This window comes from Panthera pardus, unplaced genomic scaffold (genome assembly GCF_024362965.1).
Source record: "Panthera pardus isolate Hobbes unplaced genomic scaffold, ASM2436296v1 HiC_scaffold_7, whole genome shotgun sequence".
Lineage (NCBI taxonomy): Eukaryota > Metazoa > Chordata > Mammalia > Carnivora > Felidae > Panthera > Panthera pardus.
This window is the reverse complement of record NW_026527002.1, coordinates 48,061,366-48,132,939: the sequence shown is the minus strand read 5'-3', so window position 1 is coordinate 48,132,939 and position 71,574 is coordinate 48,061,366. Positions and strand designations below refer to the sequence as shown.

The following is a 71,574-nucleotide window of genomic DNA, read 5'->3' as shown; positions in this document are numbered from 1 at the left end:
TTCTTTTTCAAGGTTGTTTTGGCTATTTAGGGTCCCTTGAGATTCCATATGAATTTTAGGAGTACTATTTTCTACTTCTGCCCCCCAAAAAGCCATCAAGATTTTGATAGCAATTATATTTGAATCTGTAAATTACTTCAGGTAGTATTTACATAGCATTTTGAACTCATGAAATGCCACTAAATTGTACACTTTAAAATCGTTAATTGTAGGTTATGTACATTTCAGGTCCATTTTTTTTTTTTTAAAGATTGGGCAATTATGTCTGAGGAGCCAGTATGCAGGTGGTATGAGGCAGCGGGAAGGGCAAGGAGGGACGTTGCGTCTGAAGAACTCTAATGCAGAAGACTTTAGGGCAGGTGAAGGTCCCTGGAGTTGAGCAGTAAAAATGCTGGGAGGTTGGGGCGCCTGGGTGGCTTGGTCGGTTAAGCGTCCGACTTCAGCTCAGGTCATGATCTCGCGGTCCATGAGTTCGAGCCCCGCGTCGGGCTCTGTGCTGACAGCTCAGAGCCTGGAGCCTGTTTCAGATTCTGTGTCTCCCTCTCTCTCTGCCCCTCCCCCGTTCATGCTCTGTCTCTCTCTGTCTCAAAAATAAATAAACGTTAAAAAAAAAAAATTAAAAAAAAAAATGCTGGGAGGCTAAGGTGTTCCAAAAGTATCCATGAAGATTAGTTCCTCGCAAGGAGATTCAAGTCTACGGTTTCAGAAGGATCCATGCGAGGCTGGGAATGGGGTTCATCACTGGGGTGCATTGGAGATAGATGGGATTATAGGAGAATTTTATTATCATAATATCTTTTTAAAGAGAAAGAATAATGAAAATTGTCTTAAAGCTGTAATATAGGAGCTTTAATTTAGGAAAAAGAAGCTAATGAACTAGGTGCTCCCCCTTTTTTTAAATTACCATGGGAATGTCAGGAAGGTGTTAGATGATACAGGCATGGATACGGAGTGGGCGTGCCAGCTGGGTTAATCTCTTATTTATTTTCAGAGTAATGGTCTGGCAATAGTACTGAGGAGCTGGGAAATGGCTAACTCTGCTTCCCGACCCTCAGGTATACGAGGCTTGGTAGAACAAACATCCCTCAACACAAGACTGAGGGAAGGGAAACTGTTTTTGTAAGATAACCAGATTTCAGTTAAGGCAAGCAATGGGAGACAGTCTAGGGATGTGAAGGGCTTGTTCAACATGAAATGGGGATCCAAAGGAAATAGCAGAAGGGCATGAGAAAGAAAGGAGTAGCAGGGGAATGAGTGTAGGAACGCCCAGGGTGGTGTGGGGTCCAGTGTACAGGGTAAGATGGGTGACTGGAGGCATGTACATTTGAGGCACTTACATAGTATGCAAACAGCATGGTTCAGTGAGGAATAGCAGCCTTAAGGGCCCAGAGACACCCGTGATGTCAAGTTTAGCAACAGTGGAATAGGCCTCCTGGGATCTGAACAGGATGCTGGACTTTAGCTGGGACACTGGATGGTAGGATCTGGATAGACAATAAAACAACAGTACAAAGTCACAGAAGTAGACACTAGCATGGATTACTTGGGGGCCCTTGAGCAAACCAGACTAAAGCTGAAGGTCTGGGCTGGGATTACAAGGCTATCTCCTAAGGGTGCGGCTGGGTTCTGATGAGATTTAAAAGCCAGCAGAGGAGTTAAGATATGATTTGTAGGAAGTGTCCACGGACAGATGAAAGGATAAAGAAGATGTGGTGTATATATACAACGGAGTATTACTCGGCAAGCAAAAAGAATGAAATCTTGCCATTTGCAACAACATGGATGAAACTACAGTGTATTATGCTAAGCGAAATTAGTCAGAGAAAGACAAATACCACATGACTTCGCTCATATGTGGATTTAAGATACAAAACAGGTGAACATAGGGGAAGGGAATATATAAATAATATATATAATATATAATATAAATATAAAAACAGGGAGGGGGACAAAACATAAGAGACCCTTAAATACAGAGAACAAACAGGGTTGCTGGAGGGGCTGTGGGTGGGGAGATGGGCTAAATGGGTAAGGGGCATTAAGGAGGACACTTGTTGATATGAGCACTGGGTGTTGTACGTAGGGGATGAATCACTGGATTCTACTCCTGAAATCATTATGGCACTATATGCTAACAAACTTGGATGTAAATTCAAAAAAAAAAAAAAAAAAAAAAAGACATGATTTGTAAGAAACAGGTTCATTACAGGGTTTTGCCAGTGGAGGGACAGATGAAAACACCATTTAAGGAAGATTAGTGTGAGAAAAATCCATGCAAAAAGTGGATAGGGGCCAGAAAGATTGGACTTGCTATCGATTTTTCTACCTAAACATGATGCGGTGTAGGATTGGACTAGGAAGGACAAGAAATGAAAACAAGTTTCAAAATGAAAACATTGTTTCTTTTTTTTATTTTTTTTATTTTTTTTAATGTTTATTTATTTTTGAGACAGAGAGAGACAGAGCATGAACGGGGAGGGTCAGAGAGAGAGGGAGACACAGAATCTGAAGCAGGCTCCAGGCTCTGAGCTGTCAGCACAGAGCCTGACGCGGGGCTTGAACCCACAGACCGTGAGATCATGACCTGAGCCGAAGTCGGACGCCCAACCGACTGAGCCACCCAGCCGCCCCTGAAAACACTGTTTCAAAATGAAAACGAGTAGCGCTCGTTTTATATATGGATGAGGTGATGAAAAGAATTAAAAGCCTTCAAAATTTTGGACCTGGCTGATTGAGAGAAAGAAGGAACAGGATCAGTTTGTGGGGAAGGAGAGGGCATTGATGACTTTGATTTGGGACCTAGATTTGTTTGAATCATACAGGTAAATGAGACTCTCCATCTGACCAAATGGGACAACTATCACATTTTATAGATAAGGAAATCTTGAGTTTGAAAGGACACAGGACATCCTGCCAGAGGCAGTTGGCCACTCATAGCTGTACTTCAGTGACGGAACAAAACTGGTGATACCCATTTTCGAGTCACATGAATAGCCATGTCAAACAATTCTGTACGAATGGATGAATTATTCAAGAGAGAGGGAATGGAGTGAGGAGAGAAGACAGAGGACATAGGAGGAGATAGCAGAAAACTGAATCAAGAGGTAGAAAAGAGACAGGAAGGTTAATTTGTTTATTTTTCTTTATATTTTGTATTTGCTTTATTATTTTATATTACAAAATTGTAATCACTTTTATATGCATATTTTTAGGTTGTGGAACGAATCATCTGAGTTTCCATTATTTCTTTTTTTTTAATTTTTTTTTTAACGTTTTTATTTATTTTTGAGACAGAGAGAGAGAGAGCATGAACAGGGGAGGGTCAGCGAGAGGGAGACACAGAATCTGAAACAGGCTCCAGGCTCTGAGCTGTCAGCACAGAGCCCGACGAGGGGCTCGAACTCACGGACCGCGAGATCACGACCTGAGCCGAAGTCGGCCGCTCAACCGACTGAGCCACCCAGGCGCCCCGATGAGTTTCCATTATTTCTTATGGGGAAATTAGCTTTGATATACAAGTGCTTTGGATTACAAGCATGTTTCTGGAATGAATCACAAACCAAGGTTTTAATGTATATCTTTAGAAATCCTAATAGTTTAACTCAGTCTATGAGATCTTGATAGGCCAGTTTACTAAATTAGCACTCCTAAGTTTCACCTGTTTTCCAAAAATATTTTTATGAACACACTAGTAAAAACTTGCATGAAATTATTTAGAAATTAAGATTACAATTAAGATGTACCCAGGGAAAATAAAAAGGCTATTCTCCCATTTCAAGGCTCTTACTCTATTACAATAAAGCTGATATTTGACTTTTGTTTTTCATGGTTAATTTTACTAATTCTGTGAACTTTGTATGCCTCCATACTTGACCCACATTCTAGCACCTTCTTGCTTTCTTCACCTCCAGACTCAGTATTCTGGATGCTTAGGTTTAAGAGTATGGTCGAACTTTAAATAAGCTAGTTTGGCAGTTTTCCCAAAGTGGCAAAACTGACAGAACATTAAATGGGTTTTCCAAGGGCTTCTCTTCTTAGAACTAGGGCCATCACTATAGAACAGGTTGTCCTATACTGTTCCCTGCAAGTCTGCATTAATCTCTGGGGCTGTCTGATCACCCTGGCTTTGGCCCAATCTGATCTGTCTCCCCCAGATCCGAGCAACCAGAGGGCAGATGAAGCACTGCTGGGAGGCCCTAAGCAATGCCAGCTCATCGTTTTGGAAGAATACTGATTTTGCTTTTCTGACCATTGTTCTCTAACAACTAAAAGGTTTAGTTCATCATTTCACTTGGTATTAGCAACTAAATGTTGGATCCCAGTGCTCCAAAGTCATGTAACTCTGCTGTCAGTGGGTAAGGTGCCTGGGAAACAGGAGGCATGCCACAACACACACCCTCTGCATTAAATCATCTCCCACTCGAGGGCTGCTGCTGGCAGCTGCAAATTTGATTTAGGAGGTCAATATGCTGTTAAGAGCTATTGTTTTTGTGTACAAAGAACAATGGGGCTTTTTTTTTTTTTAAGCATTCTTGATGTTGTACTATTATACTGTCCCTCATTTTCTATTCATTCACTTTCTTTGAATAGCAAACACTCCTTTCTTGGTAATTTGGTACACAAATAATATGAAACATCTCAGTTTTTGTTTGACAGTTCATTCCCACTTTCATGACTACAATCTAAAATTTATTTTAAAAATACCATTCTTCCTCTCAAATTAGACACAGGCATTTCCTTCCTCCCTTCCTTCCTCCCTTCCTTCCTCCCTTCCTCCCTTCCTTCCTTCCTTCCTCCCTCCCTTCCTCCCTTCCTTCCTCCCTCCCTTCCTCCCTTCCTTCCTTTCTCCCTTCCTTCCTTCCTTCCTTCCTTCCTTCCTTCCTTCCTTCCTTCCTTCCTTCTTTCCTTCCTTCCTTCTATTGTAGGCTATGGATTTCCCAGGGGGAAGAGAAGGAATCAATAAAATGGCCAATCACAGATAAAACACGTCCTAATTTTAGTATAAGCAAGTAACAAATCACAAAGAAGCAGAACTTTATACGACAATATGCAGACATCATGAAGTTAAAATAATGTTTAAAGTTAAAATAATGTTAAATTCTGCTTTAAAAAAATAGTACATAATGAATAGCAATGAATATGGTTCACCTCTACACTGTGATTAAAGAAGGAAAGTGTCTAAGAGGTCCCTCTGGTCCAACATCCTCCCAGGGCAGAAATCTCCTCTGCATCTCTGAGCAAAACCCAGTGGCAAGACAGATTTCTGCTCCATGAGACATCCCATGACATTGTCAGTTACTACATTGTTAGGAAGTAATTAGAGGTCTCTGTGTAAGGCACCGTGCTGAGTGTTCTGTGAGATTAAAAAAAAAAAATCAAAGTCCTTGCCCTAAAGAAGCTTAATACCTTATTCACTAAGTTCAGACAATAACAACATAAGACAAGCAATTAAAAGGGCCATAGAAAGGCACAAACCAAACCTTGTGGAAGCTCAGGGGGAGGGATGAGATAGCACAGCTAGGCGAGGGAACCCACTGGTCCTGGCTCTCCCATCTGTACTGTCACCATAGTTTCTTTCTCTCTACAGAGCTTGACATATTTTCTAGATGTGTTCAAAGAGACGATATGGCTGAGGGGCTTGAAGCTGGACCTTGGGCTTTAGACATCTTTGGATATGAATCTGGGCCTTCTCTTTTCAGGTGGGTTACCTTCCGCAAGCTGCTTCACCTCACTGTACTCCTGTTTTCTTGTTTGTACACTGGGCACAGTAAGACCCACCTGGCAGGCTTATTGAAAGATAATGTTGTTTTCTAGACCCCTCTCCTTTATGGCTATCTTCCTCCAAGTGGTGTAGTTTTCACTCTCCTGTACTACCTAGAACTTTACAACAAAACTTTATTTACAACTGGTCGTTGTTTACAAACCCCAAGACAGAAAAGCTACATTTGGGGTCTAACCAAAACAGTAAACCAAACTGCTACCTCCCTTCTGACTTGTATGTTTATTAATGCAGCCCCAAATTATTGCATTCAGAGTTTTTGTTTTTGCTTTTAGCAATTCCATGCTTTTGTTGGTTCATGGCAGGCTTGTGGCCGACTACTTCTCTAGGTGCTGCTTAGATAGAGAACAATCGGGCCTCTCCTGTCTTCTACTTGTGCAACTGACTTTTTGAATGAAACGAAGATCTTTTTTTCTCTTGTGTAGGCCTGGATTTTTTGGTTGTAAGTGACAGAAAGCTATTAACTTAGACAAGAAAGACGAATTTGGTATAACTGAAGAGCAAGAAAAATGGGACGACTGGAATGCTGACTCTCCCTTCTTCATGATACGAGTTCGCTTCCTTTTCTCACAAAGATTTCTTCTGGGACCAAGGTTACTGGCAACTACCAGCTCATATGGATAACTTGAGCCATAAAAAAAAAAAAATTTTTTTTTTAATTATTTCCTTGTCCAGTCCTCACTACTCCAACCAAGGAAAGAATGGTCTGAAAATCAATAGGTACCAATGATTATTAAGCTGTCCCTGCCCCCCAGTGATGAGAAGCTGTTAACTCTTAGACCAGTTCCTGTGGCTTGGGAGGCCAGGGTTAAGAAGATGGCAGTTACCAGAAGAACTCAGGGTATGAAAGGCAAGAAGTTCTTCCAAAGGAATAAGGAATACTTTTTTTAAAATGTCTACTTATTTATTTTGAGGGGGGAGAGGTAGAGAGAGAGAAGGAGAGAGAGGATCCCAAGAAGGTTCCAAGTTATCAGCACAGAGCCAGATGCTGGGCTTGAACTCACAAACTGTGAAATCAAGACCTGAGTTGAAATCAAGAGTCAGACGCTTAACTGTCTGAGCTACCCAGGCGCCCCGGAATACATTTTGTAAAAGAAATAGAGGTGGCTTAGAATTAAGTGACTTAGTCAAGCACAGCCAAGACTAAATGAAGGTTCTAAAACTATTGTTATACAATAGATGATTGAATGGCACAAAAAGACTAATTATTTTTGTGAAAGTAAGTCATTTCTACTCTCCCTATTTTGGTAAAGAACTGAAGTTTTATTTCTTGTATGGACTTTTCTCCTTCTAGTTAAAATTAGATAAGACAAATTCAGAATGATATAAAAGTTTATAAGGGAACTTGCAAAACTTCAAATGACAAAAGTAATTTAAAAATTCTTGTTAAATACAACGTAGCTTGCAGTTACTAACAATCATGTAAGTGCTCACGTGACAGCACCTTGGCTAGGTTATTTATTAAAGAAAATAAAGTAAACCATAATTCAAACTGGACAAGAGTAGATTTCAGAGCTCCTACTTTCTATGCCCATAACCAAAAAGTTTAGGAATATCTGCCAGCCAGCTGTTTTGAGACAGAGAGATACAAGCCTATATTGCTATACATTACCTAACAAATAAAACACTTGTTATCAGATAATGCCTGGCAGCAAAGTGACAATGAAATGAACTTTCCAAGGATTTCTTCACTTCCAAGGATTAGATGAAGATATGAGAGAGCAAACTCATGGTTCATGTCCATCAATTATTCTAGTCATGTATGTTACACTTAATTGGTAAAACTGGATTATTGCTTTGGCTGATTACATAGGTATCTGTAGCAGTCCTCTTAAATTAAGTGAGTAATCTGTTACTACTTTCATTTGTAGTAAAAGACATCACTGTATTGCTTATGACCTGCTTATCACAGACACTAAGTCACTTGGGAGAGGCAAAATGCTGACCCATATCTAATGACATACATGGCCAATGAAAATAGGAAAAAAAAGTCTCCCTTACACCAGGGTTTGAATCTGGGCTCTATCACTCTTTGCTTGCCAGGCACACCATTCTATAGGTTAAATTATTCTGTGGACAAAGATGGGTGACGGACATGAGCAACTTCAAGTCAGTGCAGGGATGCAGGGCACTTGGGTTGGAATGCCCCAGAAACCTACCAACCTGGTACCTAAATTCTGTGAGAAAAAATATTAAACATGACAATAAAAAAAATGCCTCTTCAAAGTAAGTGACTTCTCAGGAGAAAATCAACCTGGGTAAAGGAATTACAGCTCTATAGGATTTTTTAACAACAGATATTTAGCAAATAAAGGACAGAGCCTTATATTTATTCCATCCAAGGAGAGAATGGTATATAATCTGAACTCTGTACTCTGCGAAGTAATTTGGAAACACTTTTAGCCATTTTTACCAGTACATAAAAGCCAGAGCACCAGGTCCTTGAAAAGCAAGTTAGCTTTTTAGAAGATTATCAGTGCACCAAAAGATGTGGTAGACAACTGAAATAGCATCATGTTTTAAAATGTGAATGTTTGGGGCGCCTGGGTGGCCCAGTCGGTTAAGCGTCCGACTTCAGCCAGGTCACGATCTCGTGGTCCGTGAGTTCGAGCCCCGCGTCAGGCTCTGGGCTGATGGCTTGGAGCCTGGAGCCTGTTTCCGATTCTGTGTCTCCCTCTCTCTCTGCCCCTCCCCCGTTCATGCTCTGTCTCTCTCTGTCCCAAAAATAAATAAAAAACGTTGAAAAAAAAATTAAAAAAAAAAATGTGAATGTTTTAGGGGCGCCTGGCTGGTTCAGTCAGAAGAGTGCATGACTCTTGATCTTGGGGTCATGAATTCAAGCCCCATGTTTGGGGGTAGAGATTACACTCAGCAGGCTCCACATTCAGTATGGAGCCTGATGTGGGCTCCATCTCACGGCCACAAGATCATGACTTGAGCTGAAATCAAGTGGATGCTTAACCAACTGAGCCACCCAGATGCCCCTACTTTTGTGAGAAAGGGAAAGGTTTTAACTATTCAAAACCTATATATTTTGTCTATGTGAAAACTTGAACTGTGGAAGTATGGTGAAAAATTATTAACCTGTCATGTTTCTTTTCCTGTTTATCAGTTTGAAAATGTTATTTTTACAGAGTACTCTTTCACATGCTCGAATTTCAGAGAGTATTACCGTTTCCTGCAAAACTTCACATTAAAACTTTAAAAGTCTCAAAAAAAAATACCCAAAACAAAACCTATATATTTTGGTTTTCTATATAATAAGGAGTACTCTAAGAATGTACCTTAGCAATAAAAATACTTATGAAGTAGTTTGGGGCGTCTGGGTGGCTCAGTTGATTGAGCCTCCAACTTCAGCTCAGGTCATGATCTCACAGCTCGTGAGTTCAAGCCCTGCATTGGGCTCTGTGCTGATGGCTCGGAGCCTGGAGCCTGCTTCGGATTCTGTGTCTCCCTCTTTCTCTGCCCCTAACCCGCTCAGAGTCTGTCTCTGTCTCTCTCAAAAATAAATAAGCATTAAAAAAAAAATACTTATGAAGCTCCCTTTAAACATTCCCATTAAACTGGTATTTTTACCTTCGATTACAGTGGTACTCTTTACATTTGTCACATTGATCTATGTGATGACAAGATATTTTTATTATAGGCTGGCGGTTTTAGGTATACCTATTGTTTTTGAGTGATTGTCTATTGGCACAAAAGCAAATGAGGTTGAATCAATAGACCAGGATGATCTAAGTGTGAATGGTACTGTATCATTTTGTCTTAGGGCTCTCCGTTTAATAATAATACTTTCCCTGGCATTACCTGTATTTTTGTATATGAGTAACCTGACTTGGCAAAAAAACCCAAAACCTCAAGCCCCAAACACAATTAAATATGCTGTTCTCATTAGGAAGCTATCCTTCTGTTAAGGTTACACACTATGTTGGCTAGTCCATTGCAGTACAGTTTTTAAGGTTCTATTGTATTCATCAAAGACAAAAAAATACAATGATGCTAGCTAGCTGCATTATTCTTTAATTCTGAATACACAAACACTAATCGTGAGGGCACATAGTTTGAATAATAGGTTGTTGAATCACTTTATGGTATAAATGATGTTGAATTAGGCTCAGGTCCAGTACTTTCCATGTGAAAGAGTGGTTAACATTCAGTGACTTCACTTCAGCTGCTCCTCACTCAAATTTCACTTCTGTACCTCCCACTCCACTGAAATTACTCAGTTAAAGGTCACAGATAACTTCTTTTCAGGCCTTTATCATTCTTCTCAATGGATCACTACAATACCTTTCCCAGTGTTCTCTCTGCCATACACTCATAGCCCATCTTCTTTCCATCCCCACATTCTTTTTCTGAAATCCAAACCACTTCTGTGATTGAAAAATTTGGGAGACAAAAATCCAAACTTAACATGAGACCAGAGTTTACCAATGATTTGCCATTTGCCAGAATCAGAACCCTTCCCATCCTGTTTGAGTGATGGGACATCTGCATCATTTGTTCCATCTTGGATCACCCTCCTTCTCACATGGCTTGACATTGTACTATTGTGATTCTCCTTCTACTTCTCTGGCTGGTCCTCTTGGTTTTCTCTGCCAGTCTCTCTTCGCTCTGGCATTTCTTGAAGTCCTGTGCTTATATCCCTTTTCCTGTAGACCTCAACATTTCCTTAATAATCACGTCTGCTCTCAAATTCATAGCCAAGAGGCTATGTAGATCTCTGTATTTATGGGAGCCTTTTGACCATTTTACATGGACATTATTACATCAACAGCTTAAACTATGCTCAAAGCTGGCTCATATTCTTCCCTCCCAACTGGGACCTTCTATTTCTACCTGTGTTCCTGATTCTAGAATTCTCCCTGTTGATTAGCTTAATATCCCCAAATCATTTGACACCTTCTTACCTCCCTTGACATTCAAGATTACCTTCTGCTTTTGCTATGCCTTTTCCTTCCCATCCATTCTTTTATTTATGTTTATTTGAGAGAGTGCGTGCACATGAGCAGGGGGTAGGGGCAGAGAGAGGGAATCCAGAGCTGGCTCCGCTGGTCAGCTATCAGTGAGGAGCCCCATGTGGGGCTCAATCTCATGAACCACGAGAACATGACCTGAGCGGAAATCAAGAGTCAGACGCTTAACCTACTGAGCCACCCTGGGACCCCTCCCTCCCATTCCTTCTGAATCCCTTAGTATTCTTAACTGTTTGGGGTCTCCTTTACTGTTTCTTCCAAACTGTCTACCTTTTTCCAATCCCATGATGCCAGAATAATCTTTTAAAAACATCTTTGAATATATCATGTCCCTGCTTAAATGGTTCCAGAATAAAGTCCAAGCTCTGATCACTTCTTGATCGGACCCTACCTTTTCAATCTCACATGCAACCATGTCTCTATGTTGGAGCCAGAAAGCCCACTCACAGTTTTCTAGACTGGCCCATTTCTGTGCCTCCTCTCACTTGTTTCCCTTGCCTAGAATATCTGCTCTCAAAATTTATCACTACCTTTCCCCAGCAGCCTTTCTTTCATTTAGCTGTAATCATTTCCTCCCTCCACTAGGTTCCATGCAGCATGTTACCTATTTATCTATCAACAATTTAGTTATTTTGTGTAATTGTTTTATTTCCCCTGCCAGATTGTTAGCAAGATTTCAAGTAGTGTATTCATCTCTAGCCTCCTCCTTCCACCAGGGGGTCTAGTAAAATGCTGTGTTTATAAATGTTCTGAATCAAAAAGAATTTTTAAGGCATGAAAGAGGAAGCCAAGATATATTAGAATGAAATATGGAAAAATGAAATTAGGAAGAGTCCAGACTCCCGATTTTTACCAAATACTTTCCTCCCAAACCCCACATTTCAGCGTTGCTACCGTTTGTTACCTTTCCATCCAGGAAAGCTCTTTCTCTTCTTTCCTAATTTATGATTCATTAATCAACCACAATGCTGCTCACAAAATAGAGGGTGCGGAAGAATGAAAGAAAAAAAAGTCAAGGTCTTAATTTCATAGATGTTAACTTGAAAGCGATGTGTAAAAACCTATTTCATTTGTGACACTGTGAGTTGGAGTTAGCACAAGACTCACGATTTCTGATCACTAGTATGAAGACATTTTTAAAAGATGAGAATAAATTAAAAGCTATGTGGGTCGTACTAGGTTCCCCAGTTAAAAAAAAAAAAGTTTGTTATGCAGTAGTAAAATTTAAATGACTGCGAAAATGAGACGTGTGGGATTAAAGTAATATGCATTTGTAACATCAGTAATCCCCTCTCCAACACGGGTCCTTGATTAATAAGGACTGGGTGTGACTGCCTTCAAATGAGGACAGAGAGTCTACACTGCTTAAAGAAAAATTCCTACTGCACCATATTGTAACATACACGAGGGACATTTTCGCGGGGTCACGAGGCTCTGTAACCTCACCAGCGCTGGAGTCAGGAACCCATCCTGGTCATTAGGAACTCTTTTCCAGAAATGACCGGGGTATCCCTCGAGTGCCGGAGCTTCACCTTGGGAGGACAGTCCCCAGGCGTAGCCTATGGAACCCTCAAAACGCGGAGCGCACTCGAAGTGGGAGCTCCGGCGAAGGCCCTCACAGGCCTCCCCTACAGCCTCTGCAGGCAGCAGAAGCATGCCGCCGCCCCTGACCCAGCACAACTCAGCGTCGCGGCCACCAGAGACCCGGGTCCAGCTCCCAATGAGCGGGGGCCAGCGACGGGCGTGAGCACAGACACCTAAGGGGGTGGAGAAGCGGGGCCACGCCGCGCTGCGGACGAGCCGCGTTTTTTCTCCTTCACCCGCCCACGTTCGCGCTTCAGAAGCTTCGTGGCGCAGGAGCTGCAGCCGGAGCGAGGGCAGGAAGCCACCAGGCGGTCGGCACCTGCACTCGGGGTCGCCCGCCCCGCCCCCTTTCGCCCCCCCCCGCGTCTCACGCCTGTCTCTTCCGCTGCCTCCCTCCGCCGCGGGCCGCAGCCCGACTCCGCCCCACTCGCGCGGCAGCCCGGATGGCTGTGACGTCACAAGACCACGCCCACTTACTATAAATAGTGGCGTCTCCGGCACCGCCTTCCCACACTCTCTGGCTCTTCGCTTGGCTGCAGTGTTTCTTTTTTTTCCGCCTTCTTTGCCTCTTCTCATCCTTTCTCGTTCCTCCGCTCTGCAGTGTGACGAGGCCGAATCCTCTCCCCACCCAGTCCTCGCCATTCTTCTTTTACCTGCGCTGTTGTTCTATTTCTCCCCTTCGGCCGCCGCCGCCACTGCTGCACAGCTGGTGTCGGTGCCGCGCTTTTCCCCCCACGTCGTCCCCGCAGCCTATGGCCCAGGCCGCCTTGGGTATTTCTGCTCAAGGTAACCACATCCCTCTTTAAAAATTCCGCCGAAAAAGAGAAGACGCTTTACCCGACTCTTTGGGCCGTTATCTCACGTGAGTAGTGACCCGAGGGGCGTGGGGGCGCGGGGCCGGCCTCGGGGAGCTGCCGGGTGCCTCCAGACTGGGCCCCGCCACTCGGCCGGCGGCCCCGCAGTGCCCCGCGGCCGGCTGCCTCGAATATGGCGGACGGCGGTGTGTGTGGCGGCGGTCGGTGTCTCCGCGGCGGCGGCGCGGCGGGCTGGGGTGGCGGGCGCGCCTCGGGGCCCTCAGGCGGCCGCCTGCCGCTCGGCGGAGCAGGGGGCCACCGCGGTTAAGGTGAGGGGGCGTGTGCGTGTGGGGGCGCTCGCGGGGGTCTCCGCCGGGGTTCGGCGTCGTTTCCCGGCGGCGTGCGGCCCCCACCCCTCTCCCGTGGTGCATTGCTGTTTCCGGGGAGGGGGCCGGGCCGCAGCCCTGAGGGGCCTTGGTCTGGCAGCCCCGGCCCGGAGGCGCGTTGCGACTTCGCCTCCGGGATCCCCGCGGGCGGCGCGAAGGGCTGCAACGGCCGGGGCCTTAGGTTATGAATGGAGCGGGGCGGGCCCGGCGGCGGCCTCCTGTGACAGCTGCCGGAGGAGGACGGGTTCTTGGGGGTGCGGGGAGTGCGGCCCCCCTCTGGTGGAGGAAAGTTGACGCCACTCGGGGCCCGGAGGCAGGGAAGCCCCGGTGTCAGGTAGCTAGCGAGAGGCCCTTGGCCCCTTCTGGAAGCCTCGGGGCTGCTGCTCCGCCCCCTGCGGCTCTCCTGATTGGGCCAAGTTGCCTTCACTCACCCCAGTCACCTCCTGGAGCCTGAGGATTAGTCACCATGGCTTCGTTTTCCCGTCCGCGCCACGATTCCTGGGCAGTGAGAGGGAGAACGGTAGGCTTGGGTGGCTTATCAAGTACTATTTTGACTGCCAACAGGAATGATGGTGACGTGTTTTAACTCTTGCCCAAAATACATTCTGAGCGTTTGTTTTTTGGGCTACCCTGCTGGTTGGGAAACCTGAGGTCGGGTACACAATTTACAGCCCCATTGATGTTCAGACTTAACTGGATTTTGTGGTGGTGCCTTGGACACGTTAAGGTGTTGACTGTCTTCGTGTTTCCACCTTTAAGCCCCACAGCTTGGGTGCAAACCTGAGGACCCTTAAGGAAGAGAGAAGTGCTGTGTGATCTGGCAGAAATAGGGCTAAGGATTGTCGGGCAAGGCCCTAATCTTTAATTTTTTGCAAATGTGAGTGCAGATGCTGGTCAAGAAGACAAAGAAGCCCTGAGGGGTTTACATTTAGTAGAAAGGTAGGCTTCTAATGATTACAGGTGATAGAATATCAGTGCCTTCTCCTGCCACTCACGTTTAACTTAGTAAATTTTCAAACATAGAAGGCGAAAGAATTACATCTTCTCCTAGATTTAACGTTTTGCTTTCTTTGCTATCCTACTATCCATTCATCAATTCATGTCGGTTTTTTCCCATGTGTTTCAAAGTCGGAGACATCAGAACACTTAACGCCTCCAACTTCAGTTCATGAGCATATATCATAGCCTAATACTGGTTATTTCTTAAAAAAAAAAATCTTTGGATAAAATCCACATAACCTTAAAATGCACAGATCTTTAAGTATATCATTTGATGAGTTTTGACGAAAAATAGAGTTGTGTAATCCAGACCTATGAAGATGTAGAGCATTTGCCTTACCTCAGAAGTTCTCTTTTGCCCCTTCAAATGACAATCCCCCACTCTTAAGAGGCAACCAGGATTCTGATTTTTTTGTTTTAAACCACAGATTAGCTTTTTCTAAAATGGAATTATACTGTTTGCTTTCTTTTCTTTGAAAAACTTCTTTAATTCATGTTTTTGATAGTCATCGGAAGTGCATATATCAATAGATTGTTACTTTTATTTCTTAGTGGTAGCCGATTATGTGAATACTTTGATTTTGTAAAATAGACTATTTTGGAATAATTTTAGATTTACAGAAAAGTTGCAAAGATCGTATAGAGCTGCATACTTCTCACCCAGTTCACATTATTAGCATCTTACTGTGGTACGTTTGTCAAAACTAAGAAACTGACTTTGATTCATTACTATTAACTAAACTCTAGGCTTTATTTGAATTTCATCAGTTTTTAATGTCCTTTTTCTGTTACGGGATAATTCAGGGTACCATGTTACATTAGTTGCCATATCTTCCCCAGTTCTCTCTGATCTGTGACAGTTTCTTAACCTTGTTTTTCATGTCATTGATAGCATAGAGAAGTAGTGGCCAGATACCCAGTAGAATGTCGCCCAGTTTGTCTTTGTCTGCTACTTTTCTCATCATTAGACTGGAGTTTGGGGTTTTTGGAGAGGATACTACATAGCGATTTTAAAAGTCATTGGTAAATGCAATGTATTTTGTTCAGAGAAATACTGATAATTTGGGAGTACTAGGCTTTGGGATAGTACTGTAAAAGTGATGGGAGGCTTGGTTTTTTTTTGTGGTAGTGACCTCCTGCTGACTTCGGTCAGGACTAGTTCTCTCCGCGCTGTTCACCTAGATGTAAGGAGAGACATTGTCTTCAGTTAAGGAACTTGATTGCAGTGTTCATGAATCAAAGGATTTACACAGACCATTCTAAATGAGAATAACATCTTTTCCTGTACCTCCTTTTCTCCACATTTTCATCTAACTCCTTTATGGTTTATCCTAACTGTACAAATATTTATCCTGTATGTAAATAGCTCTTTTACCCTATATGCCCCTTTTATTTTACCAAAATGTGCTTTTCATATTTTAGGGTTTTCATTTCCTACTAGTTTCTTTTGTTGTTGCTAGATGGAAATATTTTCGAGATGATGAAGATTTTTGAATGTCTGAAGTTTACTATCCTTAATATTTTACATCACTGCTCTTGAGGTTGCATTAAGCAAAAACAGTTGTGTGAATGTGGATACATGGGGGGGGGGGCGGGCAGATGAGAGTGTCTCACCCAGGATAATTATCCTATTCCTTATAAACTCTGTCTTTGCAGCATGAGTCAACTTTTAATTTATTTTTAAAATTATCTTGGTGTGGGAAGACTCAAAATCTTTGTTTTTGAGTACATTATTTGGAATCTAATGTAAGGTTATAATCACCGTTGCATGTTGGTAAGGGTTCTTGACTCATCAAGAATATGTGAGCATATTTTTTTAGTAAATTAAAAGAACCACAAGGATGCTTCTGTTCTGGTGGAGATGAGAGATGCTTTATTTTTTTTTTTTAATTTTTTTTTACGTTTTATTTTATTTTTGAGACAGAGAGAGACAGAGCATGAATGGGGGAGGGGCAGAGAGAGAGGGAGACACAGAATCGGAAGCAGGCTCCAGGCTCTGAGCCATCAGCCCAGAGCCCGACGCGGGGCTCGAACTCACGGACTGCGAGATCGTGACCTGAGCTGAAGTCGGAAGCTTAACCGACTGAGCCACCCAGGCGCCCCGAGATGCTTTATTTTTAATTTAAAATTTTTTTGAGATGCTTTAGATATACCTAGAGTATTTGTCAAATTTCTCTGATTCTTAACCTTATAATCTCTAGTTAGATCATTTTTCTGGTTTCCTTATCACCCTTTCTAACAAATGCTGTTCGGTTATATTACTTTAAAGTAGCAACCACTGAATAATGATTTCTAAGTATAGGTGTAGCGGTTTAGTTAAGAGGTGAGAAGTCCATCCAATCAAACCATAATAGGTAATAACCATTTCTAAAACTTAGCGTTTTGTAACATGCTAAGCACTTTAACATTTGTATGTTGTTCTAGCGATAGTAAAAAGACGCGAGGTAGGTTAGGTATGAGGAAGAGAAGTATAAACTTCCAAGTGACTTGCCTTAATGTATAAGGCAATTCTCAAATGTTAATTTCACATTCATAATGCATTAAGTCCTCGATCTTCTTTTTGGTATGTAGTAAGATTTTATGCTTTAAGCAAAGAAGAACTTGCAATTTGGAGAGTAAAAGAAATGTTCTGGGTAGTTGCAGATTACAAATCATACTAGAACATTATACACATCAGGTTGACCAGGGTACTTGGGGAATTTTGCAGTTTTGGTCCACTGAGAAATTTGGGTTTTGGAGGATAAATAAAAGCAAAAATGAAATTAGATGAAGGCTGGAAACTGAGTAGGTGGATAAAGCAACTTGGTAAGATGATACCAGTTCTGTGAACTTTGCACTATAAGAGCTTGGAAATTTTTACTACATAAAAAAGTACTTGGTAATATGGTAAATCCTTTGAAAACATTATTTGTGTAATGTGATTAATGAAACACTTTTAAAACTAAAACATACTCCCATAGTTAATCTATAAATCAATTTAACTTGCTTGAAAAGCACAGTATAACGTATTTTTTAATTTATGACTATTTACTACTACTTTTATTTCCTTCTTTAGGGCGAACTTTCTGACCGAGTATACAACTACCCAGAGGGCCTAGGAGAAGTGCTGTATAGAGAGCAGTTCGACTTCAACGCTGAGCCACCTTGGGAACCTAGCTGATGATAGGGGGGTTCCATCTCCTAACTTGTCCATGTAAGTATTTTCACATCTGTACTGGGGGTCTTGTAAAATTGAAGTAAAGGAGAGTTCTTGTTGCTCACTTTTTTTCTGAATTTGAAATTGTATTTACCTCTTAAAATGCAGTGATCTTTAATGTGCTTTTTAAAAGTTCTAAAATAGGGGCACCTGGGTGGCTCAGTCTGTTGGTTGAGTTCAACTCTTGATTTCAATTCAGATCATGATTCCAAGGTTGTGAGATCAAGCCCTGTGTCAGGCTCTGAGCTGAGCATGGAGCCTGCTTGAAATACTCTTTCTTCCTCCCTCCCTCTCTCTCTCCCCTATGTGTGCTCGCTCTCTTCTTGTGCACACGCGCTCTCTCTCTAAAAGTAAAAAAATAAAGGCTTGACAGTTAAGGGTTTACTGATTCAGTTTTATATGCATTGTTTACCAATCACTGAATCACTTAAAATTTATTTTGAATATATAACAAGTATTACTCTACTTAAGTACATACTGTAGACCAAGTTTTAGGAAATCTTACTAATCCAGGTTTTAATATAAGTTGTTGGAGAGTTTTGGGTGGGTTGTTTTTTTTTTTTTTTTTTTTTTTGTAATTTAATGTGTAGGCAGTGGCTTATTCCATCATTCAACCATTTGGTAAATTTTCAAGTATTTGGGCTTAATCAGAAAAAAAAGACATTTTTAAATAGAGTAAAAGATTCTGTTCATCATTGTACTCATTGAAGCTATACTTCACAGCATGGTGTAGGAGAGGTGAATATTAGTTCTTGTATAGTTATGAGCATTTTGCCAGGTATAAAGTGACTACTAGAGTTTGTAATTGCTTTATAAGATGACTTTATGTAATACTCAGCTGGTGAGGAAAAATTGGTTGTTTTCAGAGGACTTACTGAGGGATGATATATGTACGTCTCCTAGCTTGCTATTTTCTGAACAGATTTTCTTGGATAATTTTTGCCAGTACTTGATTTTCTATGTATGGATTTGACTTTTGAATTGAACGTCTGTGCAAAATACAGTTCCACAGTAAACTGATGTTTAAATTTGAATTTGCTGCTGGATTTGTATAGTTTATTTTAGGTTTCTTGCAATTGAAATTTGGGTTTTGAGGTTTCGGGTTTCGGGTTTTGTTTTTTGTTTTTTTTTTTTAACATTTATTTATTTTTGAAAGAGCACTCGTGCAAGTAGGGGAGGGGCAGAGAGAGGAAGACCGAGGACCTGAAGCAGGCTCCATTGGGGCTCAAACTCCCCAATGTGACCCAGAGCTGAAATCAAGAGTCCGACACTTAACCGACTGAGCCACCCAGGTGCCCCAAAGTTTGCATGTTTCTGAGTTGTGCAGACACTTGGAATAACAACTGACATTTTCAGGGAAGCATAGGTTATCAGTTTAGTGTTCCTGTAGTCTGATTTTGTTAAAAAGATCATATCGAATAAAAATGTTTTCTCTAATTAAAATGTGTTTTCAACACATTTGTAAAGCTAAAGAGTGGGGGAATAAGTTTAATAAAATTCCTTGAAAGTTCTGTTGACTTAGAAACCTGACTAGAGGGTTTCTCCTACTGGCTTTCTCTTAGTTGTGTGAGTTTGAGCAAATTACTTTTTTTTTTTTTTTTATGTTTTTATTTATTTTTGAGACAGACAGAGCATGAGCAGGGGAGAGGCAGAGAGAGAGGGAAACACAGAATCTGAAGCAGGCTCAGGCTCTGAGCTGTCAGCACAGAGCCCAACACGGGGCTCGAACCCACGGACTGTGAGATCATGACCTGAGCTGAAGTTGGATGCTTAACCGACTGAGCCATCCAGGCACCCCTAAATTACTTATTTTTAAAATCTAGCTGTAACTAGATTTCAGCTGTAACTGGAACAGTTCCTTTAGCCCTAAACTGATACAATGATTTTTTTTTTTTTTTTTGAGTGTATTAACCACCCCTTGTTAATGAATGTAGTGTGGTTTTTGGGATTAGCATCAACTACAACAGAAATGCAGAATCTCAGCCCCACCCAAACCTGACTCAATGCATTTTAACCAGGTGTCTTGCGTGCATATTAAAGAGAAGCACTATTGCTGCCATCTCAGGACCAAGTCAGTTATCTCTTAATTTTTGTTAGTCATCTGTCTATTTCCGATATATCTGATGTTCCTCCCTCATTGGCCTGGAGATTTAACTTTTCTGGGGTGGGGACTAGTTGATGACATAGTCATGAATAGATTCTATGATGGAAATTTAAGGACAAGCTTCATGATTTAAGGAATGTCATATTAAAACAGGCATTTAGTTGAACTCTCTAATGAAAACTTAACTTTGCAGTATATTTAGTATTTATAGTGAACTTGGGAAATCCATAGTTAACACCTCCTTTGCAGCCAGATGAGTACAGGTAGAATATACTAAAGATACTTATTCTGCAGGTTCTGGCAGCCAAAGTAACTGACTTTACTTATTATGCCCAGGTACAATGTGTATTATGTTGAAGGAAACTTTAGTACTTGGTGCTTTGCTGCAAAGCTGCAGGTCCATAATCCCTTATGTGTATAATTCTGAAATTCAAAAGTTACTTAAAAAAATTTTTTTATGACCTTCTTATAGTAACCTAAACTGATTTGGGAACAAAAACTTGACCTGAGTCTGAGCTGACTTGAGGCTCTTTTTATCTTATCCCATGTAGTGCCAATATTCCTAAATTTTGTTGCAAGAATATTGTGATTACAGGGTGTTGACTTGGCCTCCTGGCCATTCTAAAATCTGAGAAATTTTAAATTCCGGAAGGATCACTGGCTCCAAAGGTTCTTGAGTAGAATTAATGAAAATGGCAAGAGAAAATTTTACATTCCAGAAAGGTCTTTAGATATCAATAGGAGTTTGTTATACTGGATATTTAAAATCCTATGGAGCAACAATACTGTTTGGAAAACGAGAAGTCATTAAAAGGGCTTATCACGCTGGCTTTTGTAGAAAATCCTTGCATTTGCATAGCATTGCAAAGCATATAGTTATGTGAACTCTATTTGAACACTGTAATACTTCCAATAGTTCTGTGCAGGTGGTCTGAGCTCTAGGATTTCCCTCCAGAGTTAGGTTTCTAAATCAGGTAACCATGTGAATTTTGAGATAGTTTATTAAGTATTTAGGAACTTAGGTAGTTGCTTATATAAGAGCTTTTTCTTTGAAAACTTTTCTTTAGAATATATGTATGATGTAATATGTGAGCACTGTAAAGATATTTGACAGGTGTTTTAACACTAACAGTATCTAAAATTAATGAAGGGCCTCTAATTGTGGAAAAGCTTTTGCATGCCTTTAAAAAAAAAATCCTTAGGGCTTTATGCTGGAGTGGATTTTTCAGTGGGCTAGATTCTCAAGTTATTTTAGCCAGAGCTCCATTTTATAATTAATAAGCCTGATGGAAAAATCTGAAGTAGGCCTTTCCAGAAAACTAAATTCTTTTCTAACCAACTGCTTTTTATTAGCAGATCTGGTGATGAAGTCAGATTGAATTAATCATTTCCTTAAACTTTTTAGTAAGTTGTATCTAAATCTAGAAAAAGGTTACAATTGATTTGTTTAAATGGGCTCTTAAAATTTGTCTAAAATATTTTATGTGGTTGTCAGTTGACTATGTTCATGTAGGAACTTAATAAGAATCATTAGCATTTTTGTTTTTTCTGAAAAAAAATTTTTTTCACGTTTATTTTTGAGAACGTATGAGTGGGGGAGGGGGAGAGAGAGAGGGGACCCAGAACTTGAAACTGGCTTCAGGCTCCTAGCTATCGGCACAGAGCCTGATGCAGGACTCGAACTCAAGAACCACAAGATTAATGACCTGAGCTGAAGCTGGAGGCTTAACCGACTGAGCCACCCAGGCACCCTGAATCATCAGCATTTTAAATATTCATGTTCTGTCTCCTGATTGGTAATATTTACATATGCCTTAATAGTACCCATCCTACCTAAATTAGAATTATTGTAACTAAGGGAAAAATGTTCTGTATGTATGTACTAGTATTGTTTCCTCGTGTTTTGCTGTTAATTGTCAGTAGTAAAGTTAGGTTTTTGACTTTGGAAAAAAATTTGGTTTTGGTAATTTACAGATTTTGTGATGAAAGCAAATTCAGCAGAACACTCATTAATGGTTGTTAGTGTCTTTGACAAAAAAGTCAAATAAAACTATCCTTGAAATACCAGTTTTTAAGGCATATGTATCCCCTGGCATACATAAAATAGTGTTTGATGGTTCTGCACTGCTTGTGTAAATTAGTGGAAAAGTATTCTGTACAAGAACAATGTGGAAATATGCTAATGGATTAAACAGCATTTGGGGAACATGGATTTTTTTCCTTTGAGCAAATTTAGAATCTTCTCTGGGAGGGCCAAAAAGATTGGAAAGCAATGTAGACCAATTTTTAAAGGGCATAAAATGGTTCTTGCATTTATCACAAAAGACAGTTGAGCCAAGAGAATCAACAGTGGCTACCAGTCTGTGTGTTCCATTATACTCTTTTCACCTGGTGTTATTTCAGAATTTTTGAGACTCTTAATCTAGCCCCCTGAAATTTTGATACTCTTAATTTCAAATAGGAGTAAATAAGTTATTTGTACCTTGCATGCTATAAAATCTAGGTAAATAGTAGGCTGTTTTAGGCTGACTGTCGTTCAGATAAGCCTAAAGAGGCTGTTGCAAGTGAAGTGCTCTCACATTGGTAAGGCGTAGGAAGACGGTATTTTTTGTCCTTCCCTTTCATTCCAGGGTCATCCATGTACACTTAAATGATTTATCACAAGCTAACTGAAGCAAAGATTTAGCCATCCTTTAATTTAATGAATAATGTGAAGAACATTATGAAAGGAATAGAAAATATTTGTACTGAGTTACAAGGATTACACTGATGACGTTCAGCCTGCCTCAGCCATATTCAGCCACTATGAGATCAGAGCTTAAATGCCTAGAACTGACTGACTTGGAGAAGGACCCAAGATAACAAATTCTTATTGAATGCTCCTCTCCAAACTTTTTTTTTTTTTTTTTTTTTGCCTTTTCTTCATTATCTTATGTAAGCATGCATTTTAAATCTCTCTTCAGAATTTGCTGTGGAGTTTGTTATTTTGTTACTTTTTGTGCCCTTACAGTCTAGCTTTGTAAGCTTGTGAATTGATCTTTGTTACCTTGATCAAAGTTATTTGGGGGTGGTGAGCTTTAAAAGTTAACTAACTTTAAGATTCCATTCTCAGTTGCAGGTGCCACATTGTGAGTGCTGGGGAGTTATATGTGGCTAATGTCTATTATTTTGGGCAGTGATAAAGAAAATTGCATTTAGCACAGAAAGTTCTATTGGACAGCATTGTTCTAGGGTATTGTTATTTTTGGCTTTTGGTTTTGTTCCCCTCCCCGCCCCCCCCCCCCCGCCCCCCCATAGGAACTATTGAATTTTATTCAGCAGTCTGTATGTAGCATGGGAAAACTGACATTCCTGAATTTAAGGTCCTGCAGTTTACCACCTATACTAGATTATTTATTTATATATATTAACCAACATTATAGGTGCATATTTTAAGTTTTCTTTTCTCATTGATGTGAACTGTTATGGATTATAAGTCAGACTAATTTTAAACCTCTTTTTAAACTATTTGTATTTAGTATATCCATTCTTTTAAATTTACATCCAAGTTAGCATATAGTGCTGTAATGATTTCAGGAGTAGTTCCGGTGATTCATCCCCTGTGTATGACACCCAGTGCTCATCCCAAGTGTCCTCCCTTATGCCCCTTACCCATTTAAGCCCATCCCCCCACCCACAACCCCTCCAGCAACCCTCAGTTCTCTGTATTTAAGAGTCTCTTTATGTTTTGTCCCCCTCCTTGTTTTTATATTACTTTGCTTCCTTCCTTTATGTTTGTCTGTTTTATATCTTAAATTCCTCATATGAGTAAAGTCATATGATATTTGTCTTCCTCTGACTAATTTCGCTTAGCATAATATCCTCTAGTTCCATCCACGTTGCAAATGGGGTATTATTAACGTGAGTAGTATTAGCTGTAATAATCTTAAACCGATTAATCATAAAAATTACGCATTCTCATCTTTCTCCTTTCATTTAATAAAAAATTTCCTTTAACTGTAGGGGCTTTTCAGTTTTATATTTTGAATTCTTTATCATGCTGTTAGGATGTAATTCCCTACTATGATTTTATGTGCTTATGTAGACAAATTAATATTAAGTTTATGTTGAATATGTGATTTTTCATCTGTTTCTTGGGTTTTTACTGCAAGGACCCTCTGATATCCTAGAGAGCTCCTAAATAAGTATAGTTCTAGGTTCTAGATGAACTTCAGTTCACCTACGTTCAACATGACCAAACATGTTAGTTTAGGCATGACCAAAAGTAGGATGAAATGCTTTAGTACATTCAACATGGATGATCTAACAAAAACCATCCCCAAATAATCCTCAGTGAGGTATTTGCTATCCTAAATTCATGAAGAGCTCCCACAAGAAAAAGCAAAAAACAATGGGAAAATGAAGAAAAGACTTGAAGACCTTTTTTCACCAAAAACTTAGCAGTTTCACTTCTAGTATGTAGCCCTAGACCAGTGCTACTTAAACTGCCAGCCAGCGAGCTAGACTCTTGAACTACAGTACAGTTTGCATAGCGCTGCCCTTAGGTACATAAGTAATAGAAGTTAGGTCATAAATAACATAAAGAATACAGCAAAAAATGGGAAGTAACCCATAGATCAGTTCGGATAAATAAATGGCATACCTACACAGAATACTACCCAGAAAGGAGAATAAATGCACTTTGGTTATGTCTATCTGCATGGGTGAATTGAGACTAAAGTTGAGCAAAAGAAGTCAGTCATGGTAGAAGAATAACAGGGATGCTATTTATAGTTCAAAACCAGCAAAGCCAGTGGTTTAGGGGCACATAGAACAATAAATATTAAATAACAAGGGAATGATGATCGGAAAAGCATGAACATGCTTATTCTATGGGAGATGCAACCACTGCCACCTGGGAAAGCTGTATAGGGCTTCTAGGGTATTCTCTCTCTTAACCTTGTATTTGTTGCAATAATTGTATTACACATGTGTTTTATATATAATGATAATTAAGGTTTCTTCTTGGAAAGATGACTGAGATCTGCTCTAAGGTAATCAAAATAGTAATTAAGTGCATTTATTTAAAGAGTTATTCTGGGGGCGCCTGGGTGGCTCAGTCGGTTGAGCGTCCGACTTCAGCTCAGGTCAAGATCTCACAGTCCGTGAGTTCGAGCCCCGCGTCGGGCTCTGGGCTGATGGCTCAGAGCCTGGAGCCTGCTTCCGATTCTGTGTCTCCCTCTATTTCTGCCCCTCCCCCATTCATGCTCTGTCTCTCTCTGTCTCAAAAATAAATAAACACTAAAAAAAAATTAAAAAAAATAAAATAAAATAAAGAGTTATTCTGTACCTGTACTGCACCTGAAAAGCTTAGAAAGCATGAAGTTACTATGGTTGTAAATTTCCTGTTCATGTGGATTACAGTAGTTACCTTTAATGTCACTACATCTTAATTACCAAAAGCCCTTTAAGTATTTACTTGAGTGAGGGTACATACACTTCTTCCAGAAAAAAATTAATCTTTACATCAGATAGTCAAGACAGATTTTTTAAAAGACTAATCTTGTCAATTCCACATGTAAAAGTATATGGTATGAAAATCCTGTATTTTGTTTTCTCATTAAGACATATTTTAGAATTGTGAGACCTTTCACACGGCAGCCTTTACCTAGGCATTTCAAACTTAGCCCGTTGAGCTCATTTCCTTTAGGGTTTTTCTCCCCCACCCTTAAATATCTCCTGTTCATTTTTGCTCTTGTCTTTTAAAATAATTCTTCAGCAGTCACCTTTAATATTCTTTTTCTAGGGTTATTTAGGGTTTTCTTTTTTTTTTCCCCCACCTTATCACCTGAAAAATAAGTTTAAGGGTGCCTGTTGTCATTACTGGCTTTCCACTTACTGTTGATAAAAGCATACTCTGTCCTGATTATCCTAAGTACTCTGTGTAGGTTATTGTTATTCTCCATCACTTATTTTTGGTCCAGTATGGCAAAAAATCCATATTGCCTTTGCACAGTTTATTGAAACTTCCTACCATTTCCAGTATGTAGCTTCCTGGCACTGTTTTTGGTGGTTTGAACCTACTCCAGGCCTCCCATCTATAGTGCCAAAGTCATCCTTTAGAATCCTCTTCTAATACTCTCCTGCCCAGTTATTTCTAAAGGTATTCTGTGTGGTAAGTAACATTTCTATCAGCGGTAGGATACAGAGGTGACCTTGACAGCATTGTGTCTTTTTAAGCTGTTAGCTGAGTTTTAAGTCATCAATTGACTATGTTAAAGAAAAAAGAAAAAAAAGTGCTCTTTGGCTTCTTTACAGTAGTAGTTTCAAAATGTCTCAAGTTCTCATTTTTTTAATGAGTAAAAAGTCCTTTTAGAAAAGTGGTTGATATATTAAGGTTGGGTTTCCTGCTTACATGTCTCTGAAACCGTACTCTCAACCTTTCAGCTCTCCCTGTTCTACTTCCAGGGAGGTCTTCACTTCAGAAACCCAAGACTCATATTCATCCAGCTTGGTGTCAAGTGGGCTGTTGCTGCCAGAATTATCTTGTGATTATTTGAGAGATGTATCAGTTTCTTCTGAAGTACAATCAACTATAGAAGCCTTTGTAGCAGGTGTGTAACAAGGCAAGTGCCCAGCTGCTGCAGCCACTTCTCTTGGCGCTACCCTCTCAATGGACATGAGGACTCAGCGGCCTCATGGAAGGCTCCAGGGAGCTGTGTGCAGTTCTTTGGAGCCTTTTGTTTCTTTGGCAGCTCTTCATTAAAAGATGTATTACCAGAAAACACCAAGGTGTAAATAAGGAATGTTAAACATTTTTTTTCTTCCCAGCTATGCTATCCAAGAGGAAATTCCTTACAAAAGTAGTATTGTGATTACAGCCATTGTGCTAGTGTAATAAACAGCTTGCTTTCACCATATATTGATAAGGTGTTTGGTTGTGAACATGGCTTAAAGGCTTGAAGTAGAGAATACTTCCTAGTATCTGTTGATGAAAATAAACTTGAGAGCTTTTATGGAAAATGAATTTGCTCCAGTTGAAGAGAATCTAAGATTTATATAGGGTAGATTTTTTGAAGTTTAATGTAAATACTTCAGTGTCTAGCAGCACCAGACCATAGTATATAGCGGGTCGTAATGTGTTGGAGCCAGTAAGTCAGTCCCGTTTTTGATTTATAAGCCATAAAAAATGGTGCAATGTCTGTTGGAAATTATACCTAGGATTGGTGCATTGGGGGGAAGTTTGGCATTACCTGGGTTTGAGTCCATTCTTAATGGAGAGGTGTCTGGAAATTCCCTGTGGTGTTTAAAATTAAGGTGGATTAACTTGGTGATCTGGCATACAATACAAACTCTGCTCACCCACAACACATACACACTTATTTTCATTCTGGGTGCATAGAACATACTGTATGTATGTGTCATAGATTTTTGGTTTAATGTATTGTTACCAAGTAACTTCAAATGCTTTTTGGGAAACTAGCGAAGTATTTTTTTAGTGCTCTAAGGCAGAAATGTAGAACATAAACCTTTTTGAGGTAGTGGAGCTTTAAATATTTTTTTGCTAACATGTTAAGAAAATTAGTCAAAGGCTTCTGGAGGTAGGATTATGAACTACTTTTAGGACTCTTTCAGTGAGAGGGGCATAATTATTAGAGGTAGGAAAGAAGATCAGCCTACCCATAATCCCCTACTTCAGCCTTTTCAGTTGTTGGAAATACTGGGTTTCCAGGTGACATTTCATGTGAACAAAGGGTTTGTCGGCTTAAGATGTGTTAGAAAACCTCTCTCCTGAAGGCCTTTATCTTTTGCAGATTCTATAGCAGAATTAGTTTTTCCTGCATGTTAACTTTTAGCTTTTAACGGTAACTGACATTTGAGCTTTGCATTTACATGTGGGTCACTATTGTATCAAGTTTTGGGCTCCTTTTGAGAAGGTGAAAGATGGACTGGACCATCTTTTTCAACACACTTGGAAGTTGAAGGAGTTCATTGCTGTCACAAGCCAACCCTAAGTTTAAGAACTCCCCATTCTTAAGAGTTGTGAAGTCCTTTGTCCCATCTGTTTGTGAGCACCTATTCTGAGCTAGGAAATAAAGGGGTATCAAAACCTTCAGGGACCATATAAGAAGAGATAGAGCTCACTTATGCTCACTATCTTTTATGTATAGGTTTTATTAGTGTCGGCCTAACAATTTTATTGCAGTGCTCAGTGTAAATAAGGAAATCAAATATTACATGTACTACATCTGTTTTAGTGGTTTAGGTGTGTTAGTCCCTTAATTCTTTCATTAAGTACAGCCAGTGTAGCAAATGAATTTTATTTTTCCTTCTGAGTCCTTTTGTGAATCAACTAGGGATTGGTGAATGAACACTAGGGTTACTTTTGAAGTGAGAGTTCGATTTCAATGATAATAATACAGCCATTCCACAAGCATTGTATCCTTTAGAGCAGTCCAGTATTTTGGTTCATGTTATTCATTACTTGTCAACTGTTTTAGTTTTAAAATTATTTCACTTCTACAAAAGTCTGATCTATAGTGGCAGAAAGAGCTCAATGGTTACCTGAAGCGGATTTGGGGATTTACCAAGGGACACGAGGGAACTTACCTTTATGGTTAGTGGTTACACAGATAATATATGTTTGTCAAAATGGGTGCACGTCGTTTCATGTAAACTGTTGATATGATGGATAAAAAAGGAAAAATAATTTCAAATTTGGGGTTTGCCTGAGAATTAGACCAAAGATACAGAAGAACAGCAAGGTTAAAATCTAGAGACTAGTCATAGAGGCTAAAAGGCTATGAATAAGCGTAATAGGATGTTTTTATGCTGTATGTAAGTTGGAGTTCCAAAAAAGCAATCCTGTATTTTCTAGGGGTGCTGGAGAGACTTTTTTCCTTTTAAACATAATTTGATTGTCAGCATCTCTGGAGCTAATTGTTTTGTGCCTCAGTGTCTTAACCTCTAAAATGTGGGCAGTACCATTATTACGGTTTTTTTTTTTTAAGGGTTAGAGATCTAATTATATAGATAAAGTACTTACAACAGTGCTTGGCACACTGCCATAACATCTTTGCTGTTAAGAATGTAGGCATTCAGCAGGTAAGATGGATGTTTTTGTAAGTACTGAGGATCCTACTACTAGAGGAAAATCACCCTTTCTGTAAGGACTGCAGCTATAGGAAATTGAGGTACATATCATTGTGACTGTAAACGACTTTTGCATGTGGCAGCAGTTGCCTGTAGAGGTCCATAATTCCTAACTTAAAGTTCCCAGGTGAATAGTACATACAGACTTAGGAGTTTCATGAACTGAAAAATTAGACTGAAGATCTTTTTTTCATTATTAATAGAATTAAGTGAAAGCTGTTGGACCAAAAAGATTTTTGATGCTAAACTGAACTGAAGGTTTCTGCTGTACTCTTTCTTATACTTTCCTTTGATCTTTTTTAAAAAGTAGCTTTTATTGTTTCTATTTCCCTTAGTGCATAGATGAATAGCCCCCTAAATTGTTACTGTAACTGGAGTTAGGTTGTTTAAAATAAATATGTATCCTCAGGCCTAAAATGTCTGCTTCCTGGGCACAGGTTTACATCATTGCTGGTATAACAACCTTTAGAGAGTGTCCAGGCTACAATGTGACTTTACTGCATAAGTATTAAGTCTAATGTAGATATGCCTAAGTTAATTACTTCGTTAAAATAAAAATATTCTCAACTTTTCTGTTTCTGTTGTTGCATGAAGGAGATTTGATGAGCTAAACTGAATGTAGTTGACTTCTTGGAGATGAAGATGTTTTAAAAGTTTAAAAAACTTATTTCATGGAATCTAATGTTATGGTCTACTGATGAGTTTGTTCTGGTGCATTCAAAAATGCACTTTGGGAACCATTGAAATGGAGTATACCTTAGGATGAGGGCCATCACAGAAAGTGAACACTGGCACATAGAATAGCATTGGGAGAATCAAGGACATGGGAAAGGCTGTGCAAGTTTTGAAATAGGTTGCCAATAGCTGGTCTGTGCCCGTTACTAATGTAACCAGAAGTCAGTACCAGACAATGAGTAGTATCCTGTCTGGAAGATTTGTTTTGCTAACGAACTTTTTGTTTATGTTAAATCCTTGCCTAAAGTAACCTTTAAGGACCAGTGAATTCAGCAAAGATAAACTTTTATGTCAGTATATGCTGCCCTGAGGAGAATGGGTGATCTGGGGTAGGGAGGGGAAAGATTTCTTTGCTAAGAGAAATGTTGGATTTAGTCAGCCTTTAGAGCTCTTAGTAAATGGTCTAGGATGTACCAGGTGCCTAGCTTGTGCCTAGTTTTAAATTGTGATGGCATTTTTGTGTTACTGGCAATTGGCAACTTAAACACATTTAAACAAGTGTTTGGGTTTTTTTGTTTTTTTGTGTTTTTTTGTATTCATATGCTATACTTTTCTTTCTTTCTTTTTTTTTTTTACAGCAACCTTTTGAGGAAGTAGTTAAGATAATTAACTGAAGTTCAGAGAAGTTGACCTAGGATCAAATAGCTGTTAAATGACATAGCCACGACCAGATCTTTCTGACTTCTATTTCTCTAAGTCAGCTTAACTCATAAGAGAATTACATTGCTAACCTGATGTAGCCAGTACCATTTGAGCTTGAGTTGAGACCTAGACAGTCTGTATCAAAGCTACAGATTGTCCACTAAAGTGACTCTCTATCACTTCTATCCATTTCTGTTACTTCATTTTTCCCCTCCTGTAGAATTTAGAAGACCTCTATCTACAGTTACCTGCTAACACACTGGGAGGTGATTGGCAGTATATTGAAGCTTAGACTAGTATTTTAATTTCTTGGCTGCAGATAATATTTCTCTAGCTTTCTTTACTCAAAATGAGGATGTGCTTTCACTGAAAATTGTGTTATGGAAGAACGGTAAAACAAATAATACAGGCTGGGTCTGCAACTCCACGGCAATAAGGTGACCATACTGACTGGTAATAAATTGCACGTATATGGATTATCTTAAACTATGTCATACTGAGCTTGGTTTTTAAATGTATAAAATACACATTCACTATAAAATGGGCATTAAAAGATAGTGAATGATCCAGTGTTTCTGCAAGTGTTAAGTGATAGATTCATCACTAATTTAGGCACTTAGCATGCTTTCATTGACATCCCCTACATTATAAGGTTAATAGTGAAATAATACAGACTTTGAAATAACTTCTATTTTGACAGTTTGTTGCATATTCTAAGGACCCAGACATAAGGCTTGGTGGCCCGTCTCTTGTTTTTCCTGGTTTATGACTTTCGGCTTTGTGGAATACGGCTGAGATGAAAGGATTTATTGACGATGCAAACTACTCCGTTGGCCTGTTGGATGAAGGAACAAACCTTGGGAATGTGATTGATAATTATGTTTATGAGCACACCCTGGTAAGTGTGCCGTTTCACATTTCTCAAATTCAGTGTTTACAGATTTTTGAATTCTAAAACATTGCTCTATTTCTAAGATGTTAATCTGATAAAAGTACTTTTTTCAGATGTTCGCTTTTCCAGGTTGTCTTTGACACTCCCACTTCCCTTGCATAGTGATGAGGTTTTCTTCGTAGCCCAGATTAAAACAAGTGGCTTTCTGGGGCGCCTGAGTGGCTTAGTTGGTTAAGCGTCCGACTTCCGCTCAGGTCATGATCTCACAGTTCATGAGTTTGAGCCCGGCGTCGGGCTCTGGGCTGATAGCTCAGATCCTGGAGCCCGCTTCAGATTCTGTGCCTCCCTCTGTCTGCCCCTCCGCTGCTTGCACTCTGTCTCTCACATTGTCTCAAAAAATAAATGAAACATTAAAAAAAATTTTTTTAGGGGCGCCTGGGTGGCTCAGTCGGTTAAGCGGCCGACTTCGGCTCAGGTCATGATCTCGCGGTCCGTGGGTTCGAGCCCCGCGTCGGGCTCTGTGCTGACAGCTCGGAGCCTGGAGCCTGTTTCGGATTCTGTGTCTCCCTCTCTCTGACCCTCCCCCGTTCATGCTCTCTCTCTGTCTCAAAAATAAATAAACATTAAAAAAAAAAAAAAATTTAAAAAAAAAAAAAAATTTTTTTAAACAAGTGCCTTTCTAATTTAATTGTTCTTTCTCTGCTGTGCCCAGCTCTTGTATGGTCTATTTTCTTGATTATGTTCCTCCTAATCACTATGGCTTTTTACTCCGTTTTTCTCAACTATATGCTTGAGTAGATTTTAATTTATATTTAATATAATTTTGGTCATGTATGTTGGCTAAGAATTTGGTAACTTACACTGAAATGTTTCTGGCGCCAGATGTCAGCTTCTATTGACTCATATTCATTGCTACTTAAGATTATTTTTGTTTTGTACTTACTAATAGAACTATCTTTGTTTATTACCTTGCTAATAAAATTTATTTGTTGGAGCTAATTTCCCATTTCCCCAAATTTACTGAAAGATTTTCACGTTATTGGTGTTCAGTAATAGGATACCAAAGTAATTTTGTTGACCTTTACAGGTGTGCTCCAGTCTCCCCACACCTCAGCAAATCTCTTTCCCCTGGCATCAAAATTTTGGGGAAAAAAGTGACACTTGTCATACTGTTCAGTCAATTGTATAGCCATACCATTCTGCAGTTCCTTCTCTTAGGTCACTAGGAACCTCCTCGTGGAAGTATGCTGACCTTTCTCTTAGTCCTCTAACTTTTGCAACATTCTTTGTGGGTCAGATAATGATCTTCGAAATACTCCTTTCATTCATTCTTGTCCCACAATGTTGAATTATCCCACGTTTAGTGAGGGTTAGTCTACAGCCCTGTTCTTTCCTAGCAGTGTCATCTAATTGTATGGTTCAAGGGCGGTTACAACTGAAAATCTTGTTGTTGTTTTTTAATCCCAGTTTGCTGGTAGCCACAATAATTGCCTTATTTGTTTTTTCCATATTAAAGTAAAAATAAATTTTCTGTCTCTAGAACGTTAGGGATGGTATATCTTGAAAGAATGGAGTAATTTGAGTACAGCTGTCCCATATCTGCTATGCAAAAACCTTAATTTCCAATCATGTCTATAATCCTGATCAGTATTTTCCAATAATGTACATTTTCAAATGTGTATTAAGGAATAGAAAACAGTAATATCGTCTTGGCTTTTCAAACAATAGTTGTGTATTCTAAATAAGATTATTTGGTCTGCCATGTAACATTGAATAATTTATGCTCTCTCTGCCTGACATGTTACAGTCATTTCTCTTACCCTAGAGTAGCCATGTTAAAATTATTACAGATTTCCCCAGATCCCTAATTAAAATCTGTTTTCTTAGTTTTGAAGGAAGAATATCCTTATTCCCGTTCAGCTGGTATTTAGTGTACTTCTGTATTTTTTTTTAATATAATTTTGCCATCTCTGTATACAGACTACCAGCTTTGTCACCTTAAAGATCAGTTCCTAGTGTCCTTGCTTTCTTGTTTTACCATCCTGTCTTTACGTGCAATTTATAATGGAGATACATAGCTTATTTTGGTTAGCATTCCTGATTCTACTCACCGTATTAGGAAATCAGGTCCTGAACTACCAGAGTAGTTTTAAACAGTGTAGGAAAAAAGCATGGAAGGAAACAGGTGGTTTTCTTCTCCTTTACTCCCCCAAACTGAGGCAGTTGTAAAGTAGAAAGTCACTACAATTGATACAGTTTTTTAGAAAAAGCAAAGAAGAGAATATGTTATATGGCAGCATAGCACAGCAAAAAGTCAAGTTTTAAAAAGAAAAGGTATTTGGATTCTCCTGTATTTGCTCTATTTAGCTTTAATTACTCTTAAGCCTTAAATATAGTAGTGTGTGTAAATGTGTATTTTCGCTCCTTTATGGAGGAAAAGGGAGTTCTTTACTACTTTTGGTACTCTGTTTTCAATGGTTCCTTTATTATTTCTCTTTTTTGTGTGTGATCATAATAGACAGGGAAAAATGCATTTTTTGTGGGAGATCTTGGAAAGATTGTGAAGAAACACAGTCAGTGGCAGAATGTAGTGGCTCAGATAAAGCCATTCTACACAGTAAAGTGCAACTCCACTCCAGCTGTACTTGAGATTTTGGCAGCTCTTGGAACTGGATTTGCTTGTTCCAGTAAAGTGAGTATTTTTCATTATTTTGTCACTGAACTGCAACATTTTAGAACTCACTTTAACTTTTGGTTACAGCAGTTAGAAAAATTGCAAGGAAGTTTCTCTTTTGGATGTTTTTAAACTCTTGTGTAAATTCGCAGCCTGATGGAAATTTACAAACTTTTCAAGTGTACCAATGAAAGGAAAGTTTCAGTGAGATGAGATTTTGAAAAGCTTTATCTTTTGTCAACAACTTTTTATTTGTTCTTCATTCTTAGGCTAGAGCTAGACCATTACTTCTGATGACAGCAAAATAATTCTAAACCAGGAGATTTCTCTGGTGGTAATTATAGCTTTTAAAAGGGTTTTAACACAGAGTAGTGTTACCAGAATAAGAACTGTGACTTTATGCAATCCCAATTTAACTTAATACGATTTAAATTTAACCAAAAAATAAAAGTTATAAAGTGGTAATTGAATGAAAAGGGGTAATAGAAATTTTGCTTTTTAGATGACACTATTTAAAATATATTTTTATAGACTGAAATGGCTTTAGTGCAAGAATTGGGTGTATCTCCAGAAAACATCATTTACATAAGTCCTTGCAAACAAGTGTCTCAAATAAAGTATGCAGCAAAAATTGGAGTGAACATCATGACATGTGACAATGAAGTTGAATTGAAGAAAATTGCACGTAATCACCCAAATGCCAAGTAAGTGTAAAACTAAGTACATGGGAATATTTATCTTACTCTTTAGGGTTTGGGTTTGTCTTTGGCCTGGGAAAAGGCAATGCTTAGTAGAGTAGTGATTTGTATTATAATTATTTTTTTTAACTTATTTAATAAGTTCCTATATCAAAAATGCTGATAGCATCTTATTGGCTACCTATTTCTGATCTTTCTTGTAGAGTTGGGAGGAGATAAGGGCAGTTTGGAATATGAATTTATAATCTTGAACTCGAGGAAGAAAATGGGGTTCTTGGGATAATAAAATCAGGGCCACAGCCTATTTTCATAATCATATCAACCCTACTAGTTGTCATGCTGGGAACAGGATATGTGTTGGTCAGCTTTTTTTCCTGGTTAGCTGAGGGTTTAATCTGCCTTTAGCTGTAGTTCTTAAATGGTTGTCCTTAGTGACAGTGTCTTAGGAGCCTACTCTGTAGGTTCAAGGGGTTTCTTTTCTAAGGCCCACTCTTCTCTTTGCATAGGAAGTTTACTTTTTTTTTTTTTGTACTTGTTCCTGCATGCATCTCAAGATTTTTTAAATTAAAATGTGTACTTTTTAAAAGCAAAAAGCAGATTTAATCTTGTCATGAACTGGTACGTCAAGAAGACCTTAGGATATACTAAAAGTATAGTGTATTAATACAAAATTGCTTGTTTTTAATGCATTGTGTTCCTGAAAATGTGTATCATACCCATATTTTCGTTGTATATTTATAATTTTCTTACTGACTTTAATGGTACTCTTAGGTGTCCTGACAGGATTGATTACTCTAAAAAACTTTGAATAAAGGCCTTTTGGGGAAAATTCTAGTGAACCACTTGTCTCTCTCAAAAAATCTTTCTGTTCTGTGATCTTTTAAAGACAGCAGTGATTAGGGATGTTTACCTTGTTAATTGTAAAGTGGATGTTATATTCTTGATAGAGCTGATTATACCTATAGGAAGAGTAATTTTGCTTTTATCAGACTTGGCCCCTCTGATCATCAGTCACTCATCAGGACTTCTTTGGGAAAACAGTTTTACAAACAGCATTTGTATATTTTGGGTTTTAGTAGTTTGTAATTACTGTGTGTCTCCTGAGACAGTCTTGATCATTTTGTCTTGGTTGTCATGATTTGGAAGGAAATACCAAATGGAGTTGAATCAGTATTTAAAAGGCTACTGTTTTAGATGCTTAAATAACTCCCAAGTTCGCCAATTTTTTGGTAAGATGTATGAGATTAATAGGAGTTCTCAGAATAAGTGGTGGAAATTTAGGTAGCTAGAACAATTTAGGAAATTTGAAACATTTAAAGCCCTGATATTTTCATCCGAAAGACAATGATGGCATTGCTGTTCAATTTAGTCTTTCTAGGTGGTTTTATGGACTGATGGACTTCATTTGAAAGTAATGTCGTCTTTCATTACAGAGCCCAACTGACTCTTGCTGCTACAACAGAGTCTTAACTTCCTGCATTTTCCAAATTCCCGTCCTTGTGAGCTTCATGCTTTAGGCCCTAATGGCTAGTTTTTTCTCTGTACAGGATTGTTTTTCATTAGGTTCACTGATTCAACCGTCGCTGGATTTGGGAGCACTGGCAACATAATCAACATACTTCTACAATCTTCAGGCTTCACATGTGCTGATGATGATGTAAACCAACTCTGCCCCAATCATCTTCCCCTTCTCTTAGGGTCTTACTACATATTGCAACAGAAGATAATATTGGAGGCGAAGAGGGTAACATGAAGTTTGGCACTACCCTGAAGAACTGTAGGCATCTCTTGGAATGTGCTAAGGAACTTGATGTCCAAATTATTGGGGTTAAGTGAGTATTTGTTTTAAATTTCATTTTATGGTGATAAATCTTTGTCTTTCTGATTTATTTTAAGACTTTTTGCACGAACTCTAATAGATTCAACTTTCAGTTTAATGTATTTTTTTCCCTTAGTCTAGGAAAAACAACTAAATATGCTTTATCCTTCATGTAATTTTGTGCCTATACCTTCCCCTTCCCTAAGAGATAAAATAGTAAATAAAAATTCAGTTAGTAATTTAAAACCCCCCTTTTTTAAATTGAAGGGAGAGGATGTACTAGAATTCTAATGAATACCAAGATGGCATTCATTTGAGTTGTGTGCTTTTATTTTTTTCCCATCTTTAAATTTTTTTCCTTTTCATCTTAATCTCTTGGCCACTCCAATAAATCAGACATTGTTCCACTTTTCTTGATTTTTATGTGTGTAAAAACTGAGGCCCAAAGAGATTTCATGATTTGATCGTAATGTCAGAACTATGGTCTGGGTCAAATTTGGAGCACAGAGCTCCGCATTTTTTGAGTTGCCAGTCCATTGCTAGTCTCACTCCAATGCAAAGTCTTGCTTTTTAAGTTGTTCATAAAGATGGATAAAAAGTCACCACTGTTAAGTTTAATTCTGCCTTAGGTAACAATATTGACCGATTTGAGGGTTTTCGTATTTCTGTGTTTTAAGGTAACATTCAGTAAAATTGACTTTTTGGATTTGGCTTTTTATGAATTCTAACAGATTTGTGTAACCACTGCCATAGTCTTAAGTATTCTGTTACGAGTCTCTAAGTTTCTCTTAATAAGTAACATTAACAAGTGTTAGTACTACTCAGCTGAATTAATGTACAATTGTATTTAAATTTTTTTTAATGTTTATTTCTGAGACAGAGACAGAGCATGAGTGGGGGAGGGGCAGAAAGAGAGAAGGAGACACAGAATCCGAAGCAGGCTCCAGGCTCGGCTCTGAGCTGTCAGCACAGAGCCCGACGCGGGGCTCAAACCCGCAGACCGCAAGATCGTGACCTGAAGTCGGTCGCTCAACCGACTAAGCCACCCAATACCTTTGTATTTTACAATAGACACGTTTTTATATTTTGTCAGATAAAATTGTACATTCAAATTAATTTGTGACCCAGTTTTATTGGTGGTGCTTGATGCTTCATATACATAAAAGCCTGTCCCTTTCTGATAGTTATGAAGCCTGACAGCTCATTGTTAAATTCTTTGTAAAATTACAGTGTTACCCATACATTGCCTTTTCTTAGAAAACAAACAAAAAAAATCAACCAAACAAAAAAACACTGCTATTATAACTTGGATAATTAGAGGCGTGTGCTTCCAGTTCTTTAAATATTTGGTAATGTTACGTCTGGTAAATGAGAACTGAAAAAGAATTACAGGAAGGACCTCTAAGATGTGCTGTTGCTTTAAATTTACTACTCTCTTTCTTCCAGATTTCATGTTTCAAGTACTTGCAAAGAATCTCAAGTATATGTACATGCTCTGTCTGATGCTCGATGTGTGTTTGACATGGCTGTAAGTTGTTTCCTTACGTTATTTCGATGTTTTAAGCCAGGGTGTTAATATCCAGTGTTTTTACTACCTCTGAAGTACCCTCATATACTTAAAACATTTGCATTATTTTTTATAATCAGTTCCATACAGTCACATTTTTTAACTAGGTAAAGGGATGAAATAGTAATTTATTTGCATATGACTACAAGCCAGGACAGACCTCAGGAAGACTGTACTGTATACATATACCATTGAGTAAACCTTCTTCGGTTAATAGAGACCAAAGCCCTTTCTATACTAAAGATTATAACAGATCTTATTTACCTCCTTGGGAAGGGGTGTTTGCAATGTCCTTGTAGCCATAACCATTTGGATAAGCATTTGAAGTATTTTTTCCTATCTCTAGGGAGAATTTGGCTTCACAATGAACATGTTAGACATTGGTGGAGGCTTCACAGGATCTGAATTTCAGTTGGAAGAGGTAAACTTTGTTCAGTGGATGGACGTGCTGGAATAATCTCATTCTTTACTAAAATGGTAGATATAGACTAGAGTTTAACAATGGCAGGAAATAAACCCTGTACTATCTGTTTAAAATTGATTCTGGAGTACCTGGCTGGGTCAGTTGGTTAAGCATCCGACTTTGGCTCAGGTCATGATCTCATGGTCTGTGAGTTGGAGCCCCATGTCAGTTTCAGAGCCTAGAGGTGCTTCGGATTCTGGGTCTCCCTCTCTCCCTCTCTCTGCCCCTCCCCTGCTCTCGCTCGCATGCTCTAACAAATATTTTTTAAAAATTTTTAATTTGATTCTAAGATAAAGAGACAATGAGAAGACCTAGCTAACTTTGAAAAGCTTAAGCTTAATAAAATTCTGTGAACTCTAACATAACTTCTTATTTACAAAAAATTTGTATACAGTTGCGTTTCTGCCCTTAGGGGTACTTGATGGCACAAATGAATTTATCATTTGGATAGTTTAAGCTGTTTTATCTAGATGTACGTTACTATTCACCTTCTTGCTCTCCCCTCCATCCCTCATTCTATAATATTTAGAAACTGATTTGCTAGGGTTAGATTATAGAACATGACTGTGTGATGAATTATCTAATTCAATATTGAAATCATAATGTGGGGTTTAAAATTTATAGGTTAATCATGTTATCAGCCCTTTGTTGGATGTCTACTTTCCTGAAGGATCTGGCATTAAGATAATTTCAGAACCCGGAAGCTACTATGTGTCTTCTGCATTTACACTTGCAGTTAATATCATTGCAAAGAAAGTTGTTGAAAATGATAAATTTTCCTCTGGAGGTAAGTTTTTTTTTTTTCCCCTCCCCATTTTTGAGAGAGAGTGAGCAGGGGAGGGGCGGAGGTGGGGGTCAAGATCCAAAGCGGGTTCTATGTTGACAGAGGGCTGGATGCAGGGCTCGAAATCACGAACAGTGAGATCATGACCTGAGCCCAAGTTGGACGTTTAACCAACTGAGCCACCCAGGTGCCCCCTTATAGTTTGGTTTCTGTTAGATCAGTTCATCTACAAATGAATTGAAATGATCAGATACTTGTCAAGTGTAAAATACTGTAGGACATGGACGTTTATATGTTGTGAAGGACCTCGTGAATCTAACTCTTGGTTCTGGTGTTTTGATAAGCATATTTTAGGTAAGCTTCCCCAGCTGATTGATTCTCCTATCTTGTTAAGAACCGGTGTTTTATTGTAATGTCTCTTGTCATGGAACTTTTACTCATGGGGGACAATGTACTTTATGCTTTCTTTCATAACAAGGGCCAACAGTCTTCATCTCTCTTGTCAAACCAACAAAAAGGCACTAGTCAGTCTGTCTTCCTGACAAATACTACTTTAAAAAATGTAGAAAGTACTGTTCAACATTAAGAAGACTTATTCCTATAGTTTTTTTCCTTAAGTTAACAGGAATAAGTTTTTTTCTATAAACAGTCTTTTAAAAATGTCAAACTTGAAGAGCTGCAAGGATACAAGGAACTTTACATTTTGATCACTTGGTTAAGATGGTATCACGTGAGTTTTCTTCATAATGAATTGGAAAGATCATTGTAAATAACCTTTTTCTCTTCATATTTTTACTTCATTATTCAGTTTAAGAATAGCTTTCTCTTTCTACCTTCCTATTTATATTAGTTTAGACTCCTGGGTACTTATTCAATAGGTTATGTAATCTACTACTTTTCATTATTTACTGCCCAAAATTTGGGTCCTTTTGACATGCCCCCATCATTTCCTGAGTGCTTCTTTACTTTCTGGTAAATCAAGATGTTCCAAGCTCTTCTTACCCTGCCTCAGACCTGGAGTTGGCCATTTCTCCAAAGAGCTCCAATTCATTTTAATGGAGAGTGGTATTTTAAAAACCAAGAAGAGTATTGATTGTGTTCATTACTTCTGACGTGTCCTTTTTATTCAGTGAGTACAGTCTTAAATACACGATCTGACAAATAATGAAGGCATATATTGACATCCCTATAAAAACATAAATTTCATATCGTAGAATTTCCCTCCAGTTTTGTTCCTTTGCCAGATAGCCACCATTCTGATGGTTTTTCCACCATATATTAGTTTGGGCTATCCTCAGACTTCATATAAATGGAATCCTCTAGCATATATTTTAGGACAGCTCAGTATAGCGTCTGAACAATTTTTTTTCACGTTCAGTCCTGATATTCCACTGTGAATATGCAATTTATTCATTCTCCTTGGCAGTGAATAACAATGAATAACAACTGGTTGTTTCCAGTTGTGGGCTATTATGAGTAAAACTTAACAATCTTGTGTAAGTCTTATGGACATTTTTCATTTCACTGGGGGAAATGACTAAGAATAGAATTGCCAGGTCACAGAGTAGATGTTTCCGAAGATTTCAGTGGTATTTTATCCTCCTGGTGGTATATATGTGCAAGTTCTGATTGTTTCCCCGCTTTCATGGATGTTTTCAGTATTGTCACTTTTTAATTTTCTCCATTCAATAGGTATGTGGTGGTGATGGCTCATTGTAGTTTTAATTTGCATTTACCTGGTAACTTCTGTAGGGAACTTTTTTCATGTCTATTGGTTATCTTCCTGTATGAAATGTCTTTTCAGTTTTTTAGGCTAACAGTTTTAAAGTATGTCAGTATATTTTTTTAAATTAAATATTTGGGAAATGTGAAAGCTGTAAGTCTGCTCTATAAATATTCAGTCTGTTTGCTATGCCTTGCATAGTAACTCTATTAGAAATTTCAATATAAATTCATCTTTGTTTTTTCTGCTTTATTTCAGTAGAAAAAACCGGAAGTGATGAACCAGCCTTCATGTATTATATGAATGATGGTGTTTATGGTTCTTTTGCAAGTAAACTGTCTGAGGACTTAAATACCATTCCAGAGGTTCACAAGGCAAGTTTTATTACAAATACCAGAGCTGCTTATTTGGCAGTTTATAAACTGAGCCTTTTTTTTTTTTTTTTTTTTAAAGATGCATCCCAAGTTTTGGAGATACACTTTAGGATGGGAAATGTTGCCCTTTTTTGAGGAGTTGCCCTCCTTAGGTGGAGTTAAGAAGGAGCACCAGTGCCCCTGGCTCCAGGCCTGCCTTTCATAGGTGCATTGGGTCTGACTCAGTGAAAAATGCTCTCATCCTCCCTCGGATTCATTACCTGCATGAACACGAGTAAAAATTAATGAAGAAATAAAACCTTTTCCTACAGAAATACAAGGAAGATGAGCCTCTGTTTACAAGCAGCCTTTGGGGTCCATCCTGTGATGAGCTTGATCAAATTGTGGAAAACTGTCTTCTTCCTGAGCTGAATGTGGGAGATTGGCTTATCTTTGATAACATGGGAGCAGATTCTCTCCATGAACCATCTGCTTTTAATGATTTTCAGAGGCCAGCGATTTACTACATGATGTCATTCAATGATTGGTAAGGTATTGTTTTCATTTTAAAGCTGATTGGATATTTGAGATGACATAAGATGTTTGCTAATAATTTTAATTCTGTAACAAATGCCTAACAAGCAGTAAATAGCAAAGTGCCCCTCCCTCTGTTAAGGATTATTGGAAGACTAGTTATTTTTATAGTCTTGTCCATTTGCTTTGTAGTAGTGTGGTCTTTGTGTTTAAATTTAGAATTACACTTTTTTTTTTTTTTTTTTTTTTTTTTTTTTTAATGTTAGGTATGAGATGCAGGATGCTGGAATTACTTCAGACACAATGATGAAGAACTTCTTCTTTGTGCCTTCTTGCATTCAGCTGAGCCAAGAAGATGGCTTTTCCTCTGAAGCTTAAACAGGCATCAATGCTTCTTTAGATCTGAAGTTGCAGGTTAAGCTTGTCTGGTCTACATTCCAGTGTGAAACAAATTCAAACAATCTTATTCTGTTAATTCTCTTGGAAACAAAATCTATTAGTAATAGCTGTTTGGGACCAGACGAAATCAGCTTTCATCTATAATTCATTGGGGGGTAATTGGGAGATTTAGATAATGTATCCAGATTTAAACTTAACCAGTTTGTCCTACCCCTTAAGCATTTAAAATAAAATATGCAACAAAATGGATGACTTAGTGGAGATGGAAGCCCATTAATTGGGTTCCCCATTAAATCGTTTACATACAAGTACACAGTTTTTATACTAAGGATTCATGTTAAAAAGTCTTGTAAAGTTAATGTCTTTCACCCAGATATATCAAATGTCAGTGGAAGACCAGTGTGACTTCATTAGATACGTTTAGTGTATTTAGAATGTGTAAATTTGTGCTTTGAACTGTAGTTTAATAAATGTAAAATTGCATCATAGTATTTGTTGTATTTGACCTAATGTAACCCTTGTATGATTGCAATAAAATTTTGTGTAGATTTTACTGTTTTTTCAGGCTAAAACTTTGGGAAAGGGGCTAGCTAGCAAAGGTAGTTTTGAAATAGATGTGTATATGGACTGTTATGAAGGTTTTTTTATTTTTTGTTTTTCCTTTATAGCCCATTTAAGTTTAGTTTGGCTCAGTACATTTTTTCAGTTATTTAATTAGTAATTTAAGTAAAATGTTTGGTAAATCATTGTGAAGTTCAGATTCATTATGGAGAGTCGATGTGCAGTAAGCATGATGTTTTAACAATTTTAACACCAAAAATGTTAATTCTGCATAAACCGATTGTAATAATTAATAGGTGTTTCTGTATAGATAGAATGCATAGAATACCTTAGTAAATCTTTGAATTACAAATCTTTCGGCTGAAATGGAAGATTCTATTAAATACTTTGAATAAACTTGGGGGGAGGGAAATAAAATTGCAGAAGAGTCTGCAGCGCACTAAAACTTAAAGAAGGGCTACATCTATATCCAGAAACCTGATGCTCTTTTGCACGGAACATTATTTAAATTCAGAGTTGTAAGGGGGTGGGGTGAAGCACACCTGTTCTCAGTTTCTCAATTGCAATGATTTCAAACTTTAGGAATTTGCTTTGTTTTAGTTACTCTCCATTCCTTGTTATTTCCCATTCAGCTTAGTAATTTTAATTCTTTTCATACTAAAATCTTGTGACTGGGGGAAGGGAGTTAGCGTTACTAACCTGACAGTTGTTGCCAGGCGTTTACGTTGTTCACTGCTAGTATATTAGTAATCCTAGATCTCAGAATCACAATAGTAATAAAATATAAACAACAGGGGTCATTTTTTCCTAACTTACTCTATGTTCAGATGTGGAATTTCTGTCTCCCAAGAGGAAATGTGACTTCACTTTGGTGCCAATGGACAGAAAATTCTACCTGTGCTACATAGGAGAAGTTTGGAATGCACTTAATAGCTGGTTTTTACACCTTGATTTCAAGGTGGAAAGAAATTGATCATGAATCTCTAATAAATTTCGATCTAAACCAGTAGGTGCTTAATATTTTTTGATTTGATTGATGCCCATTTGAATTTCATGGGTTCTATTAATTAAATTTAAGACCCCAGTCCATTGTCATCTAATTACCCTTGGACTTTACCAAGGCATAATATGGGGTTTTATGCAAAGTTCCAAGCTACATGCAACTTTTTTTAACCGTAATAAAGAGGAGGAATTCTTCCCAACCTTCTTTACATGTCGTGCTTTGTGGTCCAGAAATGACAGACCTTTTAGAAGATGGTACAACTTTGAGTTCTTGGCTTGAGTATACAGCTTTGAGTTTTCATGGCTTGTCGACTTTGCCATATTCATAGGAGAGCTGTTCTATGTATACAGCTCAGAGTAGCAAATATCACATGTGAATGAAATGGTAACCTTAAGAAATGTCTGTATTGTATTTGAAGACTGTTTGCCATAAAATCTGAGGTTTGAACCTAATGTATTTCAATTTGGTATGCTAAAAAGTACTGAATTAATGTAACAATCTTTTTTTTAAACAATATTGTAATCTCAGTTCAGAATTTAACTGAAAATATAAAACCCAAATGATTTCTATATAGTAAATTGAACTGTAAAGGTAATTTGTGTGTGATTCTGAATACACAGATAAAATGTTTTTATTCCTCCTTATGTTTTACTTTGGCTTCTATTGTGAAAGAGTTAATTCTGCATTTCAACTCTGAATATTATGAACTTCCAATTATTCTTTCAGAATCTTAATTATAAAGTAGCAAATCCGATAACATGCTGGGCATTACACATGGAAGATTTTGGGTAAAGTTCAATACATACATGAGCACGAGTATGTTTCCAGGGCCACATTTTCTAGATTGATCCATTAATTCACCAGCCTTTTAATAATTTTAAACTGAAAACTAAACGAAATTGATTTATATGAATTAAAATAGATATTCCAAATAAATGTGGGCACTGATAACATTCACTGAAAATACTGTGTTTAAAAAGCCACTGTTCAATCTTTTTGTCCCTTTTTGGGGACTTTGTGTTTTCTCACTGTTAATATTGGCAACTTGACCAGTTATATAGCAAGAATACTTGCTTAATTGACTAAAACAGTAGAAGAGGAGAAAAATCCGTAGTCTTGCACATTCAAGTTGTGAATAAATCCTACAAATACTTTATAATTCCTGTCTTGTCCATGCTGAAGGCACAATAAAAGAATGGTCTATTTGCAGATTGATGCTTTCATAATGAGAATAAACCTAGCCTAGGAATAAAACAAAAACAAAAAAAACTTGTTCTGGCCTTTTGATAGCAAAAATACGAATTTCTGAAGCCTTTTTACTCTGCTGGGATTGCGATCAAATTTGTTAAGGATGGTTTGGATTAGATTTTTTTCCCCTAGGTCTGTTGCTAATTCAGGATGGGGTTTCAAAAGTATAGAAATAGGAAAGCATTTTAAGTTTGAAGAAATTCTGGTAACGTATGATCATCAGTTTGGGCAAATTAACTTGAAAAGTAGCAGTGCCTACTCTTTACTGAAGGACTTCTTTTTTCCTTTGCTTACTACAGATTGTGGGTGTTACATGTATCTTAATCACAGTTTTTTATCTTCACCCAGAATGCAGTGTAGATAGGGGAAGACAGAACTGCTACAGGCACTCTGTCCAGTGTTGCACAGTGGAAGGATTTAGGTTTTATCTGTTGCAAATGGCAAACTCTTTTTTTTAATGGCAATGAGTAGAAGGTTTAATCTACCCAACATGCTCATTTTGTGTGTTGTCTTGGAGCAGGTAAGAACCATCTCTTAACTTCTGACTCCCTTGACCTATCTTGACTTCAGCTTCAAATGCATATTCATTGGTAAATGGTCTTTCTAATCCTGATTGTACCATAACACTGCTTATGCCTGTTAAAACCTGTGCAGTTGATGGCCTAGTGAGAAGATTACTACTGGATTAACTATGGGAAGTTAAAAAGAATCTGCAGTTGACCGATGACCTGATTGTGCATTGGCGTTTCCCCCCACCCCCTATCCCCGAAAGATTTTGTAAGAGTGCAAAAGAAAATCTTGTAAACTAGTAGGATATTATTCAGATTCAATTTAGGGCCAGATAACTTAAAAGCTTTTCCTAAATAATGGTGCCAGACTGTCTGGTGTATGCCTGTATCTACAACTTTGACACCACCTCGATTTTTAGCAGTAGTATGCAGAAGACCTATGACTAAAGGTTAGGAATTTTAATTCTCTGGATTTTATTGATTTCCTCCCATCCACTTGGTGTCTCAAATTGCTTTCTAGGAGGTCTTCTCCGCTCCATATTCCAAGTCTATTTTTCACTTTGGCAACTTTTTAATTTCCAAGCTAAGGGTGCAGTATCTTTTATGCAGGAGACTGTCCCTGAATTCTTCATGACTTAAACCTACTCATTTTTCCTTACTTTTAAGTTCTCAACAGCAATGAAGCAAGAGCATTTTTCAAGTTCAGTTTCCTTTAATTCTACAAGGATGCAACACACTTGGGGTGCCTGGGTGGCTCAGTCAGTTGAGCTTCCGACTCTTGATTTTGGCTCAGGTCGTGATCTCCGGATGGTGACATTGAGCCCCGTGCTGAGGTCTGTGCTGAGTGTGGACCCTGCTTGGATTTTCTCTCAAAAAAAGATGTAATACACTTCAAGAGTTTGCTGGGAGAGGGAGAACTTTAGTGGTTCCCAAAAGAAAAGCATTTAAAAATGTTTATGAATGTGTTATATCTCATGTTGCCCCAATAAGAACTGGGTTGAGAATTAGACTGAAGGGGGAGGGCATTAGGGTGTAGAGCTGGACATAAGTTCATATTGAGGAGGAAAATATTCCCAAATAGCATGACACGATTGCCGCCTCCCTTTTAGGTACATTTTTGCTCTAACTTGACATTCTTACTTAAACATGTTTAGGGACGCCTGGGTGGCTTGGTTGGTTAAGCGTCCGACTTCGGCCCAGGTCATGATCTCATGGTCTGTGAGTTCGAGCAGCCCCGCGTCGGGCTCTGTGCTGACAGCTCAGAGCCTGGATCCTGTTTCAGATTCTGTGACTCCCTCTGTTTGCTCCTCCCCTGTTCATGCTCTGTCTCTGTCTCAAAAATAAATAAACGTTAAAAAAAAAAACATGTTTACACTGAGGGGCACCTGGGTTAAGTCGGTTAAGCGTCCCCCTTTGGCTCAGGTCTTGATCTCACCAGTCCAAAGTTGGTGCCCTGCATTGGGCTTTGTGCTGACCACTCAGTCTGGAGCCTGCTTCGGATTCCGTGTCTCCGTCTCTGTCAGCCCCTCCCCTGCTTGTGCTCTCTTTCTCTCAAAAAAAAGTGCGCTGAAATTGCACCATGGACCCTTGGGGAAAATGTGGGGTTCAGAGCACAACATTTTGTCCGTGCAATATTATCTTAACATTGATCCCTAATAAAACCAATCACCTTGGGACAAAGCGGTTCCAAAATACCTCCCAGGAGGGAGTAGGCTTGAAAAGTACCAATAATAAAGGATTAGGCTCAAGCCTTAGCTATCAGCAACCCTACTCGAGTGACTGCGGCAATCGAGCAGATTAAAAAAGGGCACAGACATTGGAACTAAAAGCCTAGGCTTAAGCTGTGTAAGGACCAACATCTCAACGGCCTCGGGACACTATTGTATGACACAAATGAGAAGCTCTAAGTGTCCTAAGGGTTTCCCTCTAACTTCCTTGATTTTGCATTTGAAGAAATCTGGGATACGCAGATAGGTTAAGGAATTAGCCTGAGATTTTTATGGCTAAAACATGTCAGAGCAGAGATTTGAGCCTAATACTCGATAAACCTGTGTCGTTGTCTTCGACTGGGTTTCCCGGATGCACAGCCACATGCAGAATGTTGGTCAGAAGTGCTCTTGGGAGATGGGAGGCAGGAATGGACAGAGGAGGAAGTTGCAACAATGCAGTTCCAGAGGAGGCCTCAGCTGATGCTACAGGTAGTCCTGGAGCTGGGATGGCTCTTCAGAGTTAAAGCCAATTGAAAAGCGGGGGCTGGGACTTTGTATCACAGTATCAGCCAGTCACTGGCTGGCTACCGGCTGCACTTTGCAAGACGTAAGTTTGGGTGAGCAGTTCCCTGTGGCAAAGGACAATTCTCTGGACAATGTTGTGAGTCCATTCCAAGTGGAGAATGAAGCCGTTGGCTGCAGTTGTGAGTCTTAAGACGCACCTGATACTCCTGATAGTGGGGGATGAGTCCCATCAGCCTTGCAGGAAACCTTGGAGGAGCACCGCAGTATCCGGTCCTTAAAAGAAAAAGGCTAGATCGTGTTAACGTCTGTTTAAGGTCAAAAGCAGTTTCTGCTAAGAAGTCTAGCGGCTGCTAGGGCTGCCCTAACAAAGTACCACAAATTGGGGGCCTTCAACAACAGAGATTCATTCATTGTCTCGGTCCTAGAGGCTAGCATTCCAAGGTCAGGGTAAGTGTTGGTTGCTTCGAGGGCCATGAGGGAAGGATCTGTTCCCTCTTTCCTTGTAGATGGCCATTTTCACGTACACCTAGCATTCTCCCTGTATGTGCGTCTGTGCCCAAATTTCCCCTTTTGTAAGGACACCAGTTACATTGGATTAGGGTCCACCCTAATGACCTCATGTTAACTTCAATTACATCTGCAATTACCCTATTTCCGAGTAAGGTCGTATTCTGTGGTACTGAGCATTAAGACTTCAACATGAATTTTAGGGGTACAAAACTAACAATGCCAATCCGAACAGGGCAACACCTTGACCCTGGGACCCTGGCCTGACTGCCTTAGTGTGCCTGCCTGTCCACTCCTTTCCTCTCAGCGGCTGCTCTTTTCTTCTGTCCCCTCCCTTTCCGTTGCCTGTTACATTCTCCAGCTTTCCTTCTTTCTCTTGTTTATCTTCCTTTTTTCCTACAGAGATCTTTGTTTTTTTCCCATTATGAAGTGATTTTGTTATAAAAATTCCAATAATACAGAAAGGTATAAAGAAGACCGTTTTTAAAAATCACCTGAAGACTCTTGACAAATGCTTTTAATGCCATGTGGCGCTGGCTTCCAGACATCTCCGTTTCCACCTCAACATTCCAGCCCTCCGTTTCCTCCTGGGAAAAGTATGGCTTCATTAACACCGAGCGCCCAGCGTTTTACTTCTGCCATTTCCAATCGTTTTTTTTCCTCCAATAGTGCAGTGAACTGGCTTTGAGTGTTACAGGGGTCTGTGACTCCGGAGAAGAAAATCCAGAGAGACGCTCTGAAGTGAGTCCACCCCTCAGGTAAGCCCTCGGGTACACCTGGAAATGGTGGGTTCGGATTGTACCAAAGGGGTGTGGCTACTTTGCAACTCTCCAGATGGTTCTCTAGGGGAAGGGGAAGCCCAGGGTGCAGACCTCCATGGCCTAGCCCAGAGGGCACCTGTAGCTGAGGGCATGAGACTTTGTCCAAGAACTAGTTTCTTCAGTCTGAGTGGCCACTTTTCACTCCCAGCATTTTAACGTCTCCCTCCCCGTAACCCGGCCCCCAGACCAGCAGCTCAGAAGGCCCTCACCCATTTCCTTGTACCTCACTCACCATTCCCAGCTCCAGCCTGCTGACCACCTCCACGTACTGCGTGACCCAGAGGATACGCAGCACCAGACTTACCCAGACACCCAGGTGAGGGCAACAGGCACACCAGAAACCACGCCTGGTTCTAGAGACTTGCCAGTTTGACTCCCTCCTGTCTCTTCACTGGACTATTGCAATAGTTCCTACCTGGTCTCCTTGCCCCTAGGAACTCCCCCTCAGCCCATCATCCTTAGGGCTGCAAAGTGGGCTTCTGTCACTGGTCTGATGGGATGACTGAGCCGCTTTACAGTCTTGTGTTTGGGAAGATTCTGTTTGGGATCTGTGCTCTCCAGGCAGGCCTCAGTCGGCCTTAGGAACCATCTTGTTACCCATCCCATGAGATCCCTCATCACCTGTCAGATAGCTTGATTCCTGCAGGGCAAAGCTTGAGGGAGGGTCCAACTTCATCACTGATTCATTCACTCGGGTGATCATTTATTCTCCAAGTACCTTTTCATATTTAGAGGCCAGACACTCTTAACACTCGGACAACAGTAAACAAAATAGCCCTAAATCCCTGCCCACGTGGCACTTCCCTTCCAGGGAGCCAACTGACTTCTTTCAACTGACTTCTAGATAATGTCTGACAGACAAACCAGCTTCTGCTGGATCTTGGGACCTGGCGGAGCAAATGGTCTGACCCTGTAAGTGCCTCATATCTCTCGTCCAGGATGCCAGGCTGGGCAGGAGGAAACGACTATAATATCCACACAACCCCAATCACATACCAAGCAAACTGCAGGTGGTTCTGTATCACAGCCCCCACCCCTCTCTGCTGGCAAGTTCCTCTTCCAGCCTGTGACCCTAAAACAGAGCCCCGCTTCCCCCCACTCTGGCTTTGGCTGATGTCTGACACAGAGCTCATAAAGCAGTGGAGCTTGAGAATGTGGATTTGGGGCATTGCATTCCAACTTTGTTTCTACCACTTACTAGCTGTGTGCCCTTGGATGAGTTATGTAACCTCTCTGAGCCTCAGTTACCTCTTCCATAAAAAGGGCATATTAGTTATTTAATGCTGCATAGACAATTGCCCCCAAACTCTCTGAGCTTCATTTCCCCACCTACAAAAATTGTAAGAATTCAATGAATTTTACATTTAGTGCTTAAAAAAGTGCCCAGTGTATAGTAAAGTTTCTATATGTGGTAGTCATTACGTCTCCCTTGTTTCTGCTCACTGAATTTTAGCTTGATGTATCCTGGGGTTCTGAACCCTCTCATTCCTGATGACTCCTGGATAAGATGTTTAGGAAGGTGACGGGGAGTCTGTGTGAAATACGGATGACTCCAACTTTTCCCAAAGATTTGAAAAATATATTTTTCATGTAAGATAGAAACTAGATAAGGAAAACGGCAATGAAGCTGGGTGTTGGGGGGGGGGGACCTTAAAAATGAGATAAAACGAAGGAGGGGTTAATACAAAAGAGATCATTATAAGATCCTGATAAAGATTGGCCCCGTTTTGGCTCGGAGATTCCTAGCAGCCACAGTTAGAGGAAAATCACATCTAAGTCAAATTTTTAAAGAAGTTTAGCAAAATTTAAAGCACCTATAGGTGATGAGTGAGGCTTTCTTGGCTTCCTTCTTACAACGCAGAGCGCAGCGATAGGGGTAATGAAGCTCAACAAGTTTTCTCTGATGAGGACCCAGGCGGGTCTACTTCCTGATGTGAAAAATTCTGGTATCTCACGCGGTGCACCACAGCTTAAAGTTTACGGGGAGGACGGCAGTGACAGATATTCCCACTAGATGGCGCTCGTTGATTACCTTTTGCTTAGTGCCTATGACGTTACCCCATTTTTTCCCCCAATGTGCTCAAGCTGATTTCACTTAGTATTAAGTTCTAATGTTCTTTCATGTTTCTGAACTTCAAGAGTGCTCCCGCCTTTCCACCCTTTGCATTGCTACAGTGGGGTTTGTAGTGGGGAGGAGCTAGGAGGAAGGGGGCATTTCTGCCTCACTTTCCCCACCCTCCCCCATATACCCACTACTAGAAGCAACAGCCTTTGCCACTGTAAATCCCAAACTAAGTGCAGGTTTCCAGGTACTGTGACAACTTCTGGACCCCTGAGCCCAATGTGAACTGGTGTTCCTGGGTGTGAGAAAATGTAACGAAAGGCTAGAAGACCTGGATGCTCAAGGGATGTGGTTGGTAAACTTTTGCGTGGCTTTTTCCAGGTGGGTTTTGAACTCCTTCAAGCTAGAATGCCAGGCCCACCAAGGACAGGCGTGTGGCCCCACAAGCCAAGTTTACTTAGCTTGACACATGCAAGGAACTCCTACACCAGGCAAGCCTTCAGAGCCTCTCAACCTGGTAGGGTTAGGATGGGCTTTTCGGAGGTGGTTGAAGCACTCATAAAGCAGGGAACCCTTAGGACTGGTTGGTTGGTTGGGAGAAAGGAGATTTTTTGCTGATTGGTTCAGGGTCAAAGAAGGGACCTTTTATCTGTGGGGGAAAGTTCCCTGTGTGGTTGTGGCTTTGCTAGATCCATGGGTTTGTTTTGTGATTTAGGAGTTAAGATCTTGAAGGCATTCAGTGAATTGGTTTCTCAGTGTGCCATCTCCTGAGGACACGGCTACATCTTTTACGTATCCCCAGAGCCTGGCACATAACAGATGCTCTTTGTCGGAACTCACAAACTCCCCCTCCTTTCTCTGCTTCTGCTTCTCTTCCTGGGCTTGTCCTGAGATGGGTGAGCAGAATGCCACACGCTACCCCAGAGGTGAGCAAACAGGGAGGGTAGCCATCATCTGTTCATTCACATGTTTACCGAACACATATTTATGGCTCTGGGCCAGGTGCTGGCAACACCATTATGGGCAAACCAGAAGTGCCAGTATCCTGAGGGAGACAAGTGTCGAGCCAATACATGGAAGACTACAAGAGTCACGGTTATGGAGAAGTAGCACCTGGTGGTGAAGAGCATTCGATGCGGCATTTGGCTTGATCAGAAAGATTTCCTGGTTAGAGAATAGTTGCACTGAGATGTGAAGGAAGAGTGGGAGTTAAACAGGTGAAGAGATGGAGGGAGAATGGTCCATGTAAAGGCCACAGCATGTGCAAAGGTCCTGGGGTGGAAACTCGAGGGACTGAGGAAGGCAGCCAATTATAGAAGCCTTATAGAGGCTCATAATGCAGTCACCATGCATTTTTATCCTAGGAGAAATGGGAAAGACGTTACCGTTTTTATAGCTACGGGTGGGGTGCGCCTCAGAGCTGTCAAACGATGTGCGTTTTGCAGGTCACGTGCCGCAGAATCCGAGGTGAGCTCGTATTCCTGGGCGGCTGCTCCTGGTGGCCCTGGAATGTGTCTCTGTGTGACATAACCGAGTTTGTATTTCAAAGGCATTCGTCACGTTGCATTGTGGAGAAAGGACCTGAGTAAATCGAGAGCTGGAAGTGGAGACTGGTGAGGCCCTTGCATTGGCAGAGGTGGAGGTGGAGAGCAGGGAGGGGTGGGAGGGCTGTTTCAGAGGTAAATGGACAGAGACGTGAGATGAGTCCCAAAAAAGGCGGGAGGAAAAGGAAGCAGAAGATGCCCGAGTTTCTAGCTGGTGTAACTGCACAGATGACATGCTTCATCACTGACACGGGTCCCAACAGAAGAGGACCAGGGTTTGAGGGGAGGTTTGTGAGTGTGGTCTTGGGCATATCACATTTAAGGTAAATTTGGGGGTGGGAGTCAAGTGGCAATGTCAGCAGGAGGTTGGATCTTCAGTCTGGAGCTTGGAGAGATGCCAGACACAAATGCCTTGGTTCCCATACCTTTCTTGAGAAGTCACAGCAGTGTCCTTTTTGTCCCGGTGGTGCTCTGGGAGGGTGGGGGTGTTCGGGGGAAGCTGGGCTCCTCTCTTTCAAAATCCCCAGGGGAGGTCCACTGGGGCCAGCTTCGCCCTGGAAGCGAGTCCAGGAAGAAGACGTGACCGCACACGTGCTGAGGTCCATTGGTTCGAAGGCGGCTGCGAGTAGGGAAGGAGGTGTGACCACGTCCAAAAGTCCAACCCCCCTAAATCCCACTCCTTCACATCCCACATCCCAGATTCAATCACATCTCATCAGTTGGCACCTCAATTGTCCGAGCTACGAGGCACACGGAGGATGCGAGAGACAGGCGCACGGGAAAGCATGAGCGCATAGCAGAGACTTGTGTCGCCTACCCTCGGGTGTGGCCAGAGGTTAGTGCAGGGTCCACAGTGTCTGCAAATTCAAAATTCAAATTGCCCGGGAAACCCAAAGTTTTTAGTTTGGTTTGGCGAAAACCCATTTGGCCTCAAAACGTGACTGAACTGACATGCAGCTGTTGATGGTGTTTGTGTATCCTACTTCGTGTGAATAGCCATGCATTTTGCTGCAGGAATCGTGTGTTTGATTACAGGGTGTTGTCCAGATTCCAGGTGTGTGTTGGGGGGGGGGGGAGGGGTACCTTAAATGTGTACTGTGAATACTTGTGAACCCCAAGCTCATCTGCTACGAGGGCTAGTGGACCGTTTTACCATCAATCCCTTGCATACTCACATCTGTGGGGTCAGGGGATCATAAAAGAAAATTTAAGCATGATAACGACGATCCTGATAGCGTATAAAGCCTGATCCCCTGTAGATAGAGACAAATGGTTTCTCAGCATCTAGAATGCTGCCAGTGTTCTAAACACTGAGGACGGAGCAATGAATAAAATAAGGCCTCTGCGTTCACAGAGCCGGCAATATTGTATTTTTTATTCTATAAAGAGTGCACACACACAGACTTGCCGATGTGAAGCACCGTAAGGGTAGACATGAAAACTCCTAACAGTGTTAGGAACTATGAGTGATTTTATTCTTCTCCAAATTTCCAAATTTTCCTGAAATGCCCAGGAATCGCTTTTGAAATCGGATTTTTTTTTGGCGGGGGGGGGGGGGGGATTATGATCTTTAATTAACCAGTAGTTTCTCCTGACCAGACCCGAGCAGCCCCCTCAGTGTCCAAAGGCCGGTCGTCGCTGTAGGTGCAGGTGGGGCCCGCGTGCAGTTCTGAGGTTTTACCAGCAGAGGGCGCAGCGTCCCCTGGGCTCGGGGCGGGGCCGCGGCGGCGCTTTTCTCCCCAGCAACACCGGCCCGCGCGCCGCTCCAGAAGCGCGGCCTCGCGGCTTCCCCGGCGGGGCCTCCCCTTGCCCCGCCCCCCGCCCGCGGAGTGCCCGGCAGGGGCGGTGGCCACGCTGCTGCGGCCCTGCCCACGCCTCGCCCCGGGGGCTCGGGCCGACTGGGGCACAGTGGGCGGGGCCCGGCCGCGCCCGCGCCGAGCGGGAGGGAAAGGGGGCCAAGCGCACTGACCCGCCCGTCCGGGCCGCCTCTCCTTCCCCTGCCCCCTCCGCCCCCGCCCCGCCCTTCCCCTCCCCCGGCCCCCGCCTCTCGGCCCGGTCGGCGGGGCAGCGGCTGACTAGTACTTTGGAGCCGAATGGGGAGACGTGACCTCCGAGACGCGGGCCGCGCGGAGAGCAGGCGCGGGGGAGGGAGAGGGAGGCCGAGTTTCTGGGCACCTGGCGGCCGGGCCGGGTGGGGAGGGCAGCGGCCACCCCCACCGCCAGCGGCCGGTTCCCAGGGGAAGGGGAAGGGAAATGGGCTCCTCCCCGGCGCTCGGGGCCCCGGCCCCGGCCCTGGGCTTGTGCGCGCGCGGCGAGAAGGTGCGTCCTGTTTGCCCCGCCGCGCCCTGGGCCGCCGTGCAGCCCGGAGGGCCAGACCTGGGAGGGCGCCCGGATTACCGGTCCCGTCCGCAGTAGGTGGTCGGGCCTGGCTTCGGGACGCGACGGGGGAGGGAACCGGTGGCGTCCCATCCAGACACAGTTGTTTCCCAGTGGTACCTCTGTCCAGCCTCAAGTTTCTAATCTGTAAAATTGGAGCTTCCACACCGGGAAGCTTGCGACGCTGTAAGTAGAGGTGCCCGGTAGAATCCAGAGAGAGAACAGAATTGTCCATGCGGAAATCCGACAAAGGGCCGTCTCGTGGCGCTTCTGCTGCATTTCTCGAGACCTTGGACACTCTCTAGCTTGCCTTCAGTTTGGCCAGGAAAGACCTTCCAATAACCACTGGTTACCTTTATAGCATTTCCTCTAGCCGTGATGGGGATTCAAAGGGAGAAGAGTGTCCAGCATATCAATGACTCCCCTTGGGTTTAATGCCCCCACCGTAGGATTAAGTGTGGCCTCTCTAGGATTCTGGGTGCAAGGCTTGAGATGAAAAACGCAAAATCCTAGGATATTAGAAGAGTCAAAAGGCAGGGACAGATTGCCACACTACTTTCAACTGCAGCTCTTCCAGATTCCAGTCTCCTTCCTGCCACTTGCCGCTGGACGTGGCTGCTTCACCAAGTTACTGAATGTCTCTCACCCTCAGTTTTCTCAGCTGTCAAATGGGAACAACACTGCTTGGTGGGGACAGGGTCAGGTGCTCAGGATGGATCTCAAACTGTTAGGGACTCCATGAGTCCTATAGGCAACATTGTCATTTGTCAGGAAATTCTTCCTTTAGGTCTAAATCCTCCCTGGACTCAAGGCCATAATTCTGCTTCTTAGTCCTGGGAGAGGTTGGCTGGTTACCCTCTTGTTAGTCGATGCCATTTCCCTTGCAGCAGGGAGGCCACTGCCAAGTTCCTAAGCCTGACCTTCCTACCACAGGGCCTTAGATATGACTTCAGGTTCCTCCCCAAAGCTGTGGACTGGGGAGGTGGGGGTGGACAAATACCGAGGGAGTTGTGAGGCCCAGATTTGGAGAGTTTTCCTAAATTTGTGAAAAGAGTTACCAGCAAAACAGGAAGAAGAGCATGTTTACTGAAAACCTTCCCTATGCTGAGGTGACTTATCTCAAGATCCTCACAGGGGCAGGAACCATCACTTCCATTTTGCCTGTAAGAAAGAGAGGACCTGTAGGCCAGGTCCCCAGTCTATCCCCAGTGGTCCTCTTCTACTTCCGAGGGCCGGTGTGGCAGGAGATGGTGCCACATCTAAGCCCCCTACCAGTGGAGTCGATGGGACCTGCCTACAGTTCCCACTGACGCCCAGTTCTGCTGGTGGGGCTCATGGTGGCTAGCTATCACTGGCTCTTAAAAGGCCAGTTGGCCCTCGGGAAGCAAACAGAAGCCTCACCCTCCCTTCCTGTCGGAAACTTTGGCCTCAGCTACAGAGTGGATGCCTGGGAAGCACATTTCAACTCCAGCTTCAGGGAGTCCGACTGCTCCTGGAGACCTGCCAAGGCCGTTCTCCGGGTTTGTCGGAGTTGGGAAGTCTGAAGGCCAGGAGGCCCCACTCTGAGGGTGGGCCTGACCTGGATGCACTCATCGGTGACATCTGCATCCGTACTTTTCATCCCTGGCTGCCCATTGAAAGAAAGCTGATGCCTGGGCTCCACCCCAGAAAAAGGAAGTAGAATTTCAGGGAGGGGGGCCCATGCATCTAAATTTTTGTTTTCGGAAGCACCCCCGGGTAATTCTAATGTGCTGGGATGGAGAAACACTGAGGGAGATCAATACATATAGATAGTGATCGAGGGACAGAATAGGAAAGTTTGAAATCTGAACAAAAGAGGATTTGCATTAGACACCAAGTAATAAAAGCCATCCAAAGCAGGGAGGTTCCAGCAGCTGTGACTGAGCAGGACTATGGAATTCTTGGAAGGAATCCATCTGTCTGGGAACTGGCATGACTCGGTGCCCTGGGGCAGAGGGCGGAACCCTGTAGCTCCAGGTCCCTCTGGGCCACTGTGCCTGCTTCTGAGATCCACATCTGTCTGCTGGGCCAAGCCGCTGATGCTCCTGTGAGCCTCCGTTCTTCCGGTCCAACTAGATTGCTTGCCATTCCCAGAACTCACCCTGCTCCTTCCCGCCTCTAGGTTTTAGTTCCAGGCATTTGTTTCTGTCTGGAATGTCCTTTCCCCATCTGTTCAAATCATTCCTCTTCAAGGTCCCTACCCTAATGCCAGCCCCACCAGGGAGCCTCCACCAGGGTTTCTGTGTGCTCTTGTTACCCCTGACCCCCATTCTGCTCAACGTGTGCCCTGGGTGCCTCCCTGGTTAGGTTGTATGTGCAGAGTGAGAACCATTAGACTCTTCTGTGCCTCTTCTTCCCCCACTTGTCACAGGGGATGGGGAGCGCCTTGCATAGAAGAGTCTCATATTTCTTGAATGCTACAGAATTTATCCCTGTTGCAGGACAGGGTGGACAGTCACCCAGAGAAATTCTCCCGGCTCATGAGCCTTCCTGAAGTTCTCTGGTCCCTCTGTTCAATTTTCTGAGAGCCACGGGGTCTTGTAGGTAGCCAACAGTGACAGGAAGGCACTGGAACCAGGCCTTGACCCAGCACGTGGTGGCTACAGCACCAGGGTAGACGCCCCAGGAGAGGGAAGGGGTATAAAGAGTGAGGCCAGGAATGCACGGTCGAGGACCTGCATGCTGGTGCTGTCTCTTCCCAGACACACAGAAAGGCTTTCTTAGGGGGCGGAGGGAAGAACCCCGCGACCTCGGGCGCCACAGAGGCCAGCCCTGGTGTCTCGGGACCGCCTTCTCCCGATAGCTGGGCGTGTGCGACATGGGGCCAGGGGCCTCCCGCAGCCCTCGCCCCCACCGCACCCTGCGGGGGCCCGCTCGCCGGGACAGACTGCGCACGGGGGGCTGGGTAGGCCCCTGACGCGGCGCGCCGGCTGCGGGGAGGCGGGGACTTGTTCCCTCTCCGGTCGCCCGCCGCCCGCCCGCGCTGCAGGTGACCCCTGCAGCTGCCAGCCGGCCCCAGCGCCCTCGCCGCGGCCGCCTTCTTGGGGTTTTCCGGCCCCGCGCGCCTCAGACGACCTCGGCCGCCGCCCGCCCGAGCCTTTCCGCCACACACACACACCCACGCCTCCTCCTCCCCCTGCCTCCCCCTGCTTCCCTCTGTCCCCTGCCTCACTCCCTCCGTCCCCCCTTTCGTCTCACTCCTCCCCCCCCCCCCCCGCGTCCCCCGCCGCGCCGTCCCGCCCCCCGGGCTGTGCAGCAGGGCTTTCTGATGAGTCAGCGGGAGCCCGGGAGCCTCCGGCCGCCCCGGGCATCTGCTCCGGTGACGCACCGTGACTCACGGGCGCCCGGGCCGCCGCAGCCGCCGAGCGAGCCGCACAGCCCCCCGCCGCGGCCCGGCGCCCGTGGGCCCTGCCCCGCGCCCCGCGCCTCCAGCCCCCAGCGTTCCCGCCCCCTCTCCCCTGGCCCCACTCCAAGCTGACATCAGACGCTGGCCGCCCGGCCACCCTCTGAGTCAACAGTTTCCGAAGCGGATCCCGCTGCCAGGGGCGGAGAAAGCGCTGCCTCCGGGGGAGGCGGTGGGGGGCCGGCCCCGGTCTGGCAGCCGCGGGAGGGCGGAGGTGGGTGGGGACGGGCGCAGCATTTTACAAGAAGTCACGGGGGGTAGGGGCGAAAGAGGGTGAGAACCGCCCCGCGGTGCAGCCGGGCGGAGAGGAAACCTGCCGCCCCACGGCCACGTGCTGAAGCCGGCTCTGGGTGGGTGGCTGGACCCGCCCCACAGTGGCTTGGGGAAGGGGGGCATGCTGGGAAAGGCCGCAGGCCGAGTTTCCGGGGGAGGAAGGGGAGCCCGGGTGAACACCCTGGCCCCGGGGCACCGGGGAGCTCGTGAGTCTGGAGGAGGTGGTCCAGCTCCCTTCGGTGGGAGCGGCTCTAGCCGAGCCTGAAGAGGGGCACTGGCCTAGCCTCCCTCCCTCCCCTGCCCCGTGGTGGGATGGGGTTGAGGCTGGTGACTCTCCCCACCTCACACCCTTCAAAGAGGACGTGTATCCTAGCCGAAAGGCTTTCCAGAACCTCAGGAAATAGAAGGTGGGTGGTGGTTTAGTGAAGGGGTGGTGATAGGAAGATGGAAGGAAGCCGCTGTATGAAAAGAGGAAGGAAGAATATTAAGAATGTGTGAAGAACATGACTGGGCTCCTGGGAAAGTGAGCTGCTTCCTACCTGAGATGTTAGGTCAAAGCCCCTTGAGGACAGAAGACAGGTTAGCTGTAGGCAGGAATGAGACATGCGAAGGAGTCTGGCCTTGGTCTGGATAACAAGGCTGTAGCGGCTCTGGGCACTATGGTCTGCCCCTGAGTCGGTGTTCAGTAACCACTCGGGGAGGCTGCATCCTGTGGTTCTAGGGTGCTCACAGAGGGCAAAAGACCCTTTAAAAAGCACCCACTTGCAGTGGCCTAAGAGGCACCCGGAAGCTGCTTTAACCCTGATAGGTTTCCCTGCCCGTGTCAGACAGGAAGGAAGGCAGAGGAGCCCCACAGGTGCTTGGGCTTCCTCGACTCCCTGTCCATCCCACCCCGCCCCCACCACCCTGGGCCCTGGGTGGTGGCCCTTCCGGGGAAGCTGGTGGGCTGGACCAGTGGGAGTTATCCTGGGAGCTAAGGCCAGGTGCAGGAGGGGGGCTGTGGCCGCCAGGATGAGCAAGACACAACTGTCGTTGGTGGGCCTCCAGCTGGATTTCATTCTCAGTCTCTTTCCGGGATTTAACTTGCTGTTCTTTCCAAAGCCACGGCTCAACAAGTGATGCCAACCCCCGGGGAGGGGGGTGTCCGTGTCTCATCTTGCAGGAGACGTAGCGCAACAGCTGGGTGAACAGAACCCGCCCGGATCTGTCCAGAGCTGTTTGTGGGTACAGCCTCGACAGGGGCCACGTGAGCTGCTGCTTGCCCCATATGACCCTCACTCAAACTCGTGCAGAGTGGGAGCTCCTGGCCCCCTTCTCCTTGGGCAGCCTTTTCCCAAGTGTGCGGGTGGGTGGCTCATTTCTGCCAATCCAGTCCCGCTCAAAATAGCACTGAACCAGACTTCTGGGAAGCTCTGCGCTATAGGCCTCTGCAGAAAAGAGTTAAGAATGACAGCTCTTGGGAAGTCGAGAGGTCTAATTTGCCGAGATGGGTCAGGATGCAGAGCCCTGTGACATCAGAGGGCAGAAATAGTGGCCAGGGATTGGTATGGAAAGTGTTAGTGGTGGAAGGTCCTGGGCCCTGTGTGGTGGCCCTTCGGGGAAGCTGGTGGGCTGGACCAGTGGGGGTTATCCTGGGAGCTAAGGCCAGGTGCAGGAGGGGAGCTGTGGCCGGATACCTAAGCCACAGACACTGCCACCCCCAACTTCCACATCTTTTTTTTCAGGCTGAGAACTCCCTGGGGTAGGATTTGCCTCCTCCACTGTTTCACATTCCGATTTTTCATGTTTCTGGTTTGGGCCCAGTTCAGTTGCCACTTTCTCTGCAAAACTCTTTTCTCCTGCCTGCCTGAGTGCACTTGGCTCTAAACGCATCCACGTAACTCTTACTTTGCTTTGCTTGGCCTGAGCAGTTTTGCTGAATTCAACTTCTTTCTCCACCCGGAGGCCCACGGGGAGGCCCAGGGTTTCATCTTTGCACCTCCCCCTTGGTGGAACCCCTGAGGAAAGGAATTAGCTGTCATCTCTGCCCTCCTCTGCCCCACGCTTGGCCTGATACTCTTCCTTTGTGTCTGACGGGGCTTCCGGCTTGCTGTGTCTGCTTCCATGAGAGCCTCAGCTTGGGTTTTGACCCAGTCTGCTCTTGGCTTGAGCTCAGCCTCCGTGCCCCCTGGCTCATCATCCTCATTGATTCCCAGCGGCCATTCGGCAGGAAGAGCCTTTGCTCCTTCCCTTAGCAGTTGGAACTAGGGCAGAGGGCCAGTGGAATATAAGGGCACCTCACTAGAGCTAGCCCATCGTGTGTAAGTCCATACTCAAGAATACCGATGGACTTCGTTAAAGCTAACCTGTCATGTGTAAATACGTTCATTAATACAAAAAAATATTAGGGGCTGTCTCTCTCTCTTTTCCCCCCTGAGGGGCTCTGTCTCATCACAAAACTTTTTTCAAAGCATTCCATTAAATGTAAGAGTCCTCATCTGCATTTAGAGGGCTTACTTTTTTTTTTTTTTTTTTTTTTTTTGCAACTCTTGTGGAGCAGATATATTGAAAGTGAGATATAAGGTCAAAAGATGAACTAGCAGAGATTAGACTATTTTCAGGGGTCATGTAACAAAATTCTGTATTACTGCAGATACCAGAAAATTTGGGCATGAGACTGAGCTAAATTAGGAATATCTGCCTCCGAAAGTTGGGCATAACTCCTCAAAACATCTGGCTTCCTCTGGTAGCATTTATCACTCCACTGAGGAGCTAACCTTCCCTAAGCTTTCCTTGGCCACATAATAGACCAGAGGGCCCAGGACACTGTTTTAGAAAATCTTGGCTCCACATCTGGCTCTGCCATGTCTGAGCTCTGCTACCTTGGGCCATCTGCCGGCTGATCTGCTGGGGCCTTGGTTTCTTTTCCTGTAAAATAGAGATCATTATACCCACCCACAGGGTTCTTGTGAGGACCAGAAGTCAGGGATGCTCAGTAAAGAGTAGTTTAACGTGTTTTAGATTTTCAAACTGTGGGTGTAAAAACTTCCTTAGCATGTATAATTTTTTCCACTTGGGGTTCTTTAGGTCCAGGTTATGTCCAGGGTCAAGAAGGTCAACTTGAGAGAGAAACAGGCTCTTTTTCAGAAGCCAGTGGAGTAAAGACCAACATTTCTAGAAGTAAGGAATTTAATTGCAGCATAATCTACTGACCAATCGTGGGTTTAGGGCCTGGGAGAAACCTGATCCTGAATCAGTCTGAGGCCATATCAGTGACAAAGATGACCTTTGCGCAGACACTTAGGCATGTCTGAACCGCTGAACAAGGCTTTAATCCAGGAGGTGTTGAAAGAGCCCAATAAATCCTTATTCCATTGAGTCAAATCCAAGAGTTTGAAAGAAAAATGCAAAGTTCATGTTTTGTGTGCCCATCTACCATGAGATGTGACTGAGGGAAATAGATGCTCTAACGGATTATGGGCCCCAGAGTCCCATGCTGGGCCCTGGACTCTTACTCCTGTGCACAGGAGCAGGAAATGCTCCCAGGAAGGACGGATTAACTGGCTGCACTGGACACTCTTCTGTCCTTTGCACCTCAGCCGTTTCTGGTCGAGGTGACACCAATCCAGGAAATACACGTGTATTCATTTCCCAGGAATGCATAACCAAGTGCTACAGAAAGTTACTTGCTTTAAACAACAGAAATTGATTTGCTCAGAATTCTGGAGGTTAGAAGTCTGAAATCAAGGTGTCACCAGGGCTATGCTCCCACTGAGACTCTGGGTGGAAGCCTTCCTTGTCGCTTCCTAGCTTCAGGCCACATTCCGTGGCAGGCAGAAACATCACTCCAGTCTCTGCCTCCTTTAGCACGTGATGCCCTCCCTGTGTATCTGTGACTTCACGTGGCATTCTCCTCTTAGTAAGGACACCTGTCATATTGGATAAAGGCCCACCCTAATTACCTCTTCTTAACTTGATTGCCTCTGCAAAGACCCTGTTTCCAAATAAGGTTAGGACTCCACAATTTTTTTTTTTTTTTTAGGGAAAATAATTCAACTCATAACATACAGTAAGAGTAATATCTTTGGTAACAGGCTGTGGTACAGGCTGAGGGCTAGTCAACACAGGGGCCTTCCACTATATGCCAGTGAGGGGGCAAATTGGAACAGCACGCTGGCAATCTCTTTATCAGAAGCCTCAAAAACATTCACATCCCTTAATCCAGTGATCCAATTCTAGGAACCTAGCTATCGGAAGTCAGCAAAAATGTTGATAAAACTTTATGCGTAGAGATATCCGACTCAATATTACTATCATTAATTATTGTTCAACATCTAACAGGTAAGGGTGGTTATTAAAATAAGTCACATCCACACGAGGGGGATATTAGGTAGCCTCAGAAATGGTATATTCAGGAAAAAATAGTGACACGAGGGAAAATGAAATAACATGATCTGTTCAGTATGTTGTCAACTTTATAAAAAATACACAAAGAAGAAAAAAACCACAACGTGATGCTGATAGTCCCACCCCTTTTGGAGAGATTATGAGTGGCTGTTATTTTTTTTTTTTATTATGGCATTATATAAGTTCTCTGCAATCGCTATATAACCAAGGGGAAAAAAATTATGTCATTGAAAAAATAGATATATAAATAGTTTCCTGGAATATACACTCCAGGAAGGTTCTGGCTGGGAGTAGAGCAGCATGCTGGGTGCCCAGCTGATTTCTATGCTTATAAGCCACAGCCATAGCCCTCTGGAGTTTTTTAACCTGTGGCTACTTGCATCAGAATTACCCACGGTGCTTTTTTATTTTTATTTTATTTTATTTTTATTTTAAAATGCAGAATTCTAGGCCCCACCCCAGACCCACCAAATCAGGATCTCTGGGCGCAGGGCCCAGGAATTGGCATTCTCACAGGCTCTGTGCATTTGGGCTGAGTTCCCCCTGCCTTAGAGGCTGGGGACAACCCACTCATCAGTAATCCAGTGTGGTTTGTCACACCAGCCATGTATGCCCTCTCAGCCTACACCGGGCTTTGAAGAATCAAGCCAAACAGAGGAGTTATTTTTATTTTTATTTTTTACGAAGTCTACTCTTGGTTGTACCTAAGTCGGGAAGCTGCAAAACACCATATTCGGAAGAATAGAAAATTCACGTTTGTATTTTATTTTGGAATCCAGTAGCAGCAGATTGCGCTTCTTAAACTAGGCAAGGCTAATAATTAAAATGAATTAACATTCCCAGACTGGGCCCTAATTTGGAATTAGGAAAAGTAGTTGCAGGAGGACATCAGCCCACAATGAAAGGTTTGCCCCATTAAAAAGTGGTTAATCTGTGTGCAGTTAGTTGAGAATCATAATTATAGACCTGATTGCTTTTAACTCACAACCTTGAGGTTTCCTTTATTGCCTGTTTTACTGGAATGATATTGGAGGATGGTAGAAAGTTCTCCACTTTAAGGTGTGTCTTGCCTTGGGGCGGGGTTTGGCCAAGAGCGCCCTTCAGCCCTGCAGTGCTGCGACTTGTCAAGGCCAAGGGGAGTTGTAGCATGCTCGGAGAGGGCCCAACAGCTGTGCAATTAGCCATGTCATCTGTAGGTGAAATTCAACACCTGAAAGAGGCAATAATTCAAGGTATCAGTCCACACTTGTTGCTTCCGGAGTTGGTCATAGCCTCTTAAGAGAAAAGGTGAGCCATCTCAAGAATGAAATATCTGGCTATGTGTGGGAGCAATCAGAGAAAAGAACCAAGGAGAACAGCAACTGTGAAACTCTGAATCAAGCCTCCCGGAAGGGGTCCTGTTCCCTTTCTGTGCCTTCGCGCAGATGGCTTCAGGATGCCATCCTCACGCTGCCCTCCACCTGACGCCCCTGCTTGTGGGGGAGGAGGGCAAAAGGGGGTAGGTTCCAGAGGGGCGAAGTGCCGGGCACCTGAACAACACCTTCCATTTGCGCTTTGTCATGATCCCTGGCACTTGGGATCTCCCTGCAGTGGCGCACGGGGACCTGGATGGGTAGGGCTGTCGCCAGCTCACTGGTGCAGGGAGGCCCTGAGCTGTCAGCATCTGAGAGCCAGGCTCTGAGGAGCACAGGGCCTGAAGTCAGGCTTGCTCCTCCTCGCCGCGTGCCCCTCTTTCCTGCAGCACAGGGAAGAAGCAGAGGCAGACAGCCAAAAGGGTTAGGACCCATCAAGGAGGAAAAAAAAAATGTAAAAGGAAGCCCTGTATCTTTCACACAACATGTAATTAACTCTCAGCAGAAGATGCCATGGATTCATAATGGGAGCCGACGGCGGGGGAGGAAGGCTCTGACAAGCATGAGATTTCTAGTGGGCTTTTTTTAATTTAATTTTTTAAAGGAACACGAACAGTTGCAGTTGTAATTGTGGACCTTCAGTGATGGTGTCTCCCCAGCAGCAAACCAGATGCTGTATCTCACCCCTGTGCAGGCAGGTTGAACGAGAGGGGCTTTTCTGCTCCAGTATTCTCTCCTCCATCCCGACAGCAGGCTCTTTCTTGTCCCCGGTGCCCCAGGGTGGGCCTGTCAGCAGCCCCAGTCATGTGAGCTGGCCCCAGAAGCTTCTCCTCTCCGTGACAGCAGTCCTTGGAGTCACCCTGACCTCTAGCCAGGGGCTCCAGGGTCACACTTGTGGCACAGGCCTCCCCCCAAGCACCTCAGTAAGGTGGTTGCACTTTGTGAGGAAGGGAGGGCCAGCTGGAGAGGAAAGGCGGGGAGCTCCGGGGCAGGGTGGCTGGAGGTGGGCAGTGCCTGGAAGTCTGCCAGAACAAACCGGGCCAATCCTCTCCTGGGCACAAAGGACGCTCTGTGAGGGACACGCCCAGCCCCTGTGCAATCAGGGAGGCTCACGTTTCTTACCACAGGGAGGCCCATTCCCAGACAGGCTTGGGTGTGGCCTGTAGGCTGAACCCTGCTGGGTAGGGCCCTGTGGACTCCTGGTGACCCATCTGGGTGACTTCAGTCCTCATTATGATCTGGTCTGCACACGAAGATGGAGAGAGGCCTGGGCAGGCAGCTTAACATCACAGGACATGGGCAATTGCCTCTTCGTCCTCTGGGAAAGAGCCTTCCTAGGTCTACTCCCCACAACACACACACGCTCTCTCTTTCTCAGACACATATACTCATATCCATGCAATCATACACTCAGTCTAAATGAGAGAAGATCTCCAGCCATACTTAGACTAGTCAAACATGCTGTGCAGACATTTGCCCCCACCCCCAAGTCATTGTCACGGAGAAATTAGACTAGGTCTCAAAGAAATCGGGCTAGCAAGTATGCAGCAAGAACCACCGTACTGGCCACAGGCATAATTATCATTTTTTTCTTTAGAACTTGGAGTCTCTCCCTGCCACCAGGCACCTTCTCATTGTGACTCTGCATTGCATGAAAGAAGGGAAGGGAAGGGAAGGGAAGGGAAGGGAAGGGAAGGGAAGGGAAGGGAAGGGAAGGGAAGGGAAGGGAAAGGAAAGGAAGGGAAGGGAAGGGAAGGGAAGGGAGAAACTTTGGGGTAAGCAAAATAGCATGGAAGACATATTGAAAAGGTCCATGCTGATGTATGTTTTAGCAGAACCTGAGGTTTATCTGCGTGGCTATGCCATGCTGTGGTAAGGGATGGGTCGGGAAGGTATTTAAACCCTCACTGAGCCTCATGGGTTTTAAAATGAAAGAGTGCAAGTAGGATTTCTAAAGTCTCTTCAGTAATCAGTCCAGGCCTGAAAGCCACAAGGCCAGGCAGCCATCCACCAGAACCTGCTGCCCGCACAGGGCCTGAGACCCCGTCGCATCGCGGAGCTCTGCAGATGTCTGGCAGGTGGGACCACAGCTGAGCTGGATGGTAATGGATAAAATTGCCGTCTGTGAAGGTAGGACCTTTCTCTGTCCTGTATGGCCTGAGCTGTGAACGAGGAAGAAGACACTCATTTGTTGAACATCTATTTCTTTGGCACCATCTATGTGCCAGTAAATAAACCAGATAAAATTGCCTGCTCCTGGGAGTTTCCATTTGACACAAAAGCATAGGAACTTCCCCTCTGTGTTCATTTCCTGGGGCTGCTGTAACAAAGTACCACAAACTGGGTGGCTTAAACAACAGAAACGTATTTTCACCCAGTTCTGGAAGCTGGCAATCTGAGATCAAGGTCTTGGCATCGTGGTTCCTTCTGGGGACTGCAAGGGAGAATCTCTTCCATGCCTGTCTCCCAGCTTCTGGTGGTGTGCTGGCCATCTTTGGTCTTCCTTGTGTTACTGATGCAGCGTCCCATCCCTGCCCTCATCTTCTCCCTATGTGTCTGTCAGTGTCCAAATTTCCCTTTTCGTAAGGACGTCAGTCATATTGGATTAGAGCCCACCCTAATGACCTCATTAACTTGATTATCTATGAAAAGATTCCATCTCCAAAAAAGTCACATTCTGAGGTACTGAGGGTTAGGATGCTAACATATCTTTTTTTTTTTTTTGAGCGGGGGTAGACACGATTCAGTTTATGACACCCTCTAGAGAAAAGCCTAGGAAAGTATGGAGGAGAGTCATTTGCCCTTGAGGTACCTGGTATCTCCTGCTTCTTCAAGGTCTCATGTGAATGCACCTGATTGGTGGAGCCTATATCATGTGCCTCTTTGCTGCAAGGCAGGCTGGGAAATCAAGTTTCTGGCTTCTACCTTGGGGAGGCATGGACCTCTACTGTGGGATTTTCCCCAGATGTAGGAAGAACCTTCAAAGGATTCGTGCAAAGATGGCCACAAAGCACAACAGAAATGCTATGCAGGTACTTTCAGGATTTCTCCAAGGGGACACAAGAGCAGAGAATGGTGACAACAGCTTCCATTTCTTACTTTAAAAAAAATTTTTTTTAATGTTTATTTTTGAAAGAGAGAGAGACAGAGAGAGAGACAGAGCATGAGTGGGGGAGGGGCAGAGAGAGAGGGAGACACAGAATCCAAAGCAGGCTCCAGGCTCCCAGCTGTCAGCACAGAGCCCGATGCAGGGCTCAGACCCACGAACCGCGAGATGGTGACCTGAGCCGAAGTCAGATCTTAACTGACTGAGCCACCCAGGTGCCCCCACAGCTTCCATTTCTTATGGCTTCCCTTTAGTGCCTAGTATTAGGTGCTGTTCACTATAGGGACAAAATATTGATGCCTACAGAGGACACCTGGCAAATCTAGATAGCGGCCAATAAGTAACATTTAGTAAACATTCACTATGTGCCAGACATTTTTCTAAGCTCTTTATAGGCATTGCTTCATTTAATCCTTACAACTTTATGAGATAGGGGTGATTATCAGCCCCCTTTCACAGATGAGAAAACTAAGGCACAGACAGGTTAAGTAACTTAACCTAGCAGGTGGGAAAGCCAGGATTTGAACCCAGCAATTTCAGTCTGAGACTGAGAGCTTAACCACTGTGCTTCCTAATAGAGATGGAAGAAGATGGAAAGTGGAGGAAAAGCCTCCCCAACCAGTGCTCAGGGAAGGCAGATGCGTGCCATGAGCTGGACGGAACTACCCCTGAGTGGCATGTACATTGTCACACTCTCTGAGTCAAGGTGGGTGTGGTGCTGGCCTGAGACACACTGACAAAGTCGTTGGGAATCCTGGGAGAGAGGTATGGGAAGGGGTGGGGGGTGGGAAGGAGGAGCGAGCCTGCTGCTAGAGTCCAGGAGGTTCAGCCCAGGAGGCCCTGCCTGGTGTGCCTGAGGAAGGCCTACGTCACGGCACTGGCTTCTGAGCTTCCAGACTCAGCTGGGCTGGGCAGCTGGAAGCCTGTTTCCCTGCAAGGGCAGGGAGGGCCCAAGCCGGTCCCTTGCCAGTGTGCTGCCTGGAGAGGACCGGCATTTTTCCACGAAATCTTCTCCGGTGACCTAGAGTTGGGCCTCGGAGGGACCAGGTGGCTGCCAGGGCAAGACCCTCCAAGCTGAGGTGCATTTGAACACCTCAGCTGTGGCAAAGGTGGCTCAGGTACCTGCCACCTGCCCAGAGGCAGAGACCTGGGACTTCTGTGCCCGCCCTGGAGGAGCCCTTGCCCCTCCCTACTCCTGTGACCCTGGACATTGGAACATTGCTATTTCTTTTAACTTTTTGCACAAGGAGGCAAAAATAGACAGGATACGTTCTTATATCCCCAAGCATACCCAAACAGGAGGCTCCCCTGGGGCCCTGGCCCAATGGATCGGGCCTCAGACCTCACATCCTCCAAGTCTAGAACACAATTTCAAGAATATGCATGCACTGGGAGTGGTTGCCATTCACCGGTGAGCCCGATTAATACATATTTGTAAAACATGAGAAACCCTAACGCCTTGCGTATACCCTCATGTCCGGTTGTCTCCCCACAGATAAGATGTAGAGAAAAAGGACATGCTCAGAATTTAAAGAATGAGGTGTGGCCAGGGTTAAAATACAAGGTGGCCTATTAAATTTGAAAGCCAGATAAAACAAGGAATATTTTGTTAGTAGAAGTATGTTCCAAAGACTGCATGGGATATATCTATCCTAAAACAATTATTCGTTGTTTCTCTGACACTCAAATTTAACTGTTCATTGTGTATTTGTATTTGTTCAATTTGGCAACCTTGGGTAGGTGTTATCCATATCCACCTCAGTAGGGGAAGATAGAGGGGAGAATTCTAGAAAAGAGGCTGGTAGGCCTATGCCAAATCACGGGGACTCCAGGGAGGCCAGGCCGCCCCCGCTCCCGGGCTGCTGCAGTGGGGCCCTGGGAAGCAGCTCTGGGCCTCTTCTCGGAGCCCTGTCTCCCTGGACAGAAGAGGCAGGGCCCAACGGCTGCAGAAGGAAGCCTTGAAAACAACCTGAAAACAGTTCTTCTCTGGGCAGCTGCCAGTGCAGGAGAAGATAGGCTCAGGGTGTTTGGCAACGTGTCTGGCTTGTCTCCTACGGGCTTGAGGGGTCACACTGACTCCCAAGGATATGGAAACACGGCACCACGCCTCAGCTGACCCTCTAAGCTTCCTAGCCTACACTGACCTCCCCTTCAGGTCTGGCTGTGTCAGCCCTGCCTCACACTGAATTCCCCCACATTCTCTGGGGCTGAGGTCACTGAATATCTCTGGGCCTTTCCTGCAAGGTTGGAGTGCCTACCCAGGGGCACGAGCTGGGTGAGTTATTTGTGCACTGCACAAAGGTGCCCTGGGAGGCGAAGCGTGGACACCTGTACCCAGGAACCTGGAGAAAGCACTGGGTGAGAGAGTCCGGCAGTCTCCTCCACAGGCCAGGGAGCCCCCCCACCCCCACCCCCAGGCCTGAGAGCCGCAGGTCCACCCCCCTCCCAGCCTCCCTGCTATGCTAGCTCTGATGCAGTATAGGCCTCCTCAGGGCCTTTCCCAGGGCTGTGTGGGAGCTGCTCTTGTGTCCTTTCCCAGTGAACAGGGCAGGAGAGGGAGGGAGAAAGGGCAGGCCTGCTCTGGGAAGTTTCAATTTGTATGTTGGACCAGAGCATTCACGGCAGTGCTGAGAAACAAAGGAAGGACGGCCCATGAGCAGAACGTCTCTCTGATAATCTTGTGAGGTGCTTTTAATCCCATTTTTACAGAAGATGAAACAGACCCAGAGAGGTTATGGAACTTTCCTCAGGTCATACAATTAATAAGTGGTCGGGGGTGGGGGATGGGGGGCAGAAATCCTACCCAGACTGCTCTGACTCCCAAATCTGGGCCCATTCTATTCCATTTGACTGCCCAGGAAAATTCTGGTCTAGCTCAGGAGGAAATATCTACTGTCAACTCTGTTACTCTGTTATTGTCAGGTTCCTGGCTTCCCCGTGACCTCCAAGACTTGGCTGTGACTGAAATTTCCACTAGAAAATAATGCTGAAAGGACACAGCTGTGCTCCTCTGTGTCTACACCAGGAACTCCATCTCCTGGGCTCTCAACCCTCCTCCCACAGAGCCGAGTGGGTGCTCAGGGCCAGGCTGTGGTGGTTTCAGCACACAGGGAATTGTCCCCAGTCCCTGCCCTTGCACGACTCACCTGGTAATTCCTGAGACTAAAAACCACACTCCCTGGTGATCAAACTCCTAAATCTAACCATGTGATTGGTTGAGTTTGGTCAAATTGTGGGATATAGGCCCCCAAGACGTCCTCCCCACCTACAAGGAATGCTGGGTGTTATCCCCGCCACCTGAGCCCTCCTCAGATCTCTCCGCACACAGGGAGTCAAGCCTTCCTTGTCTTCCCCTTTTAGCTTTCAGTGTTTCCATGCTCTCTGACTCTCACACCACCTCGCCTCACTAATCTTCCCCCCCTCAACACCTCACAGCAGTAAGATGACAAAAGACTTCCAGTCCTGAGCATGGTGGGGAAAAAGTGAGGGGAGGCTTGAGCAGGGTGAGCTGGGAGGGAAGACAGAGAGTTCTCTTTCTCCTGATCATGAACCTCACTCATGTATTCGTTTGGTTGCCCTGCGTATATGTTGGCTGGATGGGGAAACACACGAGGGGTTGGAGGCTGGGCTTGACAGCCCACACAGCTCTTTGCTCAAGGTCTGTTCAAAGAAGTGCGCTGTCTATCAAGGAAGTCATTAAAATGGACTTCCAAGCCCTCCTTGCACTTCCTCTGCTGAGGCTCAACTCAGCTGTGCTTCTCAGAAGTGCCTTTCTTCTTTCACATTCGTAGCTCCTCCAAGTTTCCAGAACCATCCAGCCTACACCATGTCTCTTCTTGGTTGGAGTGTGGGTTTCGGAGCCAGACTGCCTGAGTTCTAATCCTGGCTCAGAAACTTATCAGACTTGGGCATGTTACTTAATCTCTCTCTGCCTC

General features: G+C 43.3%; 1 protein-coding gene across 4 annotated transcripts; it reads left to right on the top strand.

The window, feature by feature from the left end:
- Positions 1-12,826: 12,826 nt before the first annotated feature.
- Positions 12,827-44,441, top strand: AZIN1 (antizyme inhibitor 1). Of its 4 annotated transcripts, none has more exons than XM_019467949.2 (13): positions 12,828-13,201; positions 17,574-17,711; positions 26,266-26,411; positions 31,028-31,225; positions 33,738-33,911; positions 34,425-34,597; positions 36,289-36,423; positions 37,857-37,938; positions 38,324-38,398; positions 39,065-39,227; positions 41,206-41,321; positions 41,633-41,847; positions 42,101-44,441. In XM_019467949.2, exons 4-13 carry the CDS (start codon positions 31,124-31,126, stop codon positions 42,210-42,212), a joined length of 1,347 nt encoding a protein of 448 aa, XP_019323494.1. In that variant the 5' UTR covers positions 12,828-13,201; positions 17,574-17,711; positions 26,266-26,411; positions 31,028-31,123; the 3' UTR covers positions 42,213-44,441. The 4 variants fall into 4 exon arrangements, with proteins under 4 accessions (XP_019323495.1, XP_019323494.1, XP_053752087.1 ...); XM_053896112.1 differs by having other exon boundaries at positions 26,266-26,423; XM_019467950.2 differs by lacking the exon at positions 26,266-26,411 and having other exon boundaries at positions 12,827-13,201; positions 41,209-41,321.
- Positions 44,442-71,574: the final 27,133 nt, after the last annotated feature.

Excerpts from the sequence above, each read along its gene's own strand:
- AZIN1 (XM_019467948.2), top strand. The coding sequence starts at position 31,124 with ATGAAAGGATTTATTGACGATGCAAACTACTCCGTTGGCCTGTTGGAT. Across the intron at positions 36,424-37,856 it reads GTCCAAATTATTGGGGTTAA|ATTTCATGTTTCAAGTACTT; the intron begins GTGAGTATTTGT and ends TCTTTCTTCCAG. Across the intron at positions 38,399-39,064 it reads CTGAATTTCAGTTGGAAGAG|GTTAATCATGTTATCAGCCC; the intron begins GTAAACTTTGTT and ends TAAAATTTATAG.